This window comes from Epinephelus fuscoguttatus, linkage group LG5 (genome assembly GCF_011397635.1).
Source record: "Epinephelus fuscoguttatus linkage group LG5, E.fuscoguttatus.final_Chr_v1".
NCBI classification, from domain to species: Eukaryota; Metazoa; Chordata; class Actinopteri; order Perciformes; family Serranidae; genus Epinephelus; species Epinephelus fuscoguttatus.
In genome coordinates, this window is record NC_064756.1 from 12,623,771 (window position 1) to 12,695,859 (window position 72,089).

Below are 72,089 nucleotides of genomic sequence, written 5' to 3' on the forward strand. Positions count from 1 at the left end.
GTCAGACCACCTGGAGGTGTTGGTGCTGCATCAAGGCCAAAACACACCGGCGGCGTCACATGACGACGGCGTCATTGACGCGAGTCAAGTGCCGCCCCGACACACACAAAAAGCGTCGCGCTGCGGGGCGTCAACCGGATTTTTATTGCACACTCCAGTCCGCAAGGCTGGGAAGTACAAAATAGCGCTTTTTCAAGGGCGGCGACGCTGGAAAATGGGACAATAACGTAACGTCGACGCGCGTCGAGCCGCCGCCGGTGTGGGTTTGTGAATAGAAAATAATGGGAAAATAATGGCCGCCGGTCTTCACTGAGAAAAGAACAACTCAAGGAAAACATAGATAACGTTTTTAATGTGAACTTGCACAAAATGAAGTAGGTTAGTAGTGGTTGAAACAATAAAAAAAAAACTTAAGAGGTTAATAAACCAACCTAAATTGCTTGTCTGAGGTCAGTGAAACTGGATGCCTATGTGTAAAATCCCTGTTCAGAGTGTGATAACAAGACTTTTGGTCTTTGTTCCCTGTTATCTCTGACTGAGGAGCATGAAATAACACCCACCTCTCCAAGAACCTCAGGAACATTGTTTTTTCACAGCCTCAGAATATAAGAGCATCATTTAATTGCAAATTATCTTGCTTTGTTCTCTTCAGTTAGAAACTGATGATTCAGGTTGTAAATATTTACCCAGCTAGTAGCCAATTAACCAGAGATTATTTCACCAATGGTTGAGGGCTTTTTTTTTCTTTTGTGAAGCTACTTTTGCAGTTGTCATGGAAACCAGGGGTAAAAACAAAGTAAAAAGGGAACACATAAAATTGCAATATGAAATTAGATTAAAAGTATAAGGCTATATGTTTGTACACAGCATTCATCCAAATGTTATTTTCAGTGTCCACAATTTATTCTGAAAGAAAGAGAGGCTCTTATCCACGTTAAAAAAGTACACATTAGTCAAAAGTGAATTGCTTGCTTTAAGAAAGACATATACTGTACGTCAAGAAGTTTTTACCTTGTGCTTTCTGTACAAGGACAGCAGCAGAGACTTAATCACAACATCCTCTAGTGCAGTGATATTCAGTTTACAACACATGGGCCAAATCTGGCATGCAGTAGGGTGCTGGGTGGCCCCCTGACCATTTTTGTAATTCACATTGAAAGTGAATTTATTCACACTGGAAATGATTATTAATTAGATAAAGTGTCATGCATAAAAAAAGCATAAAAATAGAGCGTGTTTATTAAAAAAAATGCCAGTGGAGGATCCGCCACATGTCAGGGGCCCCAGTGGCCCTAACCTGCAAGATGCCACTAACATCAGCATGCACTGACCAGAAAAGGACTTATAATGACTGCAAAGGAGCAGCAGTGAGACACAAAATAACTAAAAAAATGAGAAAAATGACACAAAATGACCTCAAAGAGACACAAAACCACAAAAAATGCATAAACACTATAAAGCCCCTTTCCCACTGCACAAAAAACCACTAACACCCACAAACATCTGGCTTTTTAATGCAGTGGGAAAGATTTTAATCAGCATTCACACCCGGGTCAAATGACTCTGCAGTAGTTATGGGTATTTATCGCCTCCGGCTTCGATCGGCATTGATGGGAAGACAACACCTTGGTGTGTGTGCTAATTTTAGCTCCTTTACCGGTGAGATGCAATGATTCATCACCACAAAATACCGTTTGTCTCCACCCAAGCAGCACTCAAACATCATTTTTGAGGGACAGAATAAGTTAGAGATATATAAAAAAGAAGCAACCACTTTAACATTTTCATTGTGCTCCTCTCTACTCCTGTACTGGCATACCCTTCTGCAGAGTCATGTACACAGCGCTAATCTACTGTTAACTGGAAAGGAGTCCATAGCCTATTTTTAGCCAGTTTATCTGTGTTTAAAAAACTGCGTACGTGCGCTGATTTTGGTGGAAAAGGGAGACACAAAACAGTTTTAAAAAAAAGGAAAACCACCACAGAGTCTGTGTGTCTTACTCCACTGTAGGAGAGGTGGTGGGGCCTATTGCATATCTGTGCCCAGGGACCCACTGTCTCATATTACACCCCTGCATCACCCCTGCATAGGCCTACATCTGATCTGTGTGGGTCTGCTGCCACTGGATTTGCTTTTTGGCAAAGACGAATGAGGTCAGCAAATGCTGACAGGTTGAAAACAGGTAATTAATTTATTACATATAACCTACTGATTAATATTAGTAATGTTTGTTTATTAACTGGCCACTGGTCTCCTGTTATTTTTGCAAAAGTGGCCCCTGGGCAAAGCAAGTTGAGAACCCATGATCTTGTGTGAATTAAGTGAACAAATTCCCATTTTGTTGGGGGACTTATGCAAGGACCCCTAACAGGCCCGAGTTCCTGCGTTTGGAAACCAAAGCCTGACAGCGTATAGTGCTGGTCAGTGCTATTTCTGTCCATATATGCACTCAGCAAGGAGCTGGAGCCTAACTTCACTGTCCCCTGCGCCGACAGACAGCTGAAGTTGCCAATCAGCCTGTATGGTGCTGCGCCCCTAGGGGCCAACCCGCCAATCCTGCGCTAATGGAGCCTGGAGACAAAAATAGCCCGACCAGTGTGTGAGTGTACGTGTGTGTGTTTGTGTGTGATCTCAGTGCTATGTCTCCGTCCTGGGTGAGCTCTAATAATAGAGGAGGCCGACTGCTCCTTTAAGAGCCTACTTGTTGCATACTCTACAAAATATATTGTAACAAAATGGTGATCAAAGTATTTCTCGCCACCTCATCGGGATCCACTGCGGTAAGCATTCAGCCTGCGACTCGTTTCTCATTAGAGCCAACTTTGTTACTGCTTATACCGATCAGGACTTTGGCTCACCTCGATTCAGGAGCGCTAAAACTCCAAATTAATGTCACTTGCTTTTAATTGCGCACATGTATATCAACAGGCATGTTCATAGCTTGATGTATACTCAGGATTTGCTTCTGCAGAGCGACAGGACTTTAATTATCCCGCAAGTCGGTGTGATTCCCACGCAGAGCTTTCTAGAACAGGCTCCCAAAGTGTTTCTTGTCATGGACCCCGTTATAGAGACCACACAGGCTAACCGGTGCTGCTGGAGATACTGCATCAAGAAACAGCCTTTTCATATTATTTGGTATTTAGATTTACCCTGAGGTGATTGTGTAAACAGTAGGTGGGGTGATCACCACAGCAGGGAGGGGAATTGATCTTCTAAATCTACTTTAGGCAAAGCTAAAGAAGCAGTTAGAAGCAGTCCAGGGGTGACATGGTGGCCCAGTTGGCCAGCAATGTTGTCTCACAGCAGAAAGACTTTGTTTTGTCCTCTGGGTGGATTTGTTTGCATGTTCCAGTGTTTTCCATCCTGTGTGTCCAGGGATAGATGCAAGTTACACATACTGTGGTTAGAAATGAGTAGATGTCTATTCATGACTGCACTGGTGTATTTTGAAAATTCAGACCCACTGGTTTTGTATTTTATTTTTGGGATATCTATCTATCTATCTATTAGAGTTGGGGGGGAAATCATTACAACATAGTATCATGATATTTTTGTGGCAATATCCTATCATCACACAGTGCCAACCAGAGCACAATTATTTTATTATATAAATTAATGATATTACAAGCCTACTAGAATAGTACAATCAGTTGCTTTTTCAGTTCACTAGATACATTTTGCTGCAAAATAAAAAATGGCTGAAGTGAGATGAGCTGATTGAAATCTTTTTATCTTATTAGATAAAACAGATGTTGACAAAGTTTTCCTTTGGGGACATCATTTACAGTTGAAAAAAGGAAATATATCGCAATATATTTTTTGCACAATACTCAGCAAAATAAAAGACGTTTAATGTCCAATAAAGCTGAATAAACAGTGAACAAGAACAGTGAACAGGAACGTTACACGTTTTTGGTTTGAAAATAACAGAATCTGGAGAGAGACTTTGATGAGGAGATGCAGTAAGTGGACGACAGGCACTGAAAAAGGAGGCAAACCCTTATAAAGGAGGAAAAGGACAACATTAAAGGGACAGTGGAGACAATCATTGCTATCAAAATGTATTTAAAATTCCAATAGTATTGTATTGTGATAGAAGTATCATGATAATACCGTATTGTGGATCCTCTGGTGATTCCCACCCCTATCTATCTATCTATCTATCTATCTATCTACAAAACAGGAATTTTCAATATCAACCTGATCGCTTTTTTGACTAATTTGTCAGAACAGTAACAAAAAAAGTTAAAGAAATAAACCATCATGACTTCCTAGAGCCCAAAATGACATCTTCATATTACATTTTCTGTCAAACCAACACTCCAAAACACAAAGATATTCAGTATGCAGACTTGCATTTGTGCTTGATAGATAATTAATCAGCATCAAAATAGTTCATTTTCTGCCAATCAACTAATTGTTCAAGCCCTAATTTATATGTTAATTTCGTGGGATGGGACCAGGAAATGGTATACCACAACCTGTGATGTCATATTTAAATGGTGTACAAGTGCTATCCTTAAGAAACACCAAGAATACTACATTTTTACTGCATTACTGCATTTTGGGCGCAGCAGTAGCTCAGTACATAGGGACTTGGGTTGGGATTAGTAGCTGGAGAAGTGTCAGTTCGCCTCTTGGGCACTACCAAGATGCCCTTGAGCAAGGCACTGAACCCCCAACTACTATCCATGGGCAGCCCCCTGACTCTGACATCTCCATTTAATGCATGTAAAGGTCCTGTTTGCACATGTGTGTGTATTTCAATCTTTGGAGTGAAATATTGCAGCCTTTTCCTAACTCCCTCTGCAATCAGTGTTGATTTCCTTAACGCATATGTCTGTTTTCTTATTTTTCTGCACCCCAGATCAAGAAGAAGCAGCAAGATGTGGTCGGCTTCCTGGAGGCTCTTAAAGTGGACTACACTCAGCTGGACATCGCCTGCAATGAGGAGAACCGCATGTGGATGAGGCAGAATGTCCCTGAGGAAAAGAAGCCCGCCAACGGCATCCCTCTGCCCCCTCAAATCTTCAATGAAGAAGGCTACTGTGGGGTGAGTACACACAGACATCCCCACAGTGAAGTTTTACCAGTGGCTGACTCCAGAACACATGGTCAGGGTGGAGGAGTAAAGTGCCATTATCGTTGTACACTGTTGTGCTTAAAACAGAGGACCTACTGTATGTGCAGTTATTACACCGTACAGACACACTCCACCGAGGGCACATGATGAGACAGTAGGAATAGCAGATGTAGTGAATTGTTAAAGAAAGTTTTCTGTTGTTTTCATGCAGGACTATGAAACGTTCTTCGATGCCAAGGAGGACAACTCGGTGTATGCCTTCCTGGGGCTGCCCCCTCCTCCTGGGTCAAAGGTTGGAACTATTTTCTGTTTTCTACTGTGTAAAATCACAATAATCTAATGTCTTTCACCCCTATGCCAGGCAGTAAATCTGCAGTCTTGGTACAGCATGGAGAGTTCAACCAAAGAGTCTTTATATATTTTTCTTGAGCATGTTTAAATTCAGTCAGACAGATTCTGGTTTGGGTCTCTGCAAAACTCTTAGCTTTTTGTAGTGAATACTATGTGAAACCAATCAGTTAATGACTAGAACAATACAATTTAAGCAGCAAATCTCAGCAGAATCATTTAAGCTGTGCTAACAACTAAATTAAAGGCGTTGTATGTAAGAATGTGGCCAAAACGGCTACTGCACTCAAATTCAAAATACAGCCGCGAGTCGTGTCCGCCCCCCTCCCCTACAGATTCGAGGTTGCTGGACAGTGGCACGCTGGAGACTGATTTGTTTGCTCACGGGCGGCTGCCGTGGCAGGGCCGCGTCGCCGCGTCCTTGATCTTCGGTTTTCCAGCGGACCGTTCGAGCAAGTCCGGCTTCTCTGCTGCTAACGCTGCTGCCGAGATACAGCTGAGGAGACTGCTAATGCTATGTACCGGGACACTGCTAATGCTGCTTGCCGTGCTGCTGTAGCTCAGTCGTAACTGTGACTGATGCTGAGACTCTACTGACTGCGTGACTGGTAGACGGCGGTGGGTGGCACAACAGGTCAAAACACAAATTCAAAACATAAACATGATTTGCGGACCGTAAAATTTTTTTTTAAATGCGAATATTCTGGCTGTACTATTGTTGTCGGTGAGATCAGTATGTTATATGAACATTATTCCTTAGTCTCTGTGACATATTAGGAGGATTTTATGACTATTTGCTTTGGATTTCTTACGTATAGCTCCTTTAATCAAGCAGCGATCAGGTTATTAAACAACTTTAAAGCCCTGCTCAGGGCCTGAAATCAACACCTGCCAAATACTTGTATATGATGAGCACTTTTTTTTTTGTCATGCATACAGCCCACCTGGGTTTACAAGACAGCAAAATTTATTTAAACCAGATGCTGCACAAGCATTTTCAAGCAACGCTACAGAGAACATAACACTGTAAACAATACCAGATAATTATGTTGTCAGACCTTATTGCCAATGACAAAATTCATAGATAACTGATGAAGTGTGTATAATTGTGACCTACTAGAGCAGTGATTTCCAGCCACAGGGTCCAGATTCTTCTTGGTCGTTTGTTTAAGTACCACACAGTTCAATATATTCAGCAGCTTACTTGCATTTGGCCATGTCATTGAGCTACTTTGCTGTCTCTTACATGTAGCTGTCCATTAGTCACTTTCTCTACAGCAGGAAACGGAGCTCCAAAGTGAAAGCCCTGGCTGGAAATTCATTGTACTTCAAAATAAAGTGTGTTTTTTTTTTTTTTTACAAACTTGACATATTCATGAGTCACTTGTGACCCATTCAGAATGGACCCGGGACCCACTTTTGGACCAGGACTCACCAGTCGGGAACACTAGAGTGATAGACACTAAGTAAATAGTCGGTTTTGCCTTTTTTCAACTCTTATGAGACAAAGTTAGCTTCTTTAAACACATCACAATTAATCATCTGTACACCAGAATATTTCAAGGTTCTATCAGGTCATTTCATGAAATAAATGCACTTCATACAAGGGAAAACAGGACTGACTTTTACCTCAGTGGTGAGTAATAGCAAGTTAAAACACCTGACACATCTGTGAGTGATAAATCCAATTTTGGACAGAACTACTTAAGACTTTTAAGATTCAGTTTTCAAAATCATACTTAGTTTTATCTCACTATTAAATATATTTAAATGGATACTTAAGATTGTACTTTAAGAAATCATTTTGGTTTGAAAATATTCAGTGGTTGCAACCTAAAAACTTAGAGGACACATTAGCTGGTGAAACAGTAAATCTCAATCCCCGATCCCATCTGATACACCTATGTTAAACCTGATCATTTCATCAACACAGGAAGCAGAACAGGCCAACAAGGCGGACATAGTGGAGAACGGGACCCACGCTGAGGAAACTAATGCAGAGGGGAACCTCGATGACTCAATAGTAATGCCGTCGTGTCATTTCTCCCTCATGTTTTTTTTTTTTTTTTTAACTCTCACTGTTTCCTTTCCATCCAGTGTAACATCTGTCCATACCTTTTTATTCAAATAGACTCCTAATTTCCTCTCCTCCACTCTGTCCCAGTCATCACGTTGACTAATCTGACTGCGTTCTGCATGAGTGACACATTTTATATTCACAATAACACAATATGCAGAGCTGTCGTTATAACGCTGTGACATTGCATCACTGTGCTGTAGTGTGAAGCATCATGTTCCTGCAATCCTGTCCACAGTTATTACTTTACAATGTGGGGTATGTTTGATTTGCAGTGTGAAATGTGAAGTTTGGTTTCATTATTGTGTTTTAGTTCAATACTTTTAAAAAGCATTTAATGTTTTTAACACATCTTCATTCCAGTGACTTTCTAACGATTTTCCTCCCTTAAGAAAATCCCTGCTGGTCATCAGTTTCACCACAGAGCAGATTAGACACACTTTAACACAGATCTGAAGACACCAAAGAACAGACATCATTCACTTTAGATATTTAAATCTGACCATCTTTTAAATTGAATAATATTCAAGTAATGCATGAGCATAAATCCCTCTACTCCACTGATTTTCTGCTTTGGGATTTAAAGTAACTGAGGAAGATTTCATGGATCTTTTTTGGATGTCGATAGCTAAAAACACAACTGAAGACTTCTGCCTAGCTGAACCTGTGATCTACCATTTGTTATCCCGCAGGGTATAACGCAGTGCTGCACAAACAAAGAGCACACCAGGGTCATTTTAGGTGCATTTTCTTCCCAGCAGGAGTTCAGGTACCCCTGTGCTTTTACTGCTCAACATTTTGGGAAATACACGTATTCACTGAGAGATGGAAAACTATTATGCCTGTAGGGTAAATGTGAAGCTAAACTGCAGCCGTTTAGCTTAGCTTAGCACAAAGACTGGAAACAGATGGAAACGGCTAGCCTGGCTCTGTCCAAAGCTATCAAAATCCACCTACAGGCGCCTCTAAAATTCTCTGTTAAATATATTACATCTCATACTGTTGTCGAAACATTCCTTTAAGGCCATGATGTCTGATTCTCACCTAAAGGCTGTCTTCAACTCACGATACATCATTCCAAACTTTCCTTATAAAGGAAGCACTGACTCACCACTCTCCACCTTTTTAAATGCTACTACTTCCCTCCCTTCCTCACTTTTATTCCTAGGATTAACTAACACCCACCATTAAAGTTTCTCAACCCCTCCAACTGATGAGCCGACCGTCTTTGTGCTGTCGAAGCAGTGTCTGAACAACTGTGCCTTTAAAACTTTAAGTTCTTTCTTTAATCACATCATTTGTTTTCCTTGACCACCGGTTGTTGTTTTCACTTCATAATAAGGAGGTTCCAGTGGAGGAGCGCAATGGGGTTGCACATGAGGAGGAGGAGGAAGGTGAGGGTGGCGAGGAGGAGGAGGAGGAGGAGGAGGTAGCAGAAGGAGATGATGAAGCCGTGGAAGGAGAAACAGCAGGAGACGAGGCCCCCGCAGAAGAGGCGGAGGAGGCGGAGGAAGAAACAGACGAGGTCACAGAGGATACAGTAATTGCCCCTCAACTACAATCCCACCTCCCGTAGTTTTTCCTCTCACTCCATCCCTTGAATGTTTTGAACTGAATGTCCTCTCCTCTACTTTCCCATCATTTCTGGAATGCTGTGTTTTTCCTCCCCTCAGCGTCTCCACTGTCCCTTTAATGTTGTCTTTTTCCTCCATATTAAGGGTTTGCCTCCTTTCTAAGTGCCTGTTGTCCTCGTACTGCATCTCTTTGTTAAAGTCTCTCTCTGGGTTCGGCTATTTACCAAAAACATGTAACGTGTAACTGTTTGCTGTTGTTCACTGTTTATTCAGCACCATTGGACATTGAACGTCTTTATTGTTGTATTCCTGAAACTTTTTATGCTTTTTCGGCTGTTTCCCACTTGTATCCTTGTATTTTGCTGATGATATTGTCACCACTTGTCGTTTATCCCGCATTCCACTGCATATCCAATCACTGTTAATTGTCCTGGTCAAGGTGTGTCAGTAGGGCCCCTTTGTCTGGTTCAATAAGCCTGATCTGTGGGTGCTGTTGTGTTTCAGTATGAATATCCGGTGTGTGTTGTGTGTGGGGATTAGTCCGAACTATGTGCACATCTCTAATACTATCTTATCTCTTCTGTTAGCAGGCCCACGCAGAGGAGGAAGAAGAACAGGTAGGTTTATCAAACGTGCACAAACACACTGATGTCTGCTTGATCTGAAAATGATGATTACTAACATGAGCTGAACTTGTAAGATGTCAATTACCTGTCAAATTCATTTCTTTTAATTCTCACCTGAAAGCTGGGTTAATAATAATGCGAAAAAGTATCTTCTTGGGGTGCTGTTTGATATTTCAAAGTAGAAGTAAGGCTGATTGTCATTCACCATTGGTTTTAAGAGCTTTAAAAAGAATGTCTATTAGTGAGAGTGTATCCTGTCTTTGTAAAATGATAAGTAATTAAGTAAACAAAATTTATTTATACAGTGCTTTTAGCAGACATAGGTCACAAAGTGCTTCACAAGAGCAATATACAACAAGAAAAAAACATAAAGACAAAGTGACTTTTATTAGCATTGCTTAGCATAGCATTTCAGCGGTCCAGACCCTAATTGGCAGTCAAGGAGCCTAGATAACCTGAAAGGCTCACAAGGTTTAAACGAGAAGTGGAGCTGGATATCATCTGCGTATAAATGATATGCAGTGTTATATCTATTTATTTTTTTGTCCCAATGACAGCAAATATAGAGAAAATAACAGAGGCTCAAGAACTGAGCCCTGTGGGACACCAGAGGATAGTGGAGAGGAATGAGATACAAAGTCACCAGTAGAGATGGAGAAACGCCTGTCAGAGAGATATGAAGAAAACTAGTGTAATGCTTTGCCTAATATGCCAAGGCCAGTCATGCAACTTGTTAATGAGGATTTCATGGTCTACTGTGTTGAATACAGAACTGAGGTCCAGAAGTACTAACACAAAACAGTCACCTCCATCAAAGGACATTAAAATATCATTTGAAACTCTCAGAGGTACAGTTTCAGGAGAGTTCTGTTTCCTAAACCCTGACTGAAACTTGTTTTTAATATTTACTTGTCGTAAATATAGAGTAGTATTACATCATATATGACATATTTACTCAAACATTGTTGTTTCTAATCAGTAGTCATGTGGAATTTGTTGAAATATATGTAACACTCCTTAATAGTCACAGTTAATTCAATGCTAATCTTTAATGCCCAGTATGTTGCACAGAGGATTGTAATGTTCACTGGAGAAAAAATACTGCTCTGTTTTTTAACTAACAAGATAATAATCTCGTTAATTCAGAAAAACAGGTTGAATATATTTTCTTTTCGTAAGTGAATGCTTTTCGCCTCTGTAGTACAACTCTGGTTTTAGTGTAACCTCTCCTATTCTCTGTTCAAGGGCAGTGGATGATTTTTTTATTTTCTCATCCCTTTGACTGCGTACAAGCATTTGAATGCTTGAAATCTCTTTTTTTTTCTCCCTATTTTGTAGCCTCTAAAAACTAATATCTTCTATTCAGCCACAGTTTTCCAGAGTATTGTGGTGGGACTGCATTTCATGATCATCAAACAAATTTAACAGCTTCACACCACCAAGAAAATACATTTAACAGGGAACTTTTTTTTTTTTTAAAGAAATGCCTCATTCCACTTTTTGGCACCTAGTTTTTATGGGTATTACCGCCCTGGTAATGTGGGATATATTAAGTCTCAGCTGCCTTACAACATTTTTTATTGTGGTTATAAACGTCTTCTACTTCAGGAAGCTGCATGTAAGAATTAGCATGTCTCTTCAGTTTGTGTTCCAGTCGCCTGACTCATGACTTCACATCACTTAGATGCATCAGTTTCAGAGGTCCTTCAGCTGGTCTTCATGCCAGTTTTGTTCCTCATGCACGCACCGTACGGCATTTGACCCCTTCTTTGCCCTTTTGTCCATCTCTTGGTTTGCTCCCTCCAGGAGGAAGAGGATTTGCAGTCAGAGGTAACTGTACGTCGGTGATCGTCTCTTTCTGCGGTTCCTCCATATAGTCATCAGCAGTGTGGGTTTGATGGTGCAGAGATTGGGGAAGGCTGCTCTCGTTGGGTTGGGGTGGGATGGGGGTCTCGGTCTGCTGTTTCCACTTAATCTGTATACTCTTTCATCTCTTCATCACGTCACTCCATTTTTAACCATTTTGTTTTCCTCTCTTTCCGCTAACATCCTGTTCCTCATTCCTTCCCAGTTTCTGTAGCTGCTTCCTGACAACCTCAACTATCCCCATGTAGTTTTCATTTTAAATAGGGAGACTTCTCTATAGTGCATGTCTCTGGTGCTCTTTTGCTCCCCACACAGCTTGCTGACCTGCTGTCTGTCATTTTACTTCTAGGAGGAAGAAGAGCTACGACAGCTTGAGGTAGATTCATGTGATATGTGTTGTAATCTGCGCCTCGCCTTCCTCAGTTTCCTTTCTTGCTTCTTTTGCCACCTCACAGTTTATCAAACATTCCTTTACATTTTCTCTTGGACTTTGTCCCACCAACAAGGGCAGAGTCAGAATAAAGTTAAGATTAAGGACAACACTTTTGGCCACGCTAAGAGGTTTTGCTCGCAACTTCAAGTGTGCATCGTCTCTATCCACTCACATATGTAGCAGTGACTTAAAATATCACCTCCAGTGCTTGTCACAAGTACCTTGCCGATATAAGAATTATTTTCTGACAGGTAATAATGTAATAAATTGAACATCCTTTTACTTACATAAGACACATTAGTTTGAATCTGCATTCTAGTATGTGTGCATTGAATTTACAGTCTGCTCTTAAGGGTTGACCCTGTTTTGCATCCCTGTTTGCACTCACACAACCTCAGACACATACACACATCTGCACATGCACTCACACACAGGGATGTAATTTCCGCTGGGGGCGGGGGAAACACATCCGTCTCAATTTTTAAGATCTTGTTTTTGAACTGTGCACTTTTACAGTTTCACTTTACAGTTTACTCTCTCTAAACAGCGTCCTCATACTCCTTAGATGAGTGAATATTGATTCACTGAAGGGTAGCCTTCAGTTACTACAGTGTCCTTACAGCAATAAGCTTTATAAGCAGCACTGAGGGTGTGTGCACATTAAAGGGACAGATCACCCCCACATCAAAAATACACAGTGATTCTTCCTTACCTGTGGTGCTATTTATCAGTCTAGCTTGTTTTGGTGTGAGCTGCAGAGTGTTGGAGGTATTGGCCGTAGAGATGTCTGCATTCTCGTGAATATAATGGAACTACTGTAGATGGCACTCCACTTGTGATGCGCATAGTACCAGAAATTACATTTGAAAAACTCAAAAGCGATGTCTCTTTCCAGAGACCATAACCTGGTTACTCAAAATAATCCACAGACCTTGTTGTGAACAGTTTCATCTCTGAGCTATTTTCTGTACATCTGCACATGTTGATGAGAGGCTGTTGTTTGTGACAGCTCGAGGTGTAAACATTAATGGCGTCCTCCTCAGCTGAACTGTAATGTTAGCTATCTCAGTGGTGCTGGACGAGCTATCAATAGATACATGCTTCGTTCTGTGTTGTGATGTAGTTGGCAGGTAGAAAGAAAATTATTCCGACATGAAACTGCTCACAACGAGGTCTGTGGATTACCTTGAGTAACCGGGTCATGATTTCTGGAAAGAGACATTGCTGATAAATTTTACATGTGAATTTTTTGGTGCTTTGAGCACCAGAACCCGAGTTCTATCTAGTTCCAGTATATTGGAGAGATGGTAAACTGATAAACTGATAAACAGCTCTACAGCCAAGAGGAAAGATATGTATTTTTGATGTAGAGACAAACTGTTCCTTTTAGCGATGAAGACAGGGTTTCTTGGTTAAGACTTGTTCGTGATCAACTCAGCAGCTTTTCTCACAGCATTGCTTTTAACTCTGGGTTAACTTCCCCAGAGAGTTCAGACTGCTCTAGATCCTAGGATATAACAAAAGTCCACTTTAAACAATGTCCCTGTTCTAAGTGCTGTGTGAAAAGAGCTCTGCCTCTCTGAGACATTCCAGCTTCTGCCTGATCTTCTATCACATATGCTTCACTGCTTCGCTTTGCTTTGCCCTCTTTCCTCTACACCTTTCCTTCTTCTTTTGTTGCTGTCCCACCTCTCTTGCAGGAGCAAGACGAACAAGGCAGTGAGGTAGTTTGTGGCGTCTTGTATTTTTTTAGGCTTTATAGACTTGAGAGGTTTCTGCTGCCCTTCTTCTTTTTTTTCCACCTCTCTCTATGTGTGCTGCATGGTCGATTATTTTCCACGGAGATGCCTGATGGTGTGCAGCATGATAAATATGACATATTCGACCTAAAGCTAAGGTGGATTTAGTGTAGTAACAAAAATGCAAGTCCATATACGGGTACTGAATTTTCTTTCCTTCTTTGTGAAATTCCTGTACTAAACACCACATGCTGTCATCTTCCATAGGAAGAAGAAGAGGCTGAAGTAGAAGAGGTATATTTGTCCTGGTTTTGCATGGTGTGAATCATACTGGGATTTTTATGCATGATATGATTGCATACCAAGACTGTGTTTACAGGTGTATGCAAACATTTCTGCTGCCTCTGTCCAGGGCAGTTGTGTGCCGTGCAGTCCGGTGCACATTTTGGGTGTGTGACTCTGATTTTCATTGATGTGCATTACTTCAAAGATGGCACCATACAGTATTTATTGTTAGTCCAGTGTTGTAGTGTGCACTGAAGAACACTTGTTCAGGCATTTTCTCCGAGTCTGCCAAGACGTCTTTACTTTGTTTTGTTTTGATGCTGTGAGAACAGGTGGAAAGTTTTGTTGTGTTGTTCAACTCCGCCTGTGTGCACACAAGCATAACTTGGATGTGTTTGGTTGTGTTGCACGGAGAGGGGACACTCTGACCTGACAGGGGGACATGTCTCTCTTTTTTTTTTTTCTTTTTTTTTTTAAGACGAAGTTATGCCTTTTGTTTCTTTTTGCCAAGAGCACCCTGAAACAAAATGGATGTGACAAGCTCCAAAGAGGATGGATGAGATGGAGCACTTCTTGTTATTTTGTAACAACGGGAGGAAACAACAGAAAAAGTTGCATCAGATGACCCACTGGATTATGAGCTGTTGCCTAATTTGTTTCCAGGTTGTGTAGATCTCTTTGCGATAGCGTTAATGATGACGGGATGGAATTAAGAGATTGTGGCTTCTAATTATAGATAATGATGTAAACTCCCTTTGTCCCTTAGTGAGTGTGTTGTTTACTTCAGTCATCAAACTGCCACTGCAACGTGTTTAAACACATCATGTAATGACTTAAAACACCATCTTATATGTTGCATTGCCTCAAGCACCACTCCTATCTCACTTAGGTCACCCCAGGATAAACGGAAATCTGTTGGGTCATTAGTTCCCTTAGTTTCTCTCCTCCCTGCTGTCGTTTCCACCGGCCGCACCTCTCTCGGGTTTCATCTCCTCCAGTTTTAACCCACACCCACAACAAACACTAATATGTGAAGTCCTCTCACCTTACTGTCACTCGGACCATGACTTCACACATCCCCCTCATTTTCTCTTTCTTTTTTAACGTCTCAAAGGAAGAAGAAGAAGAAGAAGAAGAAGAAGAAGAAGACGTGGAAGAAACACAGGTAGTAAATACAGCAACAACTGAAATCCATGCCTGTTAAGAGGGTGGATCACTCTTTTAAAGCAACGTGAAAATTCAGACCCAGTAATCACTGATTCTCTCGGAATTAGGAGTCTTGGTGGAGAGCAATAAGAGGGGAGAGCTTTTGGCTTTTTTGTACCATCTGTCATCGTTTCTTTTTATTTGCGCAACAAACTAAGCAGATCCAACTGTAATCTTTTTTCTTAAATCTACCAAGCTCTAAGCCCCGCCCGCCTGATGGATCTGACCCGGGTCTCTGAGAGGAAGGGGCTGAAACAACACAACACATAGACCACCCCAGTTTGTACTGAATTGTTAGATTAGTCGACAAAGGAAAACTTAAGATGCTGTAATCACATAACAGTTCTACAGAAATCAACTCAAAACACAGATTGTAATACATTCTCTCTACATCTTTCATTGTATTCCATATATGTCATTTACACATGATTATTTCTTTTAACAGGAGGAAGAGGCTGAGTAGTTGAAGACAAGTGACGTCACTGATGTTGACTTGCTACTATCCAGGTAAAAACACTTTCCCCACTGCTTTGAGTCAGTGCTCTCGCTGCACCACTGGAGGGCAGTAAAACATTATGTGAATTGGTAGCAAACATTAACCACAACATGAATAGGTCCCCTCGGTGTAGCTTTTATATTTGGCATTTATGTAACCAGATTAATGAAACTGTGTTTTGCATTTGTGTGCCTCTCTGACCCTGCTATCAAATCAGAGGCCCCCGAATAATAACAGTCAGTCAACCTGTCTGCTTTATCTACTTCCTATACTGTGCCCATGAAGCAGTGTTATTGCATTCACTGCAATATAATGTTCTTGCCTTTACATATAAGATGCATAAATCTCACATACTAACACTGATGCTCCCCTTGCTTCACCATGGCGCTTGCATTTTCCATTGGTGTGCACTTTGAGGTGTTAAGTTAGAGGAAACAAAATAATGCAGCAGTCTATTTACAAGGCGATGCCACCACTGTCTGTATGTGCAAACAGCTTCAGTGAGCACACACAGTGCCTGGGGATCATCTGGAGCCATAACGAAAACATCCCACAATTCCCTTTTTTTTTGTTCCTCTGAGGCAGTGGCAGTGATGATGATGATGGTGATGATGATAGTAATAATCCTAATCTTCAAAGCATGTCTTTTAGTCCCTCTCTGCATGTCAGGCATCTATGACCCGCTGCATTAATAGCCACAGAGCACGCTTTGAAGGAATGGCAGTGCTCGTCTCCCGCCTCCCTTAGCTGTCTCCCAACCCCTGCGAGCCCCTGTCATGCCTTGTTAGAGGAAGCTGCTAAGTGAGCTTCAGATGTGCCTCCGGAGGAGCGGGCACGCTGGGTGGCACAGGCGTAGCGGTGATGGTGGCTGCCTCAGCCACCACAGATAACTGGGAAAATGTGTGACTTTGTTTTTTTTTTCTCTTTATTTTCTGCGTGCCTTGTGTTTCAGCCCGAAGGAGCCTCCTGTTACGTCCCCCCGACCCCTGATGCTTGACCCCCTCCACCCCTCCCCAAGGCCACACTGGACGCCACTGGAAACTGTCGGTGTTGTGCTCAAAGGCGCCATCCAAACTGAAAAGTCCTAACCCACATTTGCCCCGGTCCCCTTTCCCTTTTGACTGCAATGTTGACTTAATTTTTATATTTTACGTTTAGAGGCGTACTGTAATGAAAATGCGCAGAGTAGCCTTAGTGGTGTCAGTTTGTTTTTAATGAGTAGCTTTTGTAAAATGCAAAACAGTTATTTTGTTAAACTCAAACATATTTCTCATGTTTTACTTTTAGAAATTCTAGTTTTCTAACACAAAGAGGCAGTGACCTTTTCAAAAAGTATTACCTTGGCATACCTTTGCTTGTGGCCTACTTCAAATTCAAAGGTTTTAACTCACTCTCTGTGTGTTCTGCTCTTTTGTCAGTAGTTCTTCCAATATTGTCCCTCAATGACTCCCATCAGCTGAATGTATTAAAGCAAACTAAGACTCCTAATGGCCACATGAGATAAAAAAAATATGCACTTACTGCAGAACTGCAAACGACTCCACCACCAATACAATTACTTCTGCCAATACTGCTGTCTAATCAATGCACTTTGTTGAATGAAGAGTGAAACATGTGACTAAGACTTGGATGCAATGGAAAATGCATTAAAGTAAACTGGTGAAAACACTCAGTGGTTCTTTTTTGTTTTATTTGAACTCTTCTGTTGGCATATTTTTAGATCAGTGGACCATTGTGCAGAGTGAGCAGCGCAGGGGCAAACAGGAAAATAAAGTCTATGCTTTGTTCTAAGAGATCCTGGGAAAAAGGAGGAGGAGGACATAGAAATATATTTTGGCAAGACAATGCAAGGACTTAACAATAACAAGTAAGTGTTATGAAGATGTTAAAAATAAAATAGGCTATCATGACTTCATTATTTAAATTTAGAGCCACTGAACAGAAATAAGACGTGATGCTGACAAAACCCTCATTTGCAATAACAAAGTCAATTTGCAAAAACATAAGTCCTGATCACCCTAAAGTACCTAAAACAAGGACATGCTAGTAACAATGAAGAAGAAGATATACTGTATTAATCCCAAAGGGGAATTTAATTTTTTTCACTCTGTTGTCATACACACACAGGTCCAATATACACACACACACAAACAGGATCTATACATGCATGAAATGAAGATGTCACAGCGAGGGGGCGGCCTTGGATGGGCGTCCTGGGCAGCTGAGGGTTCAGGGCCTTGCTCAAGAGCTCCCTGGAGGCAAACTGGCACCGCTCTAGCTACCAGTCCACACTCCATACTTGGTCCTTATGGGGACTTGAGCTGGTGATCTTCCAGTTCCCAAGCCAAGTCCCTATGGGCTGAGCTACTGTGGCCCCAGCTTCTGTGATGCTGTGCTTAAACATCAGCATGCCAGCATTCCTACAATGACAGTGCTATGTGTAGCAGGTACAGTGTTTGCTGCTCATCACATTAAATATTCAATACTTACAATACAAATTCAATATAGTTGACACTAACTAACACTAACACTAACTTCATTCACTGAGACTTAACTAAGTGGTAAAAGTGGATTAAATTACCTTAATGGTTGAGAGGTTATCATAAATATTGAATAAATATAACAAGTATTTCCAGGGTGATATCATCATCACCACAAACCCCACAGTACAGCACACCATTGTATGTCCAGCGGACTGATGGGACTCACTGAAGAAAGTTGGTCATGCACCGAAGTATGGGACAAACTGAAGTTTTGACCTGATATTGGTGCAGGATGAAAAGGCAGCAGGATTTCATGGTTATCCATAGCTGCTGCGACATCTCAGTCAAAGCTACAATTGTCAACCTCATGGTGGCACAAAGAGAGAAGTCAGGGAATCACCAAAGTCGCATGAACACTGTTGTGTCCTCCGAACCCAGCTAAAAAAAAGGGCAAATTTCTTGGCCACATTTGAAGAAGCCTTTAAAATGGGACAACCTTGTTGCCCCACTGCATGGGCGGATTATGAGATAGTGGGCCCCTGGGCACAGATACACAACAGGCTCCAGATGTTTGCATCTTTTTGTGGTTTTGTGTCTCTTTGAGGTAATTTTGTGTCTTTTTTTGATCATTTAATTAAATAATTTATTCTTTTTAATCTTTATTTATCCAGAAAAAAACTCTTTTCAAGAGTGTCCTGACAGCAACATGAGTTACAGACAATATAGAACAAAAATAGAAAATAAAAATATACAGCTCTAAGATTACTACAAAGAAAAGCTCTTTGTGTCTCTTGTGACTCTACATTCAGTGAATGTAGAGTCTGTAGGCAAACCCCGGAGATCTTGCCTCCGGAAGAAGACTGGATGAGCCCTGGTTTCTGGTTGTAGGCTGTTTGTAGTCTGCATGATATTGACCAATTGTGTTTGAGCTGGCTGCAGTTGTTACCAGGTTAAACGGTCCGTGCGGTGAACTAACGAGACAGAACATAATTGGCGTCACTGCAAACTCTGAATCCATCGCAATGGTTCAGCATATTTACTTATATATAAATGGAAGTTGGAAACAGAAATTCGCCTCCTCCGCCCAAATCAAACCGGAATGACAAAAAATCTGGGGTCTGCCCCTAGAGGCTGTATCGCCGTCTGCCGGAAGTCAGACGCTGAATACAGCTGATGGGTTCCGAGAATGGGAATTTTGTATCTCTGTGTTTGCTTTGCCAGTTTTTTGAGGTTATTTTGTGTCTCTTTGGAGTTCCTTTGCATCTTTGTGGTCTTTTTTGTGGTCATTTTGAGCCTCTTCCTAGTTGGTACCTGTTTATTTGAGTGACACTTTGCCAGTGAAGACCTGCAGGGGCGCCTGGGCCTGTGCCCAGTAGGACCATCCAATAATCCACCCATGCTCCGCTGTGACGCAGTTGGTCTTCAGATGCAGCCCTTGAAGGCTGCAGCCCCTGAATTGGGACAAAGTAATTATCTGTGAGCCATGACGGTCTGTACCAAACTTCTTGCAATCCAATAATTGTTTAGATTTTTCACTTAAACCAAAAATGTCAACTCATGGTTGCATTAGAGACAATAAATTCAATCTCAAAACAATCCATCCAAAAGTTGTTGAGATATTTTGGTCTGGACTGAAGTGGAGGACAAACCCGAAAGACAGACAGACTGACGTCCAGAGTTATGCCACTAGAATGGCTAAAGTTATCGAATCATGTCATTCCTCTGCCATACATTACACTGTACATTTGCCATGTTTATTATACAGATACATCATCCACTGTGTCCAAATACATCCATCTGCAGAGGGTGGAGGTCTACTCGTAAGGTCCCCTGGGAACTGGGGACTTAGAAGGGGCATTGTTTGCAGTCTGACTCACTCTGTATATTTACATGTGTGTGTGTAGAACGGGGCAAAGTTCCCTCTGAGTTTGGTAATATTTAACGGGACAGTTTTGGGTGACATGGCTGTGCACCAAGCGTGAGAAAGGAGCATTACCACTGACATGTATCCACAGTGTGGGACACTTGCAGCTGATCTGTGGAGACACCATACTGAGGTGAGTCAAACAAACACAGCAGGATTTATGGCTGTTTATTGTTCACTTAACTTGGACTTTATTCAGGAGATGCTGCTTTATGCTGTGTGTGAAAGAAATGTTTGAGAGACAGGTGCAGTGCTGCAAGTTATTTACACACAAGTGATTTTACTGGGTAACTTAATTATACTTAAACCTGAATTAAACTGAACTGAAACTACTGCACTTTGACTAAAATACAATATGTGATAGAAATGATGAGAGTTCCTTCCATGGAGAAACTTTACACTTTCCTCAGTTATTGTCTTGTCAGTCAGAAATAAAGTGCTGGATGTCCCCAAAACTTTCTCCAGTTAGATGAAAACTAATCTGAAACCATTCTTTTCGGTCCTCCAAAGTCTATCCCAGTTTTACAGAAACATCTTGGCTCTCCGTCTACAAATGTCAGACCTGCAGCGGTGACAGTGACAGTGACCTTTCATTTGAAAAACAAGTTACAAAAGTCTTTCATCATGTTTTTATCAATTGGGGAACGTCTCAGAAAATCAGGTCTTTTCTTTCTCAACCTGATCTTCTGGTCAATCGTGTCATCTTGGTTACAATTTATTATCAGGGTTCAGCCAAAAATCTATTTCACACCTGCAGCTGGTAAAAAATGCAGCTGCTCGGCTTTTAACAAATATTTGAAGACAAGATTACTTTGGCTCAATCCTGAGTGTTTTAATGCTGATTCAACCAACTAAGGGGGTCCTCAATAATTCCCAATAATTAAAATATATTTGAAAATATGCATGAACATGAATCCAACATGCTATTAGCAAAGAATAATCAGGCTATTTATAAAAACAAACAACCCCAAAACATTTAATTTACAGTACACAACATTAAGCTGTTACCCATTAATCCTTGTGCACTCATGTGAGCTAGCTAATGCTAAATCACTGTACTTACTATTGAAACGTATTGGCCATTTAGCTGTTTTATTATTCCAAGTGTACGGACATTCTTGTGAGCCACAGTGGATTATTTTGTAACACTCTGAGCAAGAAACTCTGACATACCATCCACCTCAGAAACCAAAGAGGCGAAGGGCGATGCGCCTAGCCATGCTACAACTGATGCTAACTTAGCAACTGCAGGCAAGCGCAAACAAGAAAGGACCCGAAAATGTTGAGAATATTATCTCAAGTGCAACTCAAGTTTGTACAATATATGTAGGGGCCCCTGCTCCGTCTGTATTTGAGCTACGAGGTCCTTGGCCCTTGGCCTTCCCCTGGGCCATTTGAACTGTGAATGCTACTAAGCTGAACTAACTCACATGTGTAATGACAATGAAGGCATTCTTCTAACAATTAAATCAAATATTTATTCATATCTTACACTGCACTGTAATTTTTGTTATTCAAATACTTTTACTGATTTTAACTGCACTGTAACTTGTATTCTTGTGTTTTATATCTGTCGTAGTGTATCTTAACTTTTTATTTTCTATTCTCTAGTTATTTAATGAATGGCTTTTTAATGTGCTTTTATAATGTGTGTATTTTGCACCTTGTCTTGATGTTTTTGATGTTTCATATAGAACACTTTGTATTGCTTTGTTGCTGAAATGCGCTATAAATAAACTTGCCTTGGCCTGAAAAACGTTAAAGACCCCTGGCCCAGGCTATTTACAGAAATGCCAACAAATCATGCTACTCAATTGAGTTCATTGTAAAAAGTGCCCACTTGTTTACAGGTCATAAACCAAAAAAAATAAAATACCTCACTATTCATGGAGAGGCGCAAGGACTGTCAGCTTTGATTTTATATACAATGCCTATCAGTCAGACACCTGCCTTTAGAAATCAGGTGGGGGTTTTGCACCAAGCAGGATTACTCTGATAGAAGAGTAACTTCCAAAATACCAAGCAACAACTTATTTGAACATTTGTTAAAAATAGCAATAATCAATACTTATGACTAACTGTTTAGTTCAATTACATTAGAGAAGCAATGCAAATTCTTTTGTGGCCCAAAATTGTTAGTAGTTTCAGTGGTTAACAACACACAAACATAGGCAAAAAAAAAGTAATTTAACTACTTGAATCACTATGCAAATGTGAATGTAGTTACTGCAAAATGTAGTTAAAGTACTGGTTTAATTAGGCTACATGTAGCTGACTACTCCCCAACACTGAAACACTGAGTGCAGCTGAGGCTCATGGGAATTTAGCATTCATTCTCTGTGCAACATGCATGTTTGTACCAAATTTAATAGCAATCCATCCAGTCATTGTTGAGATATTTCAGTCTAAACAAACAGAAAGATGTTGCCATCCCCAGAGTCTTGTTTCTAGCATGGCTGATGACTTGAGAATATGATCAACAATGGTCCTCTGTAATTAACTTCTTTTTGTTTCAGGTCCATTCAGCACTGAACATGAACTGACTGCATCGACCGATTAAACATGGACAACTTCTCTCTGTTAGTGCTCCTACTCTCATTCTGGATTCAAGGTTAGAGTTCAGCTCAAAACAAACACAGCAGCTTGTCTGAATGAAATTGTGTGTCACACAGGACAGTAATGTGCTTGTGCTAACGGCCTCAGTCTTCGGTGTGGTGTGCTTAATAGCAGCACCCTTCAGATTAAACCCACAGTCTAATTAGAGGGCCTAATGATCTATCTGCACTTTATAATTAATTTTCTTCAAAATGGCTGCCTATCTAGTTAACACTAAGATGTAGCCAGTGGTCAGGGGACTTCAGAGTCACTGGTTCATGGTCCCAGTAGGAGCATGCACAAATTATGCTCATTACACTGCCATTCTTTGATTGCAATGAAAAGAAATAGCCCTATAGGCTGGCCTAGATATTTCTCAGGCCTAATTTCCTAAAGGGATGCATAATTTATGATTCAGCGTGCTGGCTGTGGAAGGTAACACAGTTAGCGCACCACAAACAAGTTGTACATCACCCTGAATACTGTAGTGTAAACCTTTTATATCATATTTCACAGTGTGGCATTAATATTAATTCCTTTCCTTCTTCGTTTGTCAGTGAGAGAAAGCCTTACAGATATGCTGGAATTCAACTGGAGGCATGTATTGATGTGTCTGGGTGATGTTTATAGAGTAGCTCCTGACAGTTAGCGCACAGTGGGTTATGAACGTTTCCTTGTAGAGTCTATTCTTCCATTTTAGCCTTAATGGTATAATCCTTGTGGCTTTATCGAACTCTGCAGGTTACTGTTGAAATGTTTACCCTGCAGAATGATGCCGCAGCCTCTTTCTGGCAGCTACAGATGGATTTACACTCTCCTAGTTATGTTAGTATTTCTTCCCTAAATCCTGTTTGGCCTCATTCATGCACCCGGCCAAATCACCAGTCTCCATCTGGACAGCCACAGTAAAATACAGATTTAGGGAGTTGTGCTGTCATTCTCTTTCTTTGTCTCTGCCTTTCTTTCTGAGGTCTTGAACATTTTGGATAATTTGTTTGAAAGTGACACACACTGGCTTCTCTGTCATGGCAAGATTTAGATTTGTGCAGCAATATATGACAAAAAAGCAAAAACTCATATTCACTCTGTTTAGTTTTGTCTGTTCTTTGGACAAACTCAGATAAAGCATGAACTATAGAAATAAACTGAGTGGGAAAGACATTGAACTGTTTGCCGTGCTCATTTGACTGGTCCAAAAGCAACATGTATTGGTTGCTATCATGGCAAAACACATCAGGGGGGCCATAAATTGTGTCACACACACAAGTTTTGGCTGTTTTTTTACCCTTATTGTTCTCATTTAACAGAAGAAGACAACCATACACTGATCCAAGTTTCTCTCTTCAGCTGAACTAGGACTGACTCATCATAAAACACACTTCATTCAAGCTCGACAGAAACAAAATAAAACTCACTAAAACTGTCTGAGTTAGTCTTGTTTGTCGTCTTGTCGGTAAGTCAGTTGCTCTTACAAACACCAGCTCTGGTTTAGTTGAAATAAATCCTTAATCACACAGATTTAGATGCAAAAATCATGCTGGCTCTACATGCTGTTTATCCCCATGGTCGTTGCCTCTCAGCTGTCCTATAAGCAGCAGCTCTGACTCCTTCATCAGAAGCAGTTACAGTACATCAGGTTTCAAATGACATGCAATTAATGGCAACAACAGAAACAGGGATATAACCGTAATGAGTTGCTTATTTGAAAACGTAACTTTATAATTCCACTTTTTGTTTGGTCATGGCTATAAAACCTCAAAACAGTGAGTTCGCAACTTGTCACAAGTTGGTTTGTTTATATGGAAGTTAGACCACTACAGTGGTTGATATAGCAAAAGTAAACTGCACAAAGACCCACAAACACCCACTAACATCTGACTTTTTAATATAACAGAAAGGCTTAAATCAGCATTCACAATTAGGTCAAATGAATCTGCAGTAGTCACAGGTATTTATCGTCTTTGGCTCTGAATTGCATTGATGGAAACACAGCACCTGTGTGAATATTCTAATTTTAGCTCCTTTACCGGCAAGATGCAGCCACACGCTGCCACAAAATACTGTCTGCTCAAACATTGATTCAAATCAGTCTGCATCAAGTTTGAGAGAGAGACTGAAAACATAAGAAATATATAAAAATAAGTAACCACTGTCACATTTTGACTGGCCTCAGTGCTCCTCTCTTCTGTCTACTGACATGGCCTGTTTGTGACGTCACATGTGACACACCAATAAAACACCCACACACACAGGAAGTTAAACGTGATGGCTGCACAGCTATCATCTCCTGGCAGTGGGAAAGGAGTCTATAACATATTTTTGGCGGGTTGTTTAAAAAACCTGCGTACACACTAATTTTTGTGGATAATGTGTAATAAAATGGCCGCTGCTCTGACCATCCTGCTATGTTGATTTGAATGAGAATGTCCGCTCTACTCTCATTTTATTTCTGTGGCATCAACCTACTCTTTACTCATTCCTTTCCTTCACTGCATCAACTTAAATTCATCCCTTCACTATTACATGCAAAGTCGCCTCTGACATAATGTCAATCTGATACTGTTTGGATGCAAAGGAGTCACTTTGCATTGTAAAAAAAAAAAGGAAATAGCAAAATTTGCATACAATGTGCTAATGTCCGTCAAGAGAACTGGAGCATTTGACTGCTGTGGAGTGGAGTGAGTTTCTGAAAAGGCCAATAATAATTGTGTAGTTAAGATGCCAGGTGTTGTATATTGCACGGCCAACTTGGCGATGCAATATACAATATACAACCAATTCTGATTCTGATTGTGGTCTAATTAGGTTTTGTTAAAGGAACAGTTCAACATTGTGGGAAATACGGTCTTAGCAATCTCTTGGTGATGACAGGACTTCAGGTGGCCACCACACCCAACCAAGAAATAGTCCAGCACATAATCCCAGTTTGTTTTTGTGCTAAGGTAAGCTAGCCAGCTGTTAGCTCCATAGCTACATATTTAGTGCACGGACATGAGAGTCGTACTCATCTTTTCATCTACCACTCAATAAGAAAGCGAATAAGTACATTTCCTAAAATGTTGAACTATTTCTGTCAAAGTGGTTTAGCACAGTGGTTCCAAACTAGTGGGTTGCGGTCCATTCTGAATAGACTGAAAGTGTCTTGCAAACGCGTCAAGTTTGTAAAAAACACACTTTATTTTTAAGTGCAGTGAATTTCCAGCACAGAGCTTTTATTTTGAAGTGCCATGTCCTGTTGTAGAGTGAGTGACAAACGGACAGCTACTTGACAGAGTCAGCAAACTAGCTCGATGAAATGGCCAAATGCAAGTATAATGCTGAATGTATTGAAGTGTGTGGACCTTGAACTAATGACTAAGGAGGAAACTGGACCCTCTAGCTGGACCAGTTGGGAACCACTGGTTTGGCAACAGTGTTGGTAAATGGTGTTTCAGACTCAGTTCAACATGGAAAGATTTGTTGATGTGTTTTATGTCTGTTTCTCTTTTAGTAGTTGGAGCTCAGGTGAAGCTATCACCTGAAACACTAACAGTGCTGCGAGGACAGGAGGCCCGTTTTACCTGCACTGCCACCACCACCAAATGGACCGTTATGATATGGTTACTGAATAGTACAGCGGTTCTCACCATCTCCAGGGACACTGGTGTCCTGCCCTTCATCACCGCTAATGTGACGGCCAAGCCAGCCAGTGCCTCACAGAAAGACAGCTGGGTGTTTGTCCTGAAAAACACGCAGAGGCACAACCAGGGCCAAGTGACCTGTGACCTCCAGGGCATCGATAGGAAAACAGCAAGCCTGTTTGTACAAGGTCTGTCCATATGTGAGCAAATGTTTCTGTGTGAGAGAGAGACTCAGAGGAGGTACTATGTGCATGTGTGTGCGTGTGTTACCTTGATTCATTGGAGCAGGAAGGAAGCAAGAAACTGTTTATTTCTGCTGCAGAGAATTTCAAAGGCTTTTTGTGCAGCCAGCTCCTCTCAGGGATACTCACTTTCTTGCAAACAAAAGTCTGCACACACACTTACACACACGTACAGCAGTGAAGGTAACCAAGCAGATGGCAAGTCTCACTTGTAACCATTGCAGTGTGAAAGAGTGCAGAAACACACTGAATTTAACCTTGACGAGGCAAAAAGCAGCATGTAATAAAAAGAGGTAAATGAAGGGACTAAGCAAAACTTGTGTAGCAGCTTTCATTCTGACCACCCACACATCGCCACCTCTACTTACCAAAAAATAAAGAACACAAAGACTCAGTGACAATTTTTTTTTTTTTTTTAAATTTTGCCTCAGTATTTAAGGCGCTCGCCTGAATTAGGTGCCTTTGTTTTTTTTGTTTTTTTTTTGTTTTTTGAGAAAAGGAATTCGAGAATGAAAAGTTTTTCTGTAAAAGCAGCTGAACAAGTGTCTGAGCGATCAATCACGGTGTACGTCAAGGGTGGGAAATCATTTGGGCCTGTGTGGTGGAGCACAGTTGCCCAGGCATGTTTGATGGTCTCTGTGACATTGTTAATGGCAGTGTGGGTGGTGTCAGGGATAGGAATTGATTGGCCCCCAGATATAAATACCAGGTGCAAAGCGCTGGACTCCATGTCAGTCAGACCAGGCAGCAGAGCAGGATTTACAGATTGCAGCTGCAACCAATCTCTCCTCTCCTCTCCTCTCCTCTCCTCTCCTCTCCTCTCCTCTCCATATTTATGCAGATAAGAGGACATACTGTGTGAGGACTGGGTGGCACATTTGCTGGCAGGTTAGGAGTTAGGACTTGATGGGAATCTGTAGTTCTCTGCAGTTTTGATGGTGTTGATGTCACAAGCTGGAGAGCGCTGCAGCATTTTAACACTTAAATTAACACTTAAATTGACCATTTACCGTTCACAAACATTTTCATTTCCATGCAAATTAGGGACTGTAAAAATTATTAGGGGCGTTGGTGAGGTCAGAGAAGGGTAAAGCAATTTTTTCTTTTTTGCCAAAGGGAGGGTACTAAAAGGTCCTCGATTGCAGAGTCCGCCATGCTGTTTCTACAGCAGCCCAGAATGGAGATACCAAGCACTGGCTCTAAATAGGGCAGCATTTTTAGCATCGGCCATTGTAATTAGCAGCTCCTCCGCGATGAGCTGAGTGTTGGAAAAACACTAATTTGGAACAATATTAATTGATTTTTATTCAGTGTTTTTACTGGTTTAAATTACCAGGTCCTTTTGTTTTGGATACACAACCTCTGTGGATAATTAAAGTCTTGGCAAAAACCTCCTGAATGTTGGGATCTTAAATTGTAAAAGAAAAACGTGAGCACACATCAGCAGGTGCTTGGCAAGCAGCCTATCAGCCAAACAGTGTTGCAGAAACACTGATTCGCGTTGTGAAACTGATTTATTCAGTATTTTTTTACGGTTTAAATCATTGTATCTATTTATTTTGGAAAGGAGACCTCTGTGACTAATTCGGCTCCCAATGAAAACTTCCTAAACAATGAACACTGAGGGAATTCTAACCAGGAGTTCAGCTGGTTGTAATCTGGAATATAGATGCACTGAACTCTACACACTGCTCGTTTAATTAAAGTAAAAAGATGGACAAAAAGTAGGGAACCAACCCCCATTTCAATAAGTTCTGTATGGCTCCTCATTTCAAAGATTGCCTGATGAAAAACATCTTATTTAAGCAGACACATAAAAACACCGACACGTGCATCTCTAGGGAGATACTGACCACTCTGTTCTATTGACACATGCAGTTTCAGAGTGCTTACACACCTGCCCTGTTTGGTTCGGTTCAATCGAACTCAAGTTCATTTGCCCCCTAAGTGTGGTTCGTTTGGGCAGGTGTGAATACAGCAATCACACTCAGGTGTGGACCAAAACAACTGCACCGAGACCTTCTTGAATAGGTGGTCTCGAGTTCCGACCTCGATCCGAACCAATTGCAGTCACATGACAAATTGTTTGGGTTAAACATGAGCATGTTACAGTCCTGGAGGATTATTAATGTGCATCTCCTCCTGTACTGCCTTAATATGCACATTCAGCACATCCAATGCATCAAAACATTGGAGCTGTGCCTCGTTTTCAAACTGTATGGTTTGACGAAATGACAGCAATATAGTCCACGATGAGCAGCACTAAAATCAACCTGCGTAGTTGACCCTCCATTGTGACATTAGAAAGTGTCACATTTATCTTGCAAGTGTACTCTTCTTCAACATTTGGTTTACTTCCTGTATTTTTCCCACATGGAAATTATGGCCAATCAAGAGCAGCTTTTTTGCGTAAAGCATTTTATCTGGTCCGCTTGTAAATGCTGCCGTGAGAACATGAACCAACTCTAGGCAATTATGCAGCTTTATAAGAAAATAAGTCCCTGATTCAGACCAAAGCAAGACAACTCTCAGTCTGAAAGCATAGCTCACGTGGAAATGGCATGCCTCAAACTCGATGACAACTTATTACAGCAATGCTTCAAGACTTGCCTGGACCTTTGCTTCCCTTGACCTTATCACTCAGCTTATTTGCAGCTGCAGTATGTACAACCTGGACTGAGAACTCAGCTAAAACAAAATCTGTGTGGAAACATCCTCTCTGCAAAAAGCGAGAGGAAACAAAACCAATGACCCATCGTCTCCAATATATTACGGAAAGAGCCTCCATCGCTGCCAGTGCCGCAAATCCCCACTGACATATGCAGCCATTAACAGTAGTGCATGGTGAATCAGGCCCTCCAGTGTGGATGCAGAGGATCACGATGGCCTGACACAGCCTTTGAATTAATTGTGCATCCTGGCACGCCCAGTTAACAGTCAGCAACTCTGCCAGTGATTTGTGTACTGCAGCTGCAAATATACTGTTGGAACGGAGCCACAAATCTACAGCGGGCCAGTTGACTCTGCGTGCAATATCATCCATGCTGCCTGCTTTAATTGTCCAATATGAAGACGATGTAAATATGACAACATATGCCTGCTTCCTCTTGCTGCTCTTTCTCTGCTTATTTCTCTTACTCACTCACACACAAACACGGCACACACACACAAACCTTTCAGCTGAGAAAATCAATATGGCTGCAGGAGCTGTTGAGTACGAGCAGGGTCTGCAGTGGAGCTGCAGAAAAGGAGAACTCTTCAATATAAATCAGAGAGGAGTGAACATGCCTGTGATGCTGGGACCATGGAGGCATTGTGCCCTCCTCAGGGGAATAATTTTACACCCACATGTACAGTGCAAGTGTTATGTACTTTTCATGCAAGACAAAATTCATGCGCATACACATCAGTCCTGTACACAGACATGTCTTTAAATGCTGCCCTCAAAGCAGCAATTTCCCCTCTGAGGACCCCTGCTGACAAATCACTAGAATTAGAGTTAGCTGAGGGCTCTCCGCCTCACACAGCCTGCCACAGCAGCCTGCCACAGCAGCCCAAAGTCTTCAGAGTTTCCCCACAGTGATTAACCAACCTTATGAAACCTTATTTCAGGGATCACTTAAATTGGAGCTTTGGGAGAGAGTGCTGATGTCGTTCCTTTCTCTATTCAGATGTATCAATCTGCCATGATCGCCCAGAGCCCCTCATCAGTCAGTGCAAATGAGGCTGCTGGTTCCTTGCCAACCTTTATGCAAAGGCACAGAAATTCTCTAAGAGCAGCTGGAGTCCACTCTTTTAGAATTGGATGGTGGGATGTTTATGACACCAAATCAGGCGTCAAATAAAAGCCCGCTGAAAAAAAGGGACAGCCAATAATGTGCACAAAACATCTGAGGATTTGAACCTAAATCAACACAGACATGTCATTCGCTTAGACAAAGCAGCGAAGCTTCTGTAATTATCTTTCTGTCTGTAGCAATTGTCTGTTGCATCCACCGCCTTTCATTCTATCAGACAATAGACTTCACATATGAGATACTGTATCTCTCAGGGCCTTAAGTGGCTTATTTGGCTGGCAGGGAAGGAGATGAAGGGGAAAAGACGAGAAGCATTCGTCAGCCAATTGAGACTTTGAGACATGTAATCAATCACGCGGGACGAATGAAATCCGTCTTGTAAGCGAGCAGGCCAACTGGAGAGGTGATGCTCATCTTTGGGTTCAGATATGTGCATCCAACAACATGCATTTCAACAGAAATTCATAGATTCTTACTCAGTATTCATAAATGTATACACCCTCATGCATCTACAGAAGTACATATATACATGCATGCGACACATAAATCAGAAAAAAACAAGTCTGTGAATGTACTTCTCTCTGATTGCAGAAAAGGGCAGCGTGAAAATCACTGGCGACAACAGGCTGGCTTTTAAGGGTCAGTCGATCCTGTTTGAATGCCAAGCAGCAGGATGGTTCCCTCAACCCACTCTGCAATGGCATGTGAAAGACAGAAAGGTAAGTACATCCTCATCACTATTATCATTTTAAGAAGTTAGCAAAACATTTTATTTATTAGAAAACACTCACCAAGCTTAAGGTGCACTGCTGCAACTCTCCATTTAGACACATATAAATTTCTCTTATGAAATGAACCCACTGGCTGCTCAAAACACAACAAAAAGACTGTTGTAGTAGCTGTAACTCTGATGCAGTATTATGCCCTCAACTGCATTTGCCATATAGCATTAGAGGCAAAAAGAGGTTTTTTTTTTTTGTTTCTCACAAAATTCACAGACCTCTTTCTGACCACTTGAACGCAAAGCACTTTCTTCTCAAGTACCTCTGAAAAAACACATTACAGGCTTTAATTTTCTGCCTGCGTAGATCCAGAGAAGGTGCAAATGCAGGTGATTTTACCTTTTAGAAAACTGTCAGTTTGTCACGATGAGCAGTGCACTGCTTTTAGAGGGGTCAAAACAAAGTCACGGATTATTATGTCATTATATCTGCAAAGACTGTTGCTGATGAATTTTCTCAGGTGTAATTATTTGGTGCTAAGGTTCACTGCACTAGTGTGAACTGAAGCCAGAGGTGTGGACTCTAGTCACATGACTTGGACTTGAGTTGGACATGAGTCGCAAATTTGATGATTTAAAGTCCTGTTTATACGACAACGATTTCAACTGAAAATGGTAAACTTTAGTTGCGTTTTGGCCAATCGTTTACACGACAGCGGCGTTTTGGGTGCCTGAAAACTCAATGTTTTGAAAATGGGTTCCAGAGTGCAATTTTTTGGAAATGTCACCGTCTCCGTTGTCATATTTAACTTGCAATATGCAGTTCCTCTGAAAATGGAAACTTTTCGCACATGCACTTCCAGTCACTCGACATGCGCGAGAAAGTCGACCATCACAACAACAATAGTTGACTTATTGTGCTGCTCATCCTATTGAATTTATCAACGCTTCCCCATCATAGTGTAGATTTACTGTAGCAACTCCACCTCGTTGTCCGTCCAGACAAATGTTCGTGCGGTTGCCATTTTGTTTGTTTATAAATCGTCGCTCTGTAGAAGGAAGCGTAAGCGTCACACCGCCAACTACTGGCCTGGCATGTATACTGCAGCGTTTTTGGTCATTTTTGCAGATCTGTTTGCATGGCGGATCAAAAAAAACGTTGTCGTCTAAACGTGGAAATTTTTTCAAAACGAAAATGAGAAATGATTCTGTTTCCAGTGGATCGTTTAGACTCAATTTGACAAAATCAAAACAGACTTGCAAGTCAACTTGGACTCTAACACCAGTGACTCATAACTTCACTTGTACTTGAGCCTTTTGGCTTGAAAATACTCAATACTCAATTCCTCAAAGCCTAAAGATTAAAAAATATTTTAATTTAAAATGTGCCACAAATCAATTCATTTCCCATCGTCGTCGCTTGAGGACTGATGAAACAAACAACCACTCCACAAGCGCGTGGCACAGCACAGGAGAGCCAGCTCATCAGGTCAAGATTTAGCTTTCCATTTACATCTAAAGGAGAAGGGACACTCCTTAGAGAACAGCAATATCAACGTCTTAGCCAGAGAAGACAGATGGTTTGAAAGAGGGGTGAAAGAATCCATCTACATCAAACTGGACGACCATTGCTAAAATGAGGAGGTGGCCTTCAACACCATTTATCACCCACTTACAATGCAGTCTTGGAATCCCTCCCCAGACGACTTAACACCAATTCTCACCTGGACCCATCTAAACCTAACGACACACAAGATGAGCGGGTGGGTCAATGACTCACATTGTGACCTTAACGACTCTGAAACTCAGAGCTCACATGTAACCTCAGTGACTCTCTAAGTGTTCACATTCACAGAGCTTAAACCCTGCGACTCCTACATTACGTAGGTTTAAACAAAAGTTTAAAAATGATGTATTAATCAAATATGAAAATGGATGATCAGACTGTAATACTGACGTATAAGAACAGGGTACAGGAACTTAAAGTGTTTTATTTTATTTTATTTTATTGCTATTTTGCCTTGTTTGCCTGTTTCAGTTTGTTTTGTTGATTGCTAAATATTATGTGCTGTTAAAGGGGTAGTTGGTATAAGCCGTAGCTTCAGCCTACATCGTTTTCAGACTGCAAAGGTGTCTAAGTTATGTTAATGTATTGTATATTTTGCACTGTACTGTTTAAGTATCGGACGGCACGGTGGTGTGGTTGTTAGCACTGTCGAACCTGAGAGTTCCCGGTTCGATCCCTGGTGGGGGAGCCCTTCTGTGTGGAGTTTGCATGTTCTCCCCGTGTCAGCATGGGTTTTCTCCAGGTACTCCAGCTTCCTCCCACAGTCCAAAGACATGCAGGTAAATTGATGACTCTAAATTGTCCGTAGGTGTGAATGTGAGCGTGAATAGTTGTCTGTCTCTATGTGTCAACCCTGCGATAGTCTGGTGACTTGTCCAGGGTGTACCACGCCTCTCACCTCTTGTCAGCTGGGATAGGCTCCAGCCCCCCTGCGACCCTCAAGAGGACTGCAGTTAGAAAATGGATGGATGGATGTTTAAGTATCTGCCATTTTCTGTGAGAGGCTGAGACTTTAGTTACATGAATTTGTAGATTAATACATTATGTTCTTACTTCTATTTGCAGACCAAAATAAATTCTAAATTCAGAAATTCTAAATTCACTTGCCAGACAATGACTTGGTCCCACTTCTGACTAGAGACCAGACACACTGATCTGCCACTGAATGCAGCATTACACTGGCTAAACAACTTTAAATACAGTTGTGTCCTGAGTATTTAGAGAATAACTGCAAAATCCTGTCGAGTCAGAGCATAACCATCCCAATTAGTAAGCAGAATATAAATAATACTAATTCTCTCTCTCAGGGGATTGGCATGGAGGTGAGACGGGGTGACTACAACATCAGCATTCAAGAGTCAGGGAAGAGCCTCTTCACTGTGACCAGCAACCTCAGCTTTTTGGCAGCAAAGAGCTCTCGTGTGGATTGCCTGGCCTCTGTGTCTGCCCTCACCACACCACTGAATAGCAGCGTCAATCTGACAGTGGGTGAGAGAATACAGCCGTTGTCTTTTATGTTAAATAACATACATGCACAGAAATGCACAGTGAGAGTCTGTCTTTGTTCCGTCCCAGTTAAGTTCTCTGTCTCTACATTCCTTCTTTCCATTCTTTTTTTTTTTTTTCTCTTTGTGTGTTTCACTTTGTTCTTTCTCCCTTTTTCTGTCCCTTTCTCTTTTGGGAGGCCTGTGAATCATCACTGAGCATTATTATTGAAGAGGAGAGTGGAACAGAAAAGAGCTGCCAGATCAACACTGCATGACTTTGCATCACAGAGCAAACCTCTCTGAGGCCCAAAATACAAATACTGCATTATTATCTCAGTAATGTTCCATTTGTAGTCGTAACATTTTCTCAGAATCCGCTCAGAGCAGCTTCCCTCTGCAACCACCCTCGTGCACAATACTGCAAATTAAAACAAGACATTGAACACTGCTTTCTTTACACTATGTCTGCAAATCCGTAATTGAATTGCAAAGTAACAACACTGCTTCAGCATTTCTTTAACCGAAACACCGATGTGACCTTCTCTGCTCAGTTGCAGAGGTGGTGCAGGAGGAGGATGACTGCACAGTCCCTCTGGCGGTAACGGCCTCTCTCTGTGCTCTTCTGCTGCTCCTCCTGCTCTGTATCTGCACCGTCCTCTGGTACAGACAAAGGAGACAAGCAAGTATGCACTTTTCTCTTCCTTGAATTGCTTTAGGTAAAAAAAAAGCCCCTCCCACCTCTACACTTTCCTACTACAGAAACTGTGATTAAAGTATAATGAAGAAGATGGGCGGTTACACGCTGTGACTCGGCACTGCCCCGCGCTGGCCTTCACCAAGGGCATGCTATATATTTTCTGACAAAGGCAGAACATTAGTTGTCAGCACAAAGCCTTTCTTCTCAGGAAACAGCAGCGGCACAGAGGTTACAGAAGTGTGTGTACTGTATGACTGCAAGGTTTGAATCTAACAAAAACTGGGACGAGCAAGACGTTTCACCTCTTGAACAGTGAAAAGCAGCATGTTTCTTTTCTGCTTCAACACAGATATGTCTTCTGCTCTTCACTGATAAACTACCAGACTGGGTTGAAACATAGTATATGTCTGTATTGTTTATGGTAAATGTGCTAAATTGATGCCAAGTTGTTACAGGGATAGTCAATGGTAGTGTTGATAATGTGAATCCCTGGATATTAAAAGTCTGCAACAGCTACAATTTACTGATACTGATAAAGTGAATATCTTTTAAAACAATTTGAGTCTGCTGACAAAATATCATTTACACAAATGTAGAGCTCCTGTCTTTTAATTAATCCTAATTGAAACAAACCATTCTGATTTTAAATGGCAGTCCGCACCTCCACACGTGTGCCTCATCACCATCTTGACATAAATTAAACATTTTTACCTCTTTATCAAATACAAACATTTAAATAAACATCTGTAAAACATGGTATTAGCTGACCGCATTACATCTGAGAACACGACTGCCACAGATAATGATATAAGCATATACAGGTAAATTTCTTTAGGGATTTTCATTTTAGTTTTTGCTGTGATGTCAAAAACCCTACCAGCAGAATCACTGTGGCGCCTATTCATTTTGAAAGTGCAATGGCAAACACTTCCGTCCAATGGTGTAACTACTTTTGCGTTTTTGAATTGATGCCATATGTACGACATGCACAGATGAGTACCCTATGCTGTAGCATGATGTGCACCTCCCCAGAAATGTAACTATACATCTTATTGACGCAGTTATCCTATTTATTTTTGTAAGATGAAAAGCATTTTCCTCAGCAGAAACAAAGCTTTTATTTACTGTTATTTCTTATATAAGAATCAATAAATTGTGAAAATAATAAAGCCTCCACAAAATAGCATCTTTAGACCCTGATCACACAGAAAGCGTTCTGCAGGCTGCAGAACGCGAGGTGTACCGCACTGCCCCTTTTTTAATTGAAAGCCACTAGTTAAAAACGCTTACTGCTCCTTTTTAGTGTTGCCAGGCAACCACCCCATCACCTACTTACCCTTACCTTCCCGTAAAATCAATGCAGCATTTATTTGGTTGATTGATTGATTTTATTTCACAGTAATTAGTATCTAATTCCTAAAATGTTCAGGCAGAGGGTTCTTACTGTAGCTCTGGTTGAGGGTGAGAGGCTGTCAGTAAATATTGTGTTGGGCACAGGGAAATGGAGATCTGTGTGGGTACATGAGACCTTAAAATAGAGGGTAGTTTCCCCTCCATTGTTTACCAAATGTAAACTTGTTGTCGTGATGACCACAAGAAGGCCCGCCTCTCAAATGAAAAAAGCCTTATGTCTTAAGTCTTATGTGTGATTTATCCTGGCTTCATAAGAGTAGAGGAAGTCCGCTAAGGCTGATTAATACAATGGTAAATGTCATAAGCTGATGCTAATAACATTTGCGTATTGTACAACGTGCATGTGGGGAAAATGAGTCCAGTGTAAGACAGTTGTTTTGTCAGTGAACCTTGTGAGTTATTATGGAGCCGAATTTTGTATTTCTATTTGCTATTATCCATGTTTTATGTGTGTTTTGAATCAATCAAACTTTGCTTCACTTCACAGAAAACTTCACAGTTGCATAGAAACTCCATCCCTAACAAGTTACAGCAAAGGCTACGATGTAGGTCCTGTGTAGAGCCTACACACAACTATAAATCAGCCTTTACTTTGTGACAGACTTTCACATTTACAGGGCTGGCACCTGTTCTCCTGCAGGTCCAGCCAAAAAAAAATATCATCTAGTTTGAACTTTGTACTTTTGTACTTTCCAATAATGTCTTCCATCAAATACCAGCCAAGACAGAGTACTTTCACTTTAATAGGACTTGTGGTCTCTCCTCTTCTGGTGTATGATTTAATAAACGTCTAACAGGATGTTGCAGAAAATAGGTTTTTAAAGAAGGCAATTATAGTGAGTCTCCCTTGGATAAATAAAGGGACCATGTCTCGATCCTGGGTCTACAACCCTGTCAGTCAGTCTGATAAAAGTCATTGAGATGTGCAGATGAGTTGATGGTTGTTTGGTGGGAATGTAGTGATTTTGGACATGTTATCAACCTGTGTGCTAAAAGCATTACAGGTGTTGGTACACAGGCAGAAATTATACCTTGGGGAACATGAGGTCCTGACTCACACCTGGTGCTGCCAGATGAGTCAATATGTTTGACTGAACATACCCCACTGTAACACAGTGTCACAGTGTAAGCTGTGGGACACAGCTTGTGCTCTAGATTTAAAGGAATAGTCACATGGTTTATGAAACAAGCTTTATTGCTTTTTTGCAGCTAGTTAGACGAGATGATCAATACCAGTTTCGTGTCTGAACAGTAAATAAGAGGCTATCAGCCAGTTAGTTTAGTTTAGTGTAGAGAATAAAAAAAAGGGTGAAACAGCTAGATAACAAACTGAGACTATGGGTACCTCCAAAACTCAATTAACACCCATCATTCTTGGGTTATTGTACAGATTAAACAAACAAGCTTTAAATGTTATTGATGATGTGGTTCTGTTGGCTTCATCACACCGTGACCTCCAGCATGCACTGGGGCGGTTTGCATCCAAGTGTGAGGTGGTCGCGATGAGAGTCAGCACCTCCAAGTCTGAGGCCATGGTTCTCTGCTGGAAAACGGTGGATTGCCCCCTTTGGCTCGGAAAAGAGTTACTGCCTCAAGCGAGGGAGTTCAAGTATCTCAGGGGTCTTGTTCACGAGTGAGGGTAGAATGGAGCGTGAGATGGATCGGGGTTTGGCACGCCGTCTGCAGTGATGTGGGCGTTGTGCTGGACTGTCGTGGTAAAGAGGGAGCTGAGCCGGAAGCAGAGCTTTCAATTTACTGGTCCACCTACATCCCAACCCTCACCTATGGTCATGAGTTCTGAGTAATGGCTGAAAGAATGAGGTCGTGGATACAAGCAGCCGAAATGATTTTCCTCCATGGGGTGGCTGGGCTCAGCCTTAGAGATAGGGTAAGGAGCTCAGACATCTCGAGGGAGCTCGGAGTAGAGCCGCTGCTGGGGTCAGTTGAGGTGGTTCATTTCATTTCATTTCATTTATTAGGATCCCCATTAGCTGCAGCCGAAACAGCAGCATCGGGCATCTGATCAGGATGCCTCCTGGGCGCCTCCTGTTAGAGATATTCTGGGCATGTCCCACTGGTAGGAGGCCCCGGGGCAGACCCAGAACACACTGGAGCAATTACATATCTCATTTGGCCTGGGAACACCTTGGGGTCCCCCAGGAGGAGCTGGAAAGCATTGCTGGGTAGAGGGGCATCTGGAATACTTTGCTCAGCCTGCTACCCCTGTGACCCAGCTTCAGATAAGTGGTTGAAAATGGATGGATGGATGGATGGCTTTAAATGTTAGCTAATGAGCTTTAGAGGTGTTAGTAGGTGGATTTAATTACCTTTAGACAGCCAGGCTACCTGTTTCTCTGTTTCTAGTCATGGTGCTAAACTAACTGGCTGCTAGCTGTAGCTTATACTGAACTAACTGACCTTTTCTCATTTAACGCTCTGCAAAAAAGGCCACTTATCATAGTTCTCAAAATGTTGAACTATTCTTTTAAGAGGGACACATTGAATTTTGTTTTTTATTTAAGACTAAAGGTGACTAAGGCAGTACTAAACTGCTTGGCTCAGGAAATTCTGCAAAGCCCATTAATAAGAGTTTAAAACCACCCCATAGTGAGACAGTTTTACTGCGACTCCTTTAGAGCTCATAACCTGACCGAGAATATTTGTGATGCGGCTGGACTACTTGTCACCTCTCCAAACAGAGAGGTCGATTCCTTGGCAAGTTGTGGAAGTGAAGTGGTGATGATGTAAAAAATCTGGCCAGGAAAAGAGGGACGCTGCAGAGATGTTTCTGGAGCGCCATCTCCGTGGGGATCGTCGTTCTACAGCACAAGGAGGCGGAGGAGGCCTGTTTGTGCGCGATAACAAAAAGTGGCCCTAAGTCACGCATTTAGAAGTCAGTGTGTAATCCCCGTGACTGATTTTGGACCATTGCAAATCACGGCTATGGTTTGGAGCTGAGGGATTATCATAAAGCAGGTGTGACCTTTCTCCTGCGGCAGCCGCTTCTATACCTGAAACGTCTGATACCTCCGTCGCCGTCATCCTTACAACTCTAATGTAACATCCTTGGGCAAGTTCAATTAACTTCATGAGGATGTCTAACATGTTAAAGGATGTGGCATGCTTCCAAGCCGCTAAGCTCTTCTTTGAGTAATCCACCTCAATGGGGAGTAATGTATGCTTTGTAATTACTGGGAAAGTAGAAGGGATCTAATATAGTCGCCCTCAAAGACTTTGGCCAGCGTGACAGCAGGGATTTAAAATATAATGACAAAGGCAATTTCTCTCCCTGTAAAAGGAGCAGTTTATATGTCTCCTGAGGCGAGTGCCATCTGCACCATTGTTATATTGTTGTGTTTTTCGCTGTGGCCAGGAGGACCTTTGGCAAAGACAACCAGGAAGCTGTGTTACAAAACTCATTAACACTCAGCTCCAGCTTTCACCACTGAATTGCAAAGTGACTGGAGGCGATGATATTAGTGCAGAACCCAAAACTAATAAACGGCGGGACGTTTACTGCTCTCATATTGCTGTAGATGCAGTGAGCAAGCACAATGGTTCTGTGGTCAATGCAGTGAGTGTAATAAAGTAGCGGCTGATAGCTCATTATAATTCTGTAAACTTAATGCCTCATTTTTTTTCTTTACCTTTCAGAATCGAGCCCACAGGAGACTACATGGTAAGATTTAAGTGCTCTTTCTTGATACCTGCTGCTTTATGAGGATCTTTTCAGACTTAAGAAACCTTGGATTTTCTTCACTTTCCAAACTAACAAAAATAACTTTAAGATCAACAGCAGAGTCTGAAGCAGAGGAGAAAGTGGCTGCCAATAATCTGTGAAAGAAGCAGAGGCGACGTACAGTCCAGGCTGTGTTCAGCTCCATTTATATTTTACATAAGCAAATATGACGACTCAGCATGAAGCCCGGGCTAATACGTTCAACTTATTTCTCAGAATGAATGAGCTTTTATTGTCCCTCATTATAAAATAGAATTGAGGACATGGATTTGAAATTACATGCATTAAATAGTCATTACATTTTGTAACAACTTAATTAAGATTCGAATTTGTCGTTAGCTCATTTAAGAAGCAGATATATTACGCGCTATATTTGTCAGCATTTTCTCTGCAGCTGAAACACAATTTTACAGCTTTCCCATTGAGCACACTGAAGTGAGAGCTGAGCACTTTGGTTGGGTCTAATAAAATGCACAGAAAAATGATGATGTTCATTTTTTATCTGTCAAAGCACTTTATGATGAAAACAATGCAGGGGCCCCTGATGTACTGCAGCTTTGTGAGAAAAGAAAATGGTCTGTTCACAGCAGCATAGCCTCTGACAAAGTGGCTCTGCCGTATCTCTGCTAAAGGTTATCTTTTCCATTGGACCATTCATTTGGTCATTTGCAGGTTCGACCAATCGGGGAGCGGGAGAGGACCGGTTGCTGAGACAACAGGGGGGAAGGTCAACCTCGGATACTCAAGTGAGGGCCCCACAGGTGAGAGGGTGACTCATAGTTCACCATGATTACTGTAAACCGAAACTACACTGTAAGTAGTAAGTAATTCACTTTATTCTGACAAACTGTGTCATGAAGTCAGATTTATATAAATCCATGACAGTGGGTTTTAATAATGATGCCTCACAGCGCTCAGGTGAAGTTGTGACTTTATAAATAGGTAGCGACTAGGTGCCAGACCGTAACCAGAGAGAAAAAAACATAAACACAGCCAGGCAAAATGCCAAATGAGAGTGAATCTGGGGTTGGCTTTTACTTTTACATTTGCTGGCGAGCATGTTTACAAACAGTTATTAATGATCATGCATAGTATTCCTTTAAAAAACTATGATGGAGGACAATACACATAATAGATTCTTAGTCACTGTAAAGAACCTTTCCAGTATGTTTGCATGTGTTAGTTTTAGCGCCTTAATGACAAATAATATATATGCCAACCATTTTTACATGCATGCTGCAGGTTTTTAGATTTTTTATGTTTTATTCATGCTATTTCGGAAATGTATTGGTTTAATTTCATTTAGCATACAACATTGTCGACTCGATGAGTTGTGTAATTTATCACATTGAACATAAAGTCTGTATTGTTTTCTTTGTCAAAGAGTAATTATAATTCTTCACAATAACAGTGTTACTTCAACAAAAAGTAACATGGTCTTGATGTCCACTGGGACGGAAACATCGTACAATGTAAGCAAGATACATGAGAAATTCAAATTACAGTAACACTAAGGACCGTAACCACAATTTTAGCGATTTACAACCAGTAACAACCAGACTTAACCAACTCAACCAGTATTGAATATCTGGCAGAAAATACAAATATACAAGATAGATGTGTTTTCAAGGAGCAAAAGCAAAAGCCAGTGCCTAATAGAGTACAAGAAAGGAAGTAAAGCAAGTGGAGGTCTGGAATGGTGGAAAAAATCAATTCAAATTCCTAAAAATGGTTACCTGTACTGTTAAGTATGCATGGTTTTAGTAAATGGGACACACTTAAACATGCAAAGATATCGTCCTTTTACTAGCTGCTTTATCACTTACAGCACATTGCCATAGTAATTGCTAACATAGTATTTGAAGGGACACACAGAGCAAACTTGCAAATGGCCTGTTGAGCAGCCACAAACCACATAATATACAGGTTTGAAAATCAAACAAATCATATTTATATTTTTCAAACTCAGACAGAAACAAAAGTCGGATTTAAACTCGGATGCTGTGTTTACTTGATACACATCTCAGGCCTCTGAGCCTACTACTACTATTTGCTGAGGTCAGCTTTAAGTCCAAAGTTGGCTGTAGCTGGTCGGAGGGGCTGCGTGGGGCGATCAGGCTAAATTGCTGTTTTTCACTCTGCAGATGCAGCTTACAGTGAGGTAATCATGGGAACTCGTAGGCAGGAGGACTTTGTCAGCTTTCCCAAGGTAAGATAGAGAAAGAGAGGTGGGAGGGCAGGGTGACAGAGAGACAGATAGACAGAGAGAGGTCGACTGGAGCTGAGTAATGCAGCCATTCATTCTGCAGCTGGAGTTTCTGCCAGCTCCTCCCATGAACGAAAACAAGAACAAACTGCACTACTGTACTGTTGCACCTCCACTGGCCTCCCATCAGGCTGCTTGATGTCAGACAGGGATGTGGTATAACTTTTTTGGCACAATTCACGGCTTCACAAAATGCCAGCGGCCGTATTTTTAGCTTCCAGGGCACTTCTAAGTGGCTCCTTCATCATCACCATCATTGCAGTCTAAATATTGGGATGATCTACAGGTGTAGATGCTGGCATGGACTAAACTGAGTCCTCACTGAGACACAAATTGAGAAAAATGCAGCTTTCTGTCTGTAAATACTGCTATCACCCACACATGATTCAAGCCTGTCGCTGCTGATGAGGTGTTTGTGCCTCGGGGGAGGGGGGGGGGGGGTTTCTAGGCCTTACCTGTGATAGAAGAACAGATATTGATTCTGGATAACATACTGTATTGATATCTTGGTGTCTAATAATGAATAGAGGAGGGACAAGTGTTCCCTTGTGGGTTTAAGTGGCCTCTTTTCCCAATTACGCCTGATGTGGAGCAGCTCTGACTTGAGGTCACAAGTTCAGATCTGATTCACTGTCTCTGAAGTAATGAGTTCGGTAATAGGATTATCTGAAGTTACTAAAGGTGGAGGAGAGTCACTTTGAGGTCTTTAAAGGTCCAGTGTGCAGGATTTAGAGACGTATATTGGCAGAAATGGAATATATTACTCATAACTTTGTTTTTATTAGTTTATAATCACCTGAAAATAAGAAACGTTGTGGTTCTAACCTTAGAACGAGCCGTTTATATTTCAGAATCAAGTGGGTCCTCTCCCTCAGTGTCCCGCCATGTTGTTTCTACAGTGGCCCAAAACAGACAAATCAGACACTGACTCTAGATAGTGCAATTTGCATTTTCGTGTTACGTGCCACCATAGTTCTCCTACATGCTTGGCACCTAAGAGAAGTTTCAGTTATGCAACCTCATCACTAGATGCCACTAAATCCAACACACTTGACCTTTAAGGCAATAGCTGTCCTCCAGTCGACCTCAGGTAGGTCTGCAGGTGATTGTACACCGGACTGTTTGCCAACTACAATAAATAAAAACCTCCACATTGTCACTGCTGCACTCATGTAGGAAAAAGGTTTCAGCACAGGAATTGTTGTCCATTTAGAGTTCTGCAGAAAATTACCTGATGTATTGTCACTGTAACCTCAATTCGATGGTGTGCCACAGGTCCCGGACATCGTGTCCTCCAGCAACCTCTCCCTACACAGTGAGAGCCAAGCCCAGGTGTGTCTATCAGAGGAAAGCTCCAAGAACGTCAGGAGAATTACCACAGTTTGAATATGTTTATTATGATATCATTTGATATAAAAAATATGATGTTGAAGATGTGCACTACTGTTCTGTTCGTATTTACAGGTGGGCCACTCACCAGTGTTTGCTAGGTCTCACATTTTTGTAAAGCTAGGCGCTAATGCCGTTTGACCTTTAGCTAAATGTGTACAACAAGATATTTTTGTTGTATCTATACCATTAACATTCAATGTATCTTTAAAAAATGTCAACTGTTTTTAAAATATAGACAAAAATTGATTTTCAGTAAATTATTTTTGTGCTCTTTTATGTTCTTGTCTTTTATTCATTTAGTTTTTAAAGGCAATAAAAACAGGATATGAACTATAGTGTACAGGGGAAACATCCCTGTCAATATTTACAACATGTAAATAGACCTGCACTTGTAGAGTGCCTTACTAGTCTTCCACTACTCAAAGTGCCTTTTACACCACAAATCACATTCACCCATTCACACACACATTCATACACTGGTGGCCGAGGCTACCATACAAGGTGCCGCCTGCTACTCAGTATTAAACACAATCACACACCAATGGAATAGCCATCGGGAGTAATTTGGGGTTCAGTATTGGGCTCAAGTATACTTTGACATGTGGACCGGATTAGTGGACGACCCACCCTACCTTCTGAGTTAAAGCCACCTGTGGTACATGTGCATTTGCCCCCCCCCCCAAAATAACATCATGAAAGTAGCAGAGGGCTCTTATTTTGACAAAATGTAAGACATTTACACCATAAATTGATGCAGAAAAGGCAGAAATTGGTGCACAAATATTCACCAAAATGCAGGAAATATGGAATTTGATGCTTTTCTGGTGGAAGACCCCAAAACTGCATGTTTCATGTGTCACCCTAATGTTGAAATGAAAACTACGCCTGTGATAACAAAGAGAAGAATTGGCCAAAACTATGAAAACAAAATTGTCATTTACCATATTATTCAAAGAGTGTGAAAGCTGTTACTGTGGCTGTTTTAACTTTCTGGTTATTGATGTAACTCTTGGCTCGTCTTCTTAATAATTACCTGGTGATGAGATGGAGAAATGTGGGTGATTATTATATTATATTGCATGCTGATTGATATCCATATTGTTACTTGTTTCACCCTTAGCACTATTGACTGGTAAGGTTAGATGAGACTTCTTTCAGTTCACACTATCTGCCCAAAACAAATTGCCTGTTTGGGACAATAAAGTTTATCTTATCTTATCTTATCTTAAAAAAGAGTTACTTCTCCAAGAGTACTTCATCATACAGCACACCATCCTGCTCCATCATTTGGATCTAATCATGTTTTTGGGAAGCCAAGATATGCCTCTTTTCCTGTTTCATAAGTGGTAGCATCTTGAAATTAATTAATTTAACAGTCATTGAAAGGTAATGGTTATGAAATACAGTATCAATGAGAAGGGCTGGGGTGTAAATTATCACTATATGACTGGTGCAGCAATGAGAAGGATGGGGTGGTGAGGCTCTCTGCAGTAATGCTTGAAATAACAGATTTATCTCTGCGTGAAGTGGGTGACATAACATTTGCATTTTATAATAGTAAAGGATGGGGGGAGCAGAGTGGTGGGGATGGAGGTATATGAATCTGCCAGACTCTATAGTTTCACCAGCATTGCTGATATTAAAGGACTTGGCTTGCATTAAAAAAGATGACGTGCCTATCGCTGGTGTCCAGGAAAAATATCTCCGGAAATCTCCTGAATTTAACTGCAGCAGTTAAGTTTCCTATTAATACCCCTGCATTGTTTTTCACATTTCAGACAGAGAATGGTTATTCACCACGCCGATGACGCTGTGACTCTTTTAGTATTTTTGTATAATTTGTCACCTCCCACAACTGAATAGGCCTCGAAAGAAACGGCAAAGCATGCAACTGGCAGCCTGTGTTTTGTTGAATGGGAAATACTCTTTCATTTCACGGAAAGCCAGTGCACATTCTGAATGGACCTTTTAGCTTTGGACTTGATTTATCTTTGCTGGCAACCTTGATTAGCTGTATATGACTCCAAGCTTATGAAAGTGGCACAGTGGCACTACACTCAAACAAATGCAGTCATTTGCAGTGGACTCAATTTTAAGGTTGTACATTTACATAAAATAACGAATCACATACAAAAAAGAAATTGGCTTCCTCCCTTCAACACGAGGGGTCAGGTGTCAGGTAATCTCTCAAGATAGATTCTGCAATTTACATTGTAGAAGTTTGAACATACTGCGCTTCAGCCAATCACAATGGAGGGTGCGTGATCAAGATGTGCAGGTGTCCCCAGGAAACGTGTACCTACAGAAACAGCAAGCCCCGCGTCCATAGTGACCGCTCCACCCAAAACGCCGTCTCGTCAACGTGAATTTTTTTTTTCCAGCGGATGTCTTAGTTACAACATGATTGAGTTAACTGGAGTAGTTTCATGTCGTATCCGACAACGGGAGACTTTTAACAGATGACGTCCTGATGTTAGCTTTGCTAACTGTCCCTGTCAGCTGCAGCCACTGATGCTTTCTAGACATCGTGATTTCCCGTAACTGAATAAATACCACACATAGCAACACAAAACTGCTTTGCTAGCTCAATCATGTTGTAACTAAGATATCCGCTAGAAAAAATATTTTATTCACGGACCGTTTAATGAGTTATTACCTTATTTTTATACAGTCTATGGTTATTACAGACACCACTAATGGCTAACGTTAACAGCTAATGGTCAGCCCAGCTAATCTACAATAACCATGTTATTTACAAAACATGCACACAGAAATAGTAACGTTTGTTCAGTCATTGTGTTTATAGACTTTACAAACATGAGATTAGTCTACACAGTGATATAGTGATGTGAAAAATGTGATATATAGCTAAACTCTGCTGGTTTTCTACCCTAAGTATTTGTAAACAACATGGCGATTCCCTGGGGGCACTGCCGGAAGTGAAGGGTGTGAGCAATCGCCGAGGCCCCTGCACTTCCGTTAGTCGAAAAACTCCGGGCTGTGCCTCCAGAGGTAAAGGAAGAAAAAAAAGTTTTTGTTTTTTTTTTACCGATGGATTTCCAGATTGGGTGTCAGGTTAAACCAGAACAGAGGCCAACCAAAGAAGAGTCTACTGACATGCCAGCAGTTCTGCACAACTGTTCTTTGAGCTAAATGCTAACATACGCATAATGACAACATTAACATGCTGAAATCAAACGTATACAGGTTAAAATCCTTCCAACAAACACTGACTTTCACCCGGGAGAACAGTGTTCATGTCCCGTAAGATTCTAAAGCCAAACCCTGTTCTTTTTTCCTAAACCTAACCTCGTATTTTTGTTGCCTAAACCCAACCATGTGTGTTACTTGTGAAGGAAAAAACCCCCCATCAATTTGGGTTGTTGTACTGACGTAGTGCTTTTATTTTGAAAGACACTGTATGTAAACGGTAAATTTCCTGTGAGAACGGAAGTGTGTTTTGAAAGAAGACAATGCATGTAACAGGCAGAACTTGACACGGTGTCACAGAACGTCAACAAGGTCCATGACCAAACGTCGACATGTGACAAAGTTGGGGTGAGAATGTGTTGCAACCATCTCATATTCTGTATTGGAAATATGTTAAATTGCATCATTCCTATCAAATAAAATGAAGAAAAATTGTTTAACAAGTATAATGTTTAGCATGATCATCATCGTTGTAGCAGGCTAATACCCACCAATTAGCATTAAACACAAAGTGCAGCTGAGACTGATGAATAATGTCATTAGTTTTGCAGGTATTTGGTTGTATTGCAATACTGAACAAACAAAATGTTTACTCTGAAGGGGGGACATGAATGTCTGTATCAAATTTCAGGAAAATGAATCTGATACTTGGTGAAAACATTTTGCTTAAAACCACAAATGTGAGAGCCCTGTGGTGAGACTGGAGGAAAAGCTCAGTACTCAATTTTATGGTAATCCATCCAATATTTCATTCTGGATCAAGGAGATGGATCGATAAACAGTGGCACCACCAAATGGGGCCCAGGGGGGCCATGGCCCCTCTGATACAATTGCTGGAACTTGCCCCTCTGGCCTCGCCTGTCAAAAATAATTAGAGGTCCATATTGCATACTTTAACAGGCTGTGGTGCAAAGGTAGTGATATTTTGTGAAACTAGACAACCTAAAGCATCCATGTGTAACAACCATAAGCCAAAGTTCGGCTAAATTTTGGCGAAGGAACAACTGGCACGTTCATTTTCATTGCATTATCAAATCCTAAGAATTGCATTATAACTATTTATTTTGGCGTGGCACCCCAAGATTTTCACCGGCTCCGTCCAGCCACACATACTAAAAATGTCTGGGTGCACCACTGTCTATAATGCCGTAGAGCCACACTGCAAACCACGCTGAAACCTGATGTGCTAAAAGACACTTTTGTACCCCACACACCTCCACATTGGTGCCACTGTTCACAGGGATTCAGCACTGAATACTTACCACAACACCCTTCAAACATGAAGCTCTGTTTTGTTTCGACACTGTGTTGAAGCCAGCTCGATCTTGGCTTTCCAGTATTTTTCAGAAAGAGAGATAGAAAGGAGAAATAGATTTATGGGAAGTGAATAGAAGGCATATAGAATATCCACAATAAGTTGACATTTCACAGAAATCTTCCCTTGAATTGTCAATTATGTAGTGACAGCATGCATGCTTGCATTATTGAAAATAGCATGCTGACATGGTTTCATGCTATTCTCTATCACCAGATGGCTGACACAGATCTTCACTTTGGAAATCACATCTCGCCAGTGAATGTGTGGAAAGTGTTTGTCCTCCCTCTCTCCCGCTACGCTTTCATCGTTGCCGCCTTCTGTTTTCTCGCACCAAACGCCTGGCATTGAAGTGGCAGGCTATTAAATAAATTAGGTTTCCTCCAGTAGGCCTGACAAAGACAGGCGCAAAATGAGAGGCCTATTACATGACCTGCTTTAGTGTTTTGTTTTCCAGCTTAACCTTACCCTTCCCTGGGGCTTACTTAGGGCACTCCATGGGTGTCAGTTACGCTCCACAAAAGGGTGCGCTCATATCGTTTGGAGGCATCTAAATCCCAGAGAGCCAGCCAGTGCCGGTCAGTGTCTGCCTCTCCAGCAGTGAGGCCATAACAAGCCCCCTCACTATCACTGTTCATAACTGTATCCATCTCCTGTCACTCTGTCGCTGTCTGCTCTGCTCCTCCTGTCTGTCACAAGCCCATCTCCTCCTCACGTCATCGTGTGACACTACAGTTACACTGCACATGCTCAGTCTCCACTGCCACTCTGTATCCCAGACTCTTACGTCAACATACAAACTTCTTCAGTCTGCAAGGGACCAGCTGTCAGTACAGCAGGTATCTCCTTCCTCCCTGCATGCATCACAGAAAATTACAGAGTGGAACACAACCATCAGGGACGACGAGAGAGGAGTCTGCTGCTAGGGTGCATCTCCCCGGTTTCATCAACAGCTTTCTGTTGGCAATTAGCAGGAAGCCACTGCACTCTTTTTTGGTGTATGGATAAATAAATGGAAACTTTGGCTAATGGCCCTCTGGAGTACAGCATGATGTCTCCAGTGGCTTGTTAAATTCTGCTTTGCACTTCCTGTTCGTCAGGGTCCATTAGCAGGCCAGTCACTGAGCTGCTGTAGGAAGGGAAAAGAAAGGACATTAAAACTACACATCTACAAATATCGTGGTGCTACAGCCACATGGCCTTCTCTTTGTGTTTCACTCGGGTTATTTTAAAGCATACGGCGAGCAATATTCCCTATTTTTGTTATTGTCAACAAATGGCTTTCAAGGACCAAAACCAACAGTGAGTGTCATCTCTCAGTATCTCCCTACCTTGTCTGTTGCTCATAGCTTGCGGTCCATTGATTTCTATTAAAGATGTAAACGATAAAAACAAAACAAAACATGAGCTTGCAAACAAGTAGTTTCCCTAAACAGCTTAGGGACTATTTTCAGCTGAGGATTGATACACAGTTGGTGTGCTAGTGAGTTTTTACAACAGGATGGCGTATGACTGTAATAACTCAAAATAAATTGCAGTGACTACTAAAGCTGCAACTAACAATTATTTTCATTTTTATTTTTGAGAGGTCTGTCCATTATTTTCGCAATTGTGAAAAAAAAAGAAATCTCAATAAAATGTCAGAAAATACTAAAACATGACATGCGAAATTTCCCATAGCCAAAGGTGACATCTTCAAATAGTATTTTTTATCTGACTAAAAGTCCAAAAATTTAGATCAATACAGGTAATTATCAGGTATGACAAAGAAAAGCATCAAATTCTCACTTTTAAGAAATATGAAACTGGAAAATGTTTGGATTTCTTTTGCTTTAAAATCACTAAAATGATTTTTCTGTTATCAAAATAGTTGCCAGGTACTTTTCTTTCAATCAAGTAATCGATTAAGTAGTTAATCTAGTGACTATATTTATCGTAATAAAGGAACATGTCACCCTGTGTCAAGTGTTTTGTAACACTTTGTTGTCTTTGGGCAACACTGGAGCTCTATGGCACAGACAATACTTGTTAGTAATTGATTAATTGTTAGTTTTGTTGGCTGCAGTAGCTCAGTCCATAGGGACTTAGGTTGGGAACCGGAGGGTCGCCTGTTCGAGTCCCTGTACGGACAAAAAACGGAGTGTGGACTGGTGGCCGGAGAGGTGCCAGTTCACCTCCTGGGCACTACCGAGGTGACCTTGAGCAAGGCACCGAACCCCCCAACAGCTCGGAACACCTGTCCATGGGCAGCCTCCTCACTCTGACATCTCTCCACTTAGTGCATGTATAGGTCCTGTTTGTGCATGTGAGTATTTTGGACCTGTGTGTAATGGGGTCAAAAAATTGAATTTCCCCTCAGGGGATAAATAAAGTATATTAAATCAAAATTAAATTAATGGAATTTGTTGACAGGCGGCACGGTGGTGTGGTGGTTAGCACTCTCGCCTCACAGCAAGAGGGTTGCCGGTTCGATCCCGGGCGTGGGAGCCCTTCTGTGTGGAGTTTGCATGTTCTCCACGTGTCAGCGTGGATTCTCTCCGGGCGCTCCGGCTTCCTCCCACAGTCCAAAGACATGCAGATTGGGGACTAGGTTAATTGATAACTCTAAACTGTCCGTAGGTGTGAATGTGAGCGTGAATCGTTGTCTGTCGTGAATGGTTGTTTGTCTCTATGTGTCAGCCCTGCGATAGTCTGGCGACCTGTCCAGGGTGTACCCTGCCTCTCGCCCGATGTCAGCTGGGATAGGCTCCAGCCCCCCCAGGACCCTCAAGAGGATGAAGCGGTTAGAAGATGAATGAATGAATGAATTTGTTGACAACAAGAAAAATACAGAATCACCCCCAGACTTATCCGTTTAACAACTGTGTGACAAAAACAAGCTCAAACTTGTGATGGGTGAAGACACACAAGGCTTATGTTGCTAGTGTACAGATTAAAGGCCAATTCATAGTTTGTGTTTGTGTGTCCACGAGGGTACACTTTGGTCCCTGTAACATAAATGTTGTTCTCCACACATGTCCATGAGGGTCTGCACAAACCCCTATGTCTGTGGATGGGATGTCTGTGTGCAGCCCATATTTTGTGACCGCGCAAACTGCATGCAAAGCAAGCTTGCCAACTGCGCATGCTTCAATCTCTTGTTCCATACTCCAGTCCACTCCGAGACGGGAACTGCCCATTGCTCCGAAAGCCCATTGTTCCGACCATATTAAACCCATTGTTCCGAAGTCCGTTCCGAAATCATCATGATGCCCTGTGGTTAAGGTCTGGTTAGGTTTAGGCACAAAAACCACTTGGTTAGGGTCAGGAAAAGATCATGGTGTGGGTTAAAATGAAAAAGAAAGTGACAAACACATAAGCCGTGAGCCTGCTTCGCCTCAAGTCTTTCCCAGCTGACCCAGAGCCGGTTGCGGTGCACCATTTACTGCTGGGAGCTGCCACAGAGCCTCAATTGTAATACAAAGGGAACCGCGTGCACATCCTCGAAACCGCAGCTGTCCATGGACGTACAATGTGAAAAATATGTTCAAGCCTTAAAAGAATAATTTGCCCACAAAATAACCCCTTGTATGTAAATTAGTCATGCTGTTTTACCTTAATATCAGGCAACTTGTTCACATATTGATTTATTGGTTGATTTGGGGCCACATTTAACAACAGCAAAACTGTTTCAACACATCAATTTTCAAGCCCTCACTCAACATGTGCAGTTGATCTAAGTCTGATTTATCCATTCGTATGCTCAGTACTTCCCAAACACATGCATTTTCACTAAAACCGTACTATTTAAAACTGAACTGAAAGTGAAATTTATCTATGCTCTCTCCAAAGCCAGACTGTATTACTAAGGGTTTTTTTTTCTTTTTTTCTTATAACAAAAATGCATGTGTTTGGGAAGAACTGAGCATACGACTGGATAAATGAGACTTTAATTATACTGCATGAGTTGTGGAGGAGTTTGAAAACGGATGTTTTACTGTTGTTAAAGTTGTTCCCACTCCCCACTCAATAAATCAATATGTTTGCCAACTTCTGTGAAGGCATACAAGAAAAACAAAGTTGTCTTCAAAAATCCAAGGTACAAGGGCATTACTAATTTACAAATGATCATTTTACAGGTGAAATGTTCCTTTTAAGACTCAACCCCTCAAATGAGCCAACACACAGGTGGCAACACAATTGTTCCACATCGTTGACCTTTAAATGCACAGGGCCACAAGGACATTGCAGCTCCTCCTCCAATGTGAGCATGATCATCGGGAACATAAACCTGAAAGCACTTCATCATCAGCTTTATAAATATGTATTCATGCGCAACTGACCCCACTGACACATAAAAGCTCAGCTGCTTCTGAACGCCACGGTGCTGGTTGACTTAAATTAAATGGGCCCTCTTGGCACTGTTCAGGGCAAATTAAGAGGTCCGTGCTTTGTTTAGGCTCTCGAGGGCCAGCGCTGGTAGAACACCACTGATGAATAACTTAAAACATCACCTCATTATTGAAAGCTGATGATTTCAAGAGCACCGCTCCACGTGGCTCCAACTAAATTAAAGGCCTTCAAAAGTTGCTCTGTGTCACTGTATTATGTGTCGAGGGCCATTAGCGGTAATAGAGGCTAACATCCTTGACATGACCTTGTTAGCATAGGGTCCTCTTTATTAGCTGTTTAATGCAACTCAGCAAGTGATTTTGCAGGCTAATTACCAGGGTGCATGGTTAAGCACCATTTAATGGTCAGTTTTTAAAAGACAGTGAAATAGAAAATAATAGAGTAACTTGTCTTTTGCATGGGTTCCTTGTGCTTGGTCCACTGGTCTTGCCTTGGTGGGCAGTGCAGCGGGTGTCAGTAGTGGCCGCAGCCTGGTTGAGTAAAGCGACCCCTCTGCCTCAGAGGTATTTCCAGTCCCATCCAGTCTGTCTCCATCAACTCTGTGAGTGCGACTCACTGTGTTATGTCAGATTTCATTGAGCCTTTCATACTCGCCACAAAAAAGCTTGTGGTTTAGTTTACTGACCCACAACAGATTTTAGAGGCTAAATAACCACTGAACAAATATGGAGATGATTAGCCATGAAGTGTGCTCTAAAATGTTTCAAAGTATCCAGAATTTGAAAGTTTTTTAATAATCAATATTGATTTTTAATAATCAATATTTGGTGAAACCTGAGCAGGTTTCGACATAGAATCGGCAGGGGTATGTACTCTACTTTGTGTCAATCTGTAAACTGTAAAATAAAGCTGAGACCTTTGTTACTGACCTGGCAAAATCTACTATGTGCAGCCCTCAGAAGCAGTGCAAAGTGGAAAACTTTTTCATATAAAGGTAAAACAGCTGTGCTTGTTTCATTTGTGTGGGATTTATTTTTTTAATAATCCATATGATGTCAGCAGCAGCTGGTCCTCAGGTATTTTCACATTATCTGGCCAGGCCCCCATAAAAAAAGGTTTGGACAACCCTGAATTAACAATTAAAACTTTGTTTCATAATTACAGGCACAGCCTCCACAATTTCCAGTCAAGAAAGAGGCAAGAAAAATGTTTGGAGAAAACAAAAAAACAACAACAACCCCTTATCACCAAGATGCCCATTCGCATCTCTCCGTGTTTGGCAATTATGGTAGGTAATTTGTGGTGGAATTTTTATTTGACAAAGTAAGGGCATGGCAGATTCACATGGAATTACATCCATCCATTTTTATCAGCCTATCCAGGCCCGGGTCACAGGGGCAGCAAGGTACTCCAGACGTGCCTCTCCCCAGCGATGCTTTCCAGCTCCTCCTGAGGGATCCCAAGGTGTTCCCAGGCCAGATATGTAATCCCTCCAGCGTGTTCTGGGTCTACACCAGGGCCTCCTACCTGCTGGACTTGCCCGGAAAACATCTCATGGGAGGCGCCCAGGAGGCATCCTGATCAGATGCCTGAACTACCTCAACTGGCCCCTTTTTGACGCAAAGGAGCAACAGCACTACTGAGAGCTCCCTACCCTACGGAGGAAAGTCATTTTGGCTGCTTGTTTCTGCAATCTCATTCAGTCACTACCCAAAGCTCATGACCATAGGTGAGACTTGGGAGGTAGATGGACCAGTAAATCGAGAGCTTTGCCTTTCGGCTCAGCTCCCTCTTCACCACGACAGTCTGGCGCAGAGCCTGCATCACTGCTGATGCTGCACCTGACCACCTATCCATCTCAAACTCCATTTTACCCTCACTAGTCAACAAGGCCTTGAGATACTTCCTTCGCTTGGGGCAGTAATTCTTCCCCAAACCAGAGGGGGGCAATCCATAGTTTTTTGGTGGAGAACAATGGCCTCAAACTTGGAATTTTACAGATTACTAGCAGTCCCCAGGTATATTAATTCCATGCGAATAGGGCTGTAGAGTGCATTATTGCTCTTTTACTATGGCTGCTTATCACAAGCAAAATGAGAAGCTAGGTTTAAACTGTCATCCATTTTTAAAAGTTTGTTTGTTGTAATTTTAACCCTTGGTTAAGTCGATTACAGCAGTAACAATTAGCTAATCTCTTACAAGCATCTACACAAACCTGCAGTTTGATACGTGATTTAGAACAATGGTCAAACTGTTGACTGCTTACGGTGTGCTAAATAAATTATAATTCTAGCAAGGTGGAAAGGTGAGCTGATACCAGTCCTGATCAGTCCCGATCAAGCTCATACTCCTAATGGACACAGAGTCCTTGAGTGTCCCCCAAAGGGACGGGGACTGCTGAAACTCTTCTGGCCTTCTCTTTTTTTTTCATGTGTCCCGACCTGCCCATCTGTCATGGCCGGGCTCAGATGGCAACAGCGTTGGCAGTGAGGCGATAGCAGTCCAGCACGTCAGCGCTTCTGCAGACCACATCCCCTGATAGTGCTGTCCTGATAAATGATATCCAGCTGTCATTGGACGGGCACCCAAAAAGACTTACGCACCAACTCTTTTGTAATAGAAAGCACTTCTCGTAAAATCCAGTACTGACTCGTTGCTCAATCTGACAACCTGCGCAGTGGGTTGGTGAAGCAATTCCCACAGAAACAGAGGGGCTTCTTCTCTGCTATGTTCCGGGCATCCCTTGCACAATCAGCCAACTTATGAAAACTGCTAAATATGATAATACCGTTAATTATACACAGATAAAAATGGTTGAAAACTGCTTATAACTGATCCTTGCCTGCAACTCAACTCGGAGCAGCTAAATTGAAGAGCTTTAAATATTCAAAGAACTTCTTCTGAAGGGCCATCAGATACATCTTCCTTCCTGATTCTATCTTCCTCCAAGGCACCCAACATGTCTTTCTGTATCTATCCACCTATCTTTGTTCCTCAACTTTCGTTTTATCTTAATGTTAAAGGTAGTTTCAACCGTTCAGCGGGATCTCAGGGAGGGTGGGGGAAGATGAAGGGTATTTTACTACTCGGTACGAGAGAATTCACCTCAGGCTCAGGGAGGAAAGCCGCCCACACTTCATCTGCCTTACACCTCAAAATAGTGGAAGGAAAAAAAATCAATGGTGTCTTATACACACGAACACACAGGAAGTAAAGGCAGATTTTTCCAGCAGAAATTCTGCAGAGAGCAACATGAAGATGGGTGTAACTGATCAATGGCCATCAGACATTTTTTTTTTTGACTACAAATAAATGACAGCTAGAACAAGGTACTTTGCAAGAAGGGCAGGTGTCTTGGGGCGGGTATGGGAAAAAGTTTCAAGGAGCACTTTGTGTTTCTATGCCATAATTTTTAGAATAAATGAACATGTTTATATAAAAACCTGCAGATTTTTGACTCCAGATCATCTCCGTGTCATTTCCAAATTATGAAATTGGCTTCTACGGCATGTTTAAAGGCAAGGCCTTAGGTTGCGTTTCAACATTGGGGGGGATACATATAATACGAGTGGTTTGGGGGTCCTTTGCCAGAACATTTTGAGCATCAAACACTTCATTTCCTGCATTTTGGTGTATTTTTATGCACCAGTTTGTTTGGGTCATCCATTAATCAGAGGATCTGCGGTTCGATCTCAGTCTCCTCCAATCTGCATGTTGAAGTGTCCTTTGGCAACATACTGAACCCCAAATTGCTCCTGATGGCTGCTCCATCAGTGTGTGAGAGCGTGTGAATGGTTACTGAGCGGCAGGTGGCACCGTGTACGGTAGCCTTGGCCGCCAGTGTGTGAATGTGTGTGAATGAGTCAATGTGACTTGCAGTGTAAAACCCTTTGAGTGGTTGGAAGACTAGAAAAGTGCAGTCCATTTACCATTTACCAATTTGTGTAACATGTTCTAAATATTGAGGGGGTGTCTCCCTGCATCAACCCTCCTAAATCTACACCTTTGTTTTTAGGAAAATGTTTACATTATGAGGATGGAGCGAAACTTAATTGCATGTTTGGCCCCTAAACTGCTGTGTCAGGTGAAAAAGTGCAAGTGGAGAATGTAGTTGGTTCCCATAAGAGGCTTTCAGCTCATCACAACATGCTAGTGCAGCTTAGTCCGCTGCATCATTTTATCAAATGGAACAGCTGTCATTTTTGGATGATCCCCTTATATGCCCTCTGCCTCGACACCACGTCCCAAAATTCAGTGTTTCCACAACCCACAGATAAGTTTAAGGCGTTTCAAAACACCCACAGACAGACGTATAGTTTTTGAGTGCCCATAGTGCTCGACATGCCGCCTGCTTTTCTTCTGTGTGAGGACTGCAGCCTGCAGCGAGCCATAAAACTGAATATGTAATTTAAAAAGCGACTGAACATAACACTTGTTAATACTTTCATCCATTTTATTTTCACCTCTGACACACTCATTTTCTTGCAGGAGACAAATTTTGTTTTTACACCAAAAAAATTGTGAAAAATCACCTTTGGATGGGGCTGTCATCAGTCTTGATCTAATAATGCACCGCAGTGCATGATAAATAAACTCATATTTTTTCTTTCTGTAGAAATAAAGAAGACATTTTTCCTCTCATCCTTTATTCTCTGCATTAATGTTTTTGTCCTGTTTTCCCTTAAATGATCAGATCACATCATGCATCGACTACCACGTCCTCTGGGCTATTAGGAGGCAATTGAGCAGTTCCCTCTATTTAACTGAAACACACCAATCAATGGCAGCAACATGACAAATGTATTCACAGCATAACTGATGGCAGTTTGGAATATTGCAGTGGCAGCCTTATTTGTTTAAGGTCAGCTAATTTTTCACTCTGAGGGATTTTGACACGCATCTTGCACTTGTTTGACAAACTTGCTGAAATCTGGAAGGGATTTGCTGGCAGGCGAGAATATACTTACATTAATACACTTTTCTCATTGGATATTGTATTTTAGGTTTATGCACTCAATGTGAGGCACCAGTTTTATTAATTTTCCTCTTTACATGCAGGGCAAACTTTATTTTCTTAACCATAAAGGAACATGCAGAAACATAGATTACACACTTATATATTACACACAAAATTAATGGTGGCGTTTAAACACTGCTTCTAGTAACGAACATTTGGTATGAAGCCAATTTTTTCATTATTTTTTATTATCAATTACTCTGCAATATTTTTAAGCCACTAAATTGTCTATAAAACATCATAAAATATGCTGATCACAATATCTTAGAGTATATAATATCTAAAATATACTCAGTTTACTAAAATGTCTACCAAAAAACAACAAATTCCCACATTTGAGAACCATCAAATTCCCATTAAACTGCAGATCTTATGCCACTTTATAGTGAATATGAAGTGCCATCCCATTCCTGCTCTGGATCAGTGCTATACACCTTGCAAATGTGACGTTGCCTGTATTTGGGAGGAGCTACCATGCGGCTATCTTGATGGGGCCAAGGTGTGTGGACAGACTACAATGTATCCCCCAGTAATGCGAGAGATGGAGCCAATCAGAGTCTGGAGCACGTTCCAGGACACCACTGTCAGCGTCACCAATGACATCACTGTGTGTAGCTCCTTTCACAACAACACAGACACAGATCGTTTCTCTCAAATGGGCATTTATTCAGGCATTTCTGTCTTTCTGAAGCATCTCCATCTTGTCACACCATAAAAACTATATTTAAGAATAAACATAACACAGAATGCATCAATGTGTGTGCAAAGTGTAACATGACAGAAGAGAAAACAAAATGGCGGTCAGAACGAACATGAGAAACAAAATGAAATAAAATACCTTGTTGGCTGCTTGTCATGAAGAAAGTTTTCCAAAGCTCTTAAAGTCCTTTAAACAGCTCTCCGACTGTCTTTCTGACCACTTTGGCCTCAGACATCTACAAAACAGAAGTCCATGAACATTAATTCTGAGCATATAGTGACAGAAAGAGGAGGTGATTATGCTTACATAGTGAATAAGAACTGGTTTGACATGAGAATATGAAGTGTCAGCGTGGGTTCTCTCTGGATCAGTGCTATACTCCTTGCAAATGTGACATGCAGATTGGGGACTAGGTTAATTGGTGACTCTAAATTGTCCATAGGTGTGAATGTGAGCGTGAATGGTTGTCTGTCTCTATGTGTCAGCCTTGCGATAGTCTGGCGACCTGTCCAGGGTCCATAGGGACTTAGGTTGGGAACCCAATGACATCACCTGTGTGAGTCCTTTCACAACAATGGACACAGACACAGGAGTGTGGACTGGTCTCAAATGGTGCATTTATTCACCTCCTGGGCACTCTTTCTGAGGTGACTCCATCTTGTCACACCATAAAAACTATATTTAAGAATAAACATAACACAGAATGCATCAATGTGGCAGCCTCCTCACTCTGACATCTCTCCACTTAGTGCATGTATAGGTCCTGTTTGTGCATGTGAGTATTTTGGACCTGTGTGTAATGGGGTCAAAAAATTGAATTTCCCCTCAGGGGATAAATAAAGTATATTAAATCAAAATTAAATTAATGGAATTTGTTGACAGAAGTCCATGAACATTAATTCTGAGCATATAGTCAGTCCCTCCAGAAAAACGTGATTATGCGATTACATAATAATGTGCGGAGTTTGCATGTTCTCCCCGTGTCAGCGTGGGTTCTCTCCGGGCACTCCGGCTTCCTCCCACAGTCCAAAGACATGCAGATTGGGGACTAGGTTAATTGATAACTCTAAATTGTCCGTAGGTGTGAATGTGAGCGTGAATGGTTGTCTGTCGTGAATGGTTGTCTGTCTCTATGTGTCAGCCCTGCGATAGTCTGGCGACCTGTCCAGGGTGTACCCTGCCTCTCGCCCGATGTCAGCTGGGATAGGCTCCAACCCCCTCGTGACCCTCAAGAGGATGAAGCAGTTAGAAGATGAATGAATGAATGAATAATAATAATAATAATAATAATAATAATATTAAGTTCGCATATTTATGCAGGGGCCGCATTTTTTCAAAGATGCCGCACTTTCGCAGCATGAATTGCCGATTTCTGTGCGAAATGCGCAAAATATGCAGGTCTTGCATCATTTCATAATCCCCGCATTTTCGTTGCAAAAAAGTCACATATTTCTTAGCAGAAAGTTGAAAAATGTTGAATTTACTTCATACAAGAGCAGCCATTTTCCCCCTGTTGCCTTGGGAACGTTATGCAGTGACGTAATTACGTGACGTAAATGCCATCGAAAAGCTGCAAACCGTGCGGGGGAGGAGATGGACATTGAGGGACAGGGGATGGAGGATGAGGATGGTGAATGAAAACAATTTCCCCCCGGGGATTAATAAAGTATTCTGAATCTGAATCTGAATCTGAATCTGAATTGGCCAGTGTTAGAGGCTACGCAGTTATAGTTTTCATTTTCACAGTGGACTGTTGTAGTTTCATTCAGGAGTTCATGCAACTTTACAGTTGTAAGATTGCACTTTTTTGTTACCAGTGGGTTAATTCATACTAGTTTCAAGAACCTTACAGTTGTAAGTACATTAGTAGTATGTAAATATACGTTACAGTAAGAGATTGCACTTTGTGCATTGGAAGCACTTATTTTAACAGAATATGTCTGTTTTGTAGCTACCTCTGTAAAACAGGAAGCACACACTTTATTTTTTTATATTTTATTTATTCATTTTTACAGAAGTTGTAGCATACTATTTTTGTAAAGCTACAGAACTTATTTGACTCAGCAATGTTTTGTAAGTTTGAGCCATGTGTTTATTAAGGTCTGAAATAAAACAAGATGAGAACTTAAATATTCCCTGCACTTCCTGTGATGTAGTATGCTTGCTTATCATAGGAAGTAATTAGAAATGACTCTTTACATTAAGGTAGTAGCCTAGTGAGAACAGGGTGTTGGGGGAATCACTTTTTTTTCTCTTTTTCCATCAAATCGCAGTTTTTGCAAGTTCCCGAAATTTTTGCAAATTCCCGCAATTTCATCGCATAAAATTGCATAAATATCCCACATATTCCATCACATTTTTTAAGAAAACATGCCGAATAATCAAGGATTTTTGCCCACAACAATCACAAAAAAACTCTGCATTTTTCTGGAAGGACTGTATAGTGCATACAGGCCTATACTTGGGCATATGAAGAGTTGCCACAACAGAAACAAACTTTTTTAAAAAGATTTTGGATTACCCATAGAGAAAGAAGAAACTGCATTTGACATGCATTGACTGTACAGGTAATAATAACTGGAGGGATCTATGAGGATGTAAAACAGTAACACAGTGTGCACCACCTTTATCACTATCCTCACTTATCAACACACTGCCTGCGTCCAGAGCATGATGTGAGATTTTCTTTAAGCCTCCCCGTGGATCATGTACCATGAATCTCTGAATCTGCAGCTAAATCAGAAACCTCGACAAATATCTCTTGAAAGAACTGGATGGAAAAAACTGACCATATGGGGATTCTGGCCAGAACATTTGGCAACCTCAGCAGTCGTAAGTTTAGCTGTAAATTCTGGGAAATTACATTCTTGGCATTTTAGTTGAAACATCTAAAGCAACTCTATTTTCAGAGATCTGAGGGATCTATTTGCCTTAAGAGCTATGCCTTGTCTTTTATAAGTTTGTACTTGTATATTATATTCTACTATTTTGTCCTGAAATACACTCCCCTGTGTTTTATACAAGACTATAAAGACATTGGCCCCTCATTAGCACTGCCTTGTCACAGAGGCAGTTGTGCTTTTGGGGCTTTTTGCACTAATTGCATCTTTGCTGCAAAAGAAATCAATAAAACCCTTGTTGTTTTTATTTCATTTTCGTACCATTTAAATGTCATTTCAATTTTTTGAGAACGTTAAATAGAAAGGTATCCGCATGTTTTTGCAACCCACATGGATCTGTCTTGGTTACTCTGTCCATCTCTGTCTTCTTCTTTCCTCCAGGGCAGTCGTGTGAATGAGGAATGATTAATAGGTTTCCAAGCTAATGGGTATTGATAGGCCATCAGTAATGTACCTCATGCTCTGCCAGAGCCCTTTGTGATCCTGTTCAGGGGGTCTTTCGCTTCGTTCAGCAATTTCATGTCTCATAAAATACAGCTTGAAGTAATCTCCAGAACCAGTTTCCAATAATGTCATTGCAAAGTTGGGGGAAACCAAGGTCTTCTGGCTGTGTAGTAATTAAGCACTGACTCATCATGGCTGCGCCCTCGTTTGCTGCTGAGTTGACTGGTTCTCTCTTTTAGGACTGCACTCTGCTCTTTGGCTAAAATACATCATTATTCAGTTAATGGGAGAATCTGCAGCTTCTCCATCTTTCCCAGCTGAGCCGAGGACAGTGTGAAACAACATAATTGCACACCTCCTCCAGTGAGGATTTTTTTTCTTCTTTTTTTGTGCATGCTTGATTTTGTACTATTTCTGTTGAGGAAATGAAAGTCAACAGAGAATCACCCTTTATCCAAGGAACACTGAGCTAGCAGACTGTTTTTCTCTGTCCTCTCAAGCAGCTTAAAAGCTGCACTAAACCAAACAGAGTGTTTGTTTACCTCCAAATGAAACTCTCTGATGTGTGACTGTACTTTCTGATCTAACCTGACATTTTCAGACCCACAGCTTTGAGTTTTTATTATGTAACTATTCCAGTGTACAGATTGTCTGCCTGTTTCTGGTCGTGCTCTTTTGGTTTCACAGAGTTGCTGTTTTGTGTTGCAGCATGACGAGGAGATAAAAACACTTTAGCATAATGGAACAGCTGCTTTTAACGGCTCCATAAATGGGGTCCTGGTAATGTAAAAGGCGTTTAAACAATCCTGGCATGAAAGTGCTCCACAAATAATTTTGTATTTGGTAGAAATTGACATTGTTACCACTCCGTACTGTGACACAAATCTCTCTTTGATATTTTTATGTAATTCTTGTACAGGATGATGGCGTAAATGTGGCAATAACCCTCAAGCTTGTCTCTTCTAAAAGTCACTAGCCTCTTCCTCCATCTCAATTTGTGCCAACTACTACAGTACACTGCTCAATATTCAAATCAATTCATATATTAAGGACTATTTCAAAACAAGTGTTGACAATTAAAGTGACAAAAATTTTTAAATACCTGTAACAGACTCAGTTAAAACGCTTAGTAATCATATTAATAACTGAGCTTACTTATAACACAGACACATAAGACAAATATAAAAAGAATTATAAAACAATTTAATACTAAATACATACATAATACATTAATACTATTACAAAGTGCTTTAAAAAACATTAACAAAGAAGACAAATGAACATATTACAACCAATTATGATAAAACATCTTACATGGTAGAACACCTTATTATAAGTTACGGGTAGTTCCAGGAACTGTTTAACATTTTGAGAAATACAGTTATTTACTTACTGCGAACAAGAGAAGATCAAAACCACCATCTATCTGTCTGTTCAGATGGTTAGCTTAGCATAAAGCCTTAAAACAGGGGGATGCAGCTAGCTTGGTTCAGTCCAAAGCTAAACTAAATCAGCCTACCAGCAACTCAAAAGCTTACTAATGAACACTTTATCTTAATCTGTACAAAAAACAACCTCCTGGACTTACCCTGTATGGAGCGGAGTTTTTATGCATCCGTACAGGCATGGACCGCAGAACGCATCTGAACAAGGGGGGGCCATATTTCAAGTCACGCGGAGGAGGTGGGGGGGCATTGAAACAGACAGTATTACTGATGTATTAAATAACGGGGCAGAGCACTTTTTTTATTCCGACGCCACACAGTCACATCTACAGTACACGCATGAACACGAACACATGCTTGCTCAGATTAACCCCTCTGATCCCACTCTAACATTCACACACAACAGGCCAAGCCTATTTACACATAAACGCACAGATGAAACTATAGCAAACAACAGAGTACATCCAGTCCACAACCACATCCAAAACTCTTCTTGCTGCCTTGAATCTAAATCAACATCATATTCATTATCATCACAAGTCAGCACTCATATCAGACTGATGTGTGGAGCCACACACACACACACACACACAAACAACAAAACAAGCACAGCTGCTCAGTTACTGAAAAGTAACCAGAACACTGAATTTCTGACCATTACTGCCCGCTCCCGCAAAACTCTGAGAATTTATGCCTGCACAATAATAGAGACGCATTGATTTTGTGTCTTCTCCCGTCCCGCAGGAGAAAACACGTCATTTTATAGGCTATTAATAAAGAGATTCATGGGGTTGTTTGTTTCGTTTCCCTGGCCTGCATGTCTTTCGATGCACTGGTCAGGAATAGCGCTCCTATTTCATTGTTTTCATTTAATTTTTAATGAAATAAAGGCTGTTTCATATTCTATTCTCCTCCTCTGTATTTATTTATTTTTCTACCTTTATATAATCACGCAGTGATTGGGGTTAAGGCAAGCCCGGCGCCAGGATGAAGTTACTGAGGGGGCGGTTAAAAATTACGAGGGGGCAAATCTTTATTATGCAACATAGGTTCACACAGTGAGTTATAAAGAGCGCGCAGACGTGCGTAATAATTGCGCGTAATGACAGCTTGTCGCCGGTGAAACACAATAAACTGCACGTCTTCTTTCATGTTTGTCTCATGACAGATGGAGCTGACAGACAGACAGACAGACAGACAGGTGGAGCAAGTGGCAAATTGGTATGAAAGCTGGTTCAGGGCATATTCGTCTATTTATGAATAAATATGGAATGGAAACACTCATGCCTGTGCACCAAGTTCCTGTGTTGACATCCTGTCGCTAGGCTACATCTTCTTCTTCTTCTTTTTCTTCTTCTTCTACTGTTTAATGGGGACCCGGCGGGACCCAATCCCAATGCAGCCCTCTATGTCAGAGTACAAAAGTTACCCGGGCCATGGCCCCCCTGGCCCCCCCGGTTCCGCAGTCTATGCGCACAGGTGATAGCCACAGCCAAAGAGCATTATGTTTTTGGGCTGACCTATCCCATTCCTCTGAATGCGATATTTCAATAACACCTTAGGGAAATTATTAATTAATTATTAATTTGGCACAAATGTCCACTTGAACTTAAGGATGAACTGATTAGAATTTAGTGGCTCAGATGTCAAAGGTCAATGTCACTGTGATGTTATAAAACATGTTTTTAGCCATAACTCAAGAATTCATACACTAATTATGACAAAATCTCACACAGATGTCTCATACAAAAAAATGATGAAGTGATGATGTTTTACACCCAAAAGGTCAAGGGTCAGCTTCCCTGTTACATCACAATGGTTTCTGGCCAATATTTAACACCATATCCCAGCAACAGAAGGAGAGACATTTGGTCAGATAGTGAATTGGCGACTTAAACTGTGGTGATTTTCTGTGCTGCCAGGGATAAGATGTGTGTGATCCATGTTTTAGAATTTTTAGCTTCTTTGCAGTAACATCCATATTTGAAGCATTATAAATGTCATGGCTACATATGAATCTGGACAGAAATGGATGTAAACTGTGACTGCAACTTGACTGGTTCGTGGAGGCATACAACCACGAGGTGGTATTCTAATTGTTTCATTTTCTGAGCTACAGTGTTTATTTTCTTCAACAACCTGTTTAAGTTTATTAAGAACATATGAAATACAATATGGATGTTTACAAAAATCCTAACCTGGAAATCCAGATGCCCCGCCACTACCAAATTCGAATTTGCACTGCACGGGGATCTGGCCCCGACAAGCAGAGCCTGGTTAATCGCCATCGGACCAATAGCAGAGGCGCGCTCTGGGCGGGCGTAACATGATGAGGACAGCGCTGCGGCTGTAGTCTAGTAAACAGCCAAGATGGCAGCTGCCGAAGGACTGCGTCCATTCAATTTAGCTTTGGAAGAAACGCTAAGCCAACTACACTTATCTTTCTTCCTTGAGAGAGGAACAGAAGACTGCCCTAGAAGCCTTTGCTTCCAGGAAGGACGTTTTTGCTGATTTGCCGATGGGATATGGCAAAAGCATAATATATCAGTTATCCCCACTGGACGGCAAACCAATGGGGCTTACTGCAATGAATACGTCACCTTGTTTTTTGCTCTGATTGGCTATCGTGCTATCCAGTTGTGTGTGGCAGCATTTAATATGCCTCAGTTACTGCCACTCCTTGGGTAGGAAGGGTGTATCGGTGAGGGCCAGACTCAAAATCTTTCTAGATTTGAGTCTGGATTTCCAGGCTACAAAAGTCCTGCATTTTCTGTACAATATATACATAAATAGTGACAAGCTGTGGTAAAGCAGTTGAAAAATTATAACACACACACACACACACACACACACACACACTGTTACAATTCCTTCCTTGCATACTGTCTATAACATTTACTTTGTATACATCAAGTTTAAATGAGTTTTATTGCAGAGCTTCCCCAGTTACGTCCAACATACAAGATAAATCCTTGCCCCTAAGACATCTTATAAATGGTCCCCAGATACATTCTTGTTTATCTTTAATTGTGTATGTATTTTTTTCCAAAGGAAAACACATAGACATTTCCTTAAGCTAATGCCCAGTGCTTGGTCTCTGGGTGCTTTTCCATAGCTTGTAGATGGTATGTGTCTCTAAAAATGTTCTCACTGCATTTTATTTTAGATCCCTTTGGATAACTGCCAAAAACAAAGAATTTAGGATCTCCAGTTAACTGAATCGATAAGATCTCCTGTACTACCCGTCAAACATCTGTCCATAATTCTATAATCCTGCTCTGTTTATTTCATTTTCGCATTCCTTCACATGAGGCTTCTCCACATTCTTCATTCCCTACTGTAGTGACACGATATACAAAGCCCGCTGCGATCCTCACAATGACATTGGAGTCAAACCGCAATAGAAATATCCTTGATTCGCTATTGATACTCATGATGAAAAAGATTGGTTTAAGAATGATTCGATTACTATCAATGTGTTCCACTCTGATACGCATAAAAAGCAGTAATGCCAATATTCCCAGACCAATCCATCTATGTGCAGGTGCTGACAGTGCACATTGGTTTGGCCCTGTTGCCCTTGTAATACAGTTGGTATTGATCAGCAGCACAGACAAGGCAAGACAAATTGAATCCAGACCTCACCAGTGCGCAAAAATAACCACCAAATTCACTCTCAGGGCATCAGGTCGGTGGGTCCCAGTTCATTCACTGTCTCTCTCAGTCAGGCAGACGTTCAACTGGCGTCTGACATGAAGACAGCCTATCATCACTTTCCTTTGACTGGCAACAGTCCTAGTAATTAGGCACTAACAACTGCAGTGTGCAGAGCTGAGACATGAAATGAACTGTCTGTGCTCTGCTGGAGATCCCCACTGGGCATGGCAGCTGGAGAGCTGCACAGTCGGGAAAATGCATGTGTAAAGCGTGACGAAGGTGTGTGTGTGTGTGTGTGTGTAAGGAAATAAGTTGAGCATGTGTGCGCGTGCTGTATGTGCATGCATGAGTGTTCATCTTTTCATATTTGCACGACTTTGGCTGAGTATCCACATAGTAAGGTAAGACAAGAATAGACTTTAATAATCAGGAAGTGCTTTTTCCTATTTTTCGTCAGACTATAGTTGGTATGGTTTATAACAAAGAACTTTTTCATATTTGCTGAAACTGTCACTATATATCATTCAGCGCTAAGTGAGACAGATATCTGTAAAAAAAATACTATCTGTCTGCCAACTCTATTGCCCTATAGCACCTCTAATAGCCTTACAGTATGTGAACAAAAACAAGCAGTCAGGGCCCAGGAGTCCCAAAAGCAGCTGTCAGTCATGTCAATCATGGCTCGTGAACTGTGATGAATCACGATTTTGTTCCTGCTTTGCCTATTTCTTGCCACCTGTGCTCAGAAACATATTTTAGTGTACTGTTTAGCTGTAAATGAGAAAGTTGTTTGGTATACTTCGCTCAACTATTTATTTGCAGTAACAGAATCTTGGTTCATATTTGATCAGTGCTCCCTAGTTTGACTGCAGTTCATGAAAATCTGACGTGATTGACAGCTGCATAAGAGACTCCTCGGCTCTGATTGGTTGTTTTTTGATGCGCTGCAATAGATTCTAGCTAATGTTCCTAGAGGCAGTGGGAAGACGAGGAGGGACATGATTGTTTTTGACAGATTATGTCATGCTCGTCTTTCAGAATATAGTGACAGTTTCAGCAAATATTACACAAATTCTTTTCATAAAAGTTACGAACTGAAACTTTAAAACACATTGAGCAACATTAAAGGAAAAGTTTGACATTTTGGGAAATGCACAGTTTAATTATTTGCTTTCTTTCAGAGAGTTGGACCACTGCAACCACTAAAGTAAACCTTGAAGCTACCACAAGGAGATGGTTAGCTTAGCTTTGCAGAAAGACTGAAAATGGAGAATCAGTCACCTTGGCTCTGTCCAATTCCAACTTTAAAGCTCACCAATGTTTAAAGACACTAAGTTGTGTTTTTACAGAGAGTTATGTGCCAGACTATTTCTTTGCCAAGAGCAGAAACTTGCTGAAGTCTCTGCTGGTTGTTTGGCAACCTCAAAGTGATGACAAGACTCCAGGAAGTTGGTGTTCCAGCAGAGAAATAGTGGGACACATAACGATCTGCAACTTGTTGCCTTTTTTATTTATTTATATTTATTTAACCATGAAGTCCCAGTGAGATTAAAAATCTCTTTTACAAGAGAGACATGGCCGAGGTAGCAGCTAATCAAAACACATTTAAAATGCAACAAATACAACATATAATACAAAAATCCACAATAAAACAACAACTATTCAAATATAGTGGCCTCTCAAGACAAACAAGCACATGTCTCTGTCACCACATCCTTTATGATGCCCTTAAAATCATCAATGGATATCATTTTAGATCTTTTTGGAGATTGTTCCATGTTACACTTAGGTTTTTGTATGGATCAAATAATGCTGTTACCCTCAGACAGAGCCAGGCTAGCTTTTCCCCCTTGTTTTCAGTCACTATGCTAAGCTAAGCTAACAGGCTGCTGGGTGTAGCTTCATATTTACTATACAAACATGGCAGCGGTATCATGTCATCCAGCTCTTTTCTTTTCTTTCACCTTTAATGGTCAGAAATAACTCAGACTTTCTTTATTGATAATAATAAGATAATGCTGTGATCTACTGTACCAGGACACACTTTGGTCCCTAATGTCTTCCAGCACTGATCCAGTGTATCCGTGTTTTCCTTGTCCGCTCATACACACACAGAAAGCATCTCATTAGCTCTACCCTACTTTGTCTTCAGTGAGCTGTGTGCTAATAGAGGCTGATTGGCTCTGTGACTTTCAGTGCCCAGCAGCTAGCACTTATTATAAAAATGGCTCGGCACACTCTGATGAGAAGCAGCGTTTCGCCATGCAGGGACCAGGCCTCAGCAGACGATGCTTCGCAGAGACGGGGAGCATCACTGCAACAGACAGTGACGAGGATTGTGACAGCAGTTGGGAGCCCCGCAGAGGAGGGGATTATAAAGTAAGGACATAAAGCGGAAGACAAAGGAAGAGTGTGGAAGGAGGGGGAGAGACAATGGCTGTAGATCATGAAGAAGAGGATTCCAGGCTGGCAGAGCTGTCAGGTTTTCCCTGTGTGTGATTTCATTATGCGGCTGTCCCCGGCTCTCCAGTGGTGGCTGTGCTCACAGGATTAGATTAAGTTGCCAACCACTGTCATAAAAACATGGAGAATGTCCCCGGGCTTTTTTGACACAGTGTTTGTTTAGAGAGTGCGAGGAAGTGTGTGAACACACACTCAAATCAGTGATGGTTGGCCACTAATGTGAGCTAGAGTATGTTGTAAAGCTTGAATGTACAGAGGAGGCAGCTGAAAGGGCAAAAGGTTAATGCTGCTTTAGGTCAGTTTTATCATTATAAAACATCTCTAATCAGACCAAGTCACAAAATCACACTGTAACATCAAACAATAGCTCCATCCATCAATAATAAAAATGCAGATTTCTCCATTAGGAGGTCCATTGCTGACCTTTTATTTGAGTTACAGGAACAAGGAGAAGCAATGTTTGACAGGCCCCTTAATAATAGAAAAGGCTTAACTGCTCTGTACACTCATTATAGGGGATATGCATGTTAGTTATGAGCCATATAAATTGGTCTGGGCGATTCGAGCAGATGCAGCACAATCTTAACATTGCACTCACACACCCCAGCATCCCTGACCAGAATTATAAGAGCCATACTTGGAATGGGCCGGCTGTGTGGTCGTACTTTAATCAAACGTGTGGAGACAAGAGATGTAGCACTGAGCGATTTAATGGCTCAAGGCTTACAAACAGAACAACCTAATACAAGAGGGATGAGGCTGCCTCTCTTCTGCACCTTCTAGCTTTGTACTGGGACTTGGCCCCTGGCCCACAGACAAACTAACAGACAGAAAGTTAGGAAAGAGTAATTCTTATCATATCAGTCCAATCCAAAACATAACAGCTTTGAATCCATTGCTAATGAGATAGTCTGTGTACAGGTGGAAAATCAGTGGTGCAGAGATGACAACAAAGAACTTAAAGAGAACCTATTGTGCTCATTTTCAGCTTCATACTTGTTTTTTTGGGTTTATCCTAGAACATGTTTACATGCTTTAATGTTCAAGGGACATTTTATTTTACCCATACTGTCTGTGCTGGAAGATCTGCATTCACCCTCAGTCTGAGATGCTCTGTTTTAGGACCTGTCTCATTAAACCACCTCGCGAAAAAGTCCAGTCTGCCCTAATTGGTCAGCGTTTCCAGGTCTGCACTCTCGACGTCTCTGCACTGTCACTGCAGCCAAATTACGGCAACACCGTCTACTGTGAGCAATCACAAATAAAACTTCTAAACCAAACAACATGATCCAAAATTGGGGAAATTAACATCGGCAACCAAGGCTACATGTTTCCCTGACATTAGCATGTGGCTAAGCAGTGTGCTTGCAGCCTGGAAATGACTGTAACGAGTACAGCAGCACCTACTGGTGTGAAAAAGAAAAAACTAGAAGGGCACTCGGAGAGGGAACTGCCCATTGGTTCGACATCCCATTGTTCCGACCATATTAAACTCATTGTTGCTAAGTCCATTCCGAAATCATCACGATGCCCTGTGGTTAAGGTCTGGTTAGGTTTAGGCACAAAAACCACTTGGTTAGGGTCAGGAAAAGATCATGGTGTGGGTTAAAATGAAAAATAAAGTGACAAACACATAAGCCATGAGCCTGCTCCGCCTCAAGCCGGTCGCGGCGCACCATACGCGCGCCGCGAGCCGTTCAGCACCGCGGACAGTCGGACTAATGGGATGTCAAACCAACGGGCTGTCGAACCAATGACATGGACCCACTCGGAGAGGGCAGAATTCTGGCAAGCCCAAATGCCGGTGGTGCTCATATGACGGTTACTGCTGTTAGCACTGTTAGCTGTCGCCATTTCTGTTCAGCCACCTTCATGTTTGTGTATGACATCCGAGGTTAGAGCTCGGTGCATACATTTCAAGTTTAATGTGAGTCGAAAATAACTGGTGTATCTGCTCCAAATTTGAATGGGTTCCTCCTTGACCCATGCTTCACCCCTCCACATAGGGTCATGAAAATCAGGCCAGTAGTTTTTCCGTAATCCCGCTGACAAACAGACAAATACATGGACAAACACACAGTCAGCATCGAAAACATAACTCTCTCACTTGGAGGAGGTTATAAAAGCTTCTAAGCCAAAATCTTCAGAGCTGCATGCATTTCAACAGGAATAAAGTCCAAATTTACATGACGAATTACATGATTACATGTTTCCCTGACACAAGCATGTAGCATTAAATAGCAGTTTACATAATGTAAACACTTGCAGTGGTGTAGCCTGAGCAGATGACCATATAAAGAAATCCATCGTGAGCCGATGTCATGGGGACTACTTTGAGATACGTCCAACTCATTATTTGAAACATTGGCCATGTTTAATATAAACAACTGACACTGGAACATTACATATATAACAGAAAATAAGGAAAAGCACATTAGGTCCCCTTTAATGTTGAATTCTAACAAAATCTCCATCTTAAAATGACATGGTGCTCTAACTTTATTAATCTGTACATTAGTAGATACATCTGTAGCTTAGAATTTGGACAGAAACACCCAGCTGCATGTTTCAGTTTCACAGAAAGTGATTAAACTCTGTCTTTACATGCAATGGTTAAGTTTTTAACACTCAGTAGGGCTAAGGTTAAGTACGGTAAGGTTAGGATTGGGCAATTATAAAACCTGGGCAAGGTTAGGGAAGGATTGTGGTTACATTTCCACCACCCTGATCTCCACACCTTTACTATCAGCCTCTTTATGGGTCACACTATTTTCAATATTGGCACTGAATGTCTGCACAGAACTGCCAAAATGCATCTAATTTCTGGGCAGACTGGGTTGGTGTCTGTGGGAACAATGACCCTCTGTTGTTCAGTCTGAGCTGTACAAGATGCAGCCTCCCACACCCACCATCACAGTTCACCTTG

The 72,089-nt window shown here is 41.4% G+C and overlaps 2 protein-coding genes across 43 annotated transcripts; both read left to right on the forward strand.

Moving 5' to 3' along the window:
- Nucleotides 1–2,589: 2,589 nt before the first annotated feature.
- Nucleotides 2,590–17,405, forward strand: sh3bgr (SH3 domain binding glutamate-rich protein). Of its 41 annotated transcripts, none has more exons than XM_049577304.1 (12): nucleotides 2,590–2,781; nucleotides 4,872–5,057; nucleotides 5,299–5,379; nucleotides 7,369–7,458; nucleotides 8,855–9,037; nucleotides 9,677–9,703; nucleotides 11,519–11,542; nucleotides 11,928–11,954; nucleotides 14,018–14,044; nucleotides 15,150–15,200; nucleotides 15,687–15,748; nucleotides 16,690–17,405. In XM_049577304.1, the coding sequence occupies exons 1-11, from the start codon at nucleotides 2,737–2,739 to the stop codon at nucleotides 15,702–15,704; spliced, it is 759 nt and encodes a 252-aa protein (XP_049433261.1). In that variant the 5' UTR covers nucleotides 2,590–2,736; the 3' UTR covers nucleotides 15,705–15,748; nucleotides 16,690–17,405. The 41 variants fall into 41 exon arrangements, with proteins under 41 accessions (XP_049433261.1, XP_049433262.1, XP_049433263.1 ...); XM_049577305.1 differs by having other exon boundaries at nucleotides 15,153–15,200; XM_049577306.1 differs by having other exon boundaries at nucleotides 2,591–2,781; nucleotides 15,162–15,200.
- Nucleotides 17,406–20,150: 2,745 nt separating this feature from the next.
- Nucleotides 20,151–43,908, forward strand: igsf5b (immunoglobulin superfamily, member 5b). 2 transcript variants are annotated; one of them, XM_049577301.1, is made up of 10 exons: nucleotides 20,151–20,277; nucleotides 22,661–22,755; nucleotides 26,230–26,547; nucleotides 30,990–31,117; nucleotides 33,994–34,174; nucleotides 34,725–34,856; nucleotides 39,938–39,962; nucleotides 40,695–40,783; nucleotides 42,167–42,231; nucleotides 43,564–43,908. In XM_049577301.1, exons 2-10 carry the CDS (start codon nucleotides 22,707–22,709, stop codon nucleotides 43,672–43,674), a joined length of 1,098 nt encoding a protein of 365 aa, XP_049433258.1. In that variant the 5' UTR covers nucleotides 20,151–20,277; nucleotides 22,661–22,706; the 3' UTR covers nucleotides 43,675–43,908. The 2 variants fall into 2 exon arrangements, with proteins under 2 accessions (XP_049433258.1, XP_049433260.1); XM_049577303.1 differs by lacking the exon at nucleotides 42,167–42,231.
- Nucleotides 43,909–72,089: the final 28,181 nt, after the last annotated feature.

Excerpts from the sequence above, each read along its gene's own strand:
- igsf5b (XM_049577301.1), top strand. The coding sequence starts at position 22,707 with ATGGACAACTTCTCTCTGTTAGTGCTCCTACTCTCATTCTGGATTCAA. Across the intron at positions 34,175-34,724 it reads CAGCGTCAATCTGACAGTGG|TTGCAGAGGTGGTGCAGGAG; the intron begins GTGAGAGAATAC and ends TTCTCTGCTCAG. Across the intron at positions 34,857-39,937 it reads CAGACAAAGGAGACAAGCAA|AATCGAGCCCACAGGAGACT; the intron begins GTATGCACTTTT and ends TTTACCTTTCAG.
- sh3bgr (XM_049577304.1), top strand. The coding sequence starts at position 2,737 with ATGGTGATCAAAGTATTTCTCGCCACCTCATCGGGATCCACTGCG. Across the intron at positions 5,058-5,298 it reads ATGAAGAAGGCTACTGTGGG|GACTATGAAACGTTCTTCGA; the intron begins GTGAGTACACAC and ends GTTTTCATGCAG. Across the intron at positions 11,543-11,927 it reads AAGAGGATTTGCAGTCAGAG|GAGGAAGAAGAGCTACGACA; the intron begins GTAACTGTACGT and ends TTTTACTTCTAG.